General features: G+C 37.1%; 1 protein-coding gene across 4 annotated transcripts; it reads right to left on the bottom strand.

Moving 5' to 3' along the window:
* Nucleotides 1-16,761: 16,761 nt before the first annotated feature.
* On the bottom strand, nt 16,762-68,116 carry HACE1 (HECT domain and ankyrin repeat containing E3 ubiquitin protein ligase 1). Of its 4 annotated transcripts, none has more exons than XM_018078115.2 (24): nt 68,013-68,116; nt 63,506-63,560; nt 62,317-62,406; nt 60,418-60,522; nt 59,037-59,112; nt 58,632-58,763; nt 57,399-57,481; nt 55,045-55,141; nt 52,331-52,432; nt 50,487-50,593; nt 46,621-46,867; nt 43,250-43,587; nt 39,472-39,540; nt 38,764-38,851; nt 36,934-37,045; nt 36,744-36,841; nt 36,471-36,558; nt 35,280-35,429; nt 29,797-29,993; nt 24,993-25,124; nt 24,177-24,275; nt 23,794-23,864; nt 18,130-18,243; nt 16,762-17,684 (listed from the first exon to the last, which is right to left on the bottom strand). In XM_018078115.2, the coding sequence occupies exons 2-24, from the start codon at nt 63,532-63,534 to the stop codon at nt 17,582-17,584; spliced, it is 2,727 nt and encodes a 908-aa protein (XP_017933604.2). In that variant the 5' UTR covers nt 63,535-63,560; nt 68,013-68,116; the 3' UTR covers nt 16,762-17,581. The 4 variants fall into 4 exon arrangements, with proteins under 4 accessions (XP_017933604.2, XP_017933605.2, XP_017933607.2 ...); XM_018078116.2 differs by having other exon boundaries at nt 46,717-46,867; XM_018078118.2 differs by lacking the exon at nt 23,794-23,864.
* Nucleotides 68,117-72,089: the final 3,973 nt, after the last annotated feature.

Here is a 72,089-nt window from a genome sequence, read left to right as displayed (position 1 = left end):
CATGAATAGCAAAATCACAGGCTCTTTAATCACAAAGCAAGTCCTAGTTGTTTGTTGTTGTCTGTGTGTGAAAATTGCTATTCTGGCTAGTGTCAGAGATGTCTGAAACGAAAGGTTGTGAAAAAAAAATCCCCCCCAAAATTATTTGTTTCCACCAGTATACAAAAATATATTAACAAAGAATAAATTATGTAATCCTGTTAACTGGTTTTGTCTGTTTCATCTGTTCAAGAGTAAGCTGGATTTAGATGAAACAGGGCATAGAAATAGATAACTCCCAACTTGGAAAGCGGGAGATCCACATTTGAGATGTTACTCTCAGGTATGCAAACCAGAGACTAAAGTTTTTCTCAGTCTCAGGTATGCATGAAAAGGACCTCAAAAGGTCAGTAGTTTGACCTTTCCAAAGTAGATCCACTAGATCAGGTTGGTCATAGCCATGCCCAGTCTAGCTCTGAAGGTCTGCAAGAACAGAGACACCAAAATCTCTCTGGGTAGCCTGTTACAGTGTTTGACCACGAACGTCTTGGTAAAAAAATTCTAATATCTATTTGGAATTTCCCTTATTGTAGCTAATCTCTGTTCTCTCACATTCTTTCCCTCTGCACCTCAGAGAACATTATTAAGGTGTAAACATCACCCATTGTAATCCCTTCATCTACTCACCACTGAAGGTGGCCACAATTTGCCCATGCTGGCTATTCTGAGTCACCTTTCCATTCTTCATGTTATTGGACATGGCTTCCAGAAAGACAAGCTCCATAATCTTCCTGGGAACTGAGGTTAGGCTGATAGGTCAACGGTTCCCCAGATTCTCTTCCTTACCATTTGTTAAAATGGCATTAAAAAGGCATTGGCCTTTGTCCTCTTCCCTGAATGCCATCACATTTCCAAGATGATAGAGAGGGGTTTTGCAATTTTATTAGCCAATGCTTGGCACCCTTGGATGTAGTCCATGTGGTTCCACAGTCTTGTGTTTGCCCTGTCGACTTAGGTTGTCCCTAACTCAGTCCAGCTTTCCCATATATCAAGCATCACCCTCCCAGCCTCTACCACTGGACGCAGAGCCCAAGGAGGCCTCGGGACAAACCTTACTAATAAAAACTGAACGTATTGAATATCTCTGCCTCTTTAATATCCTTTATGCCTAGGTCTTATGCCCTGTTGAGCCACAACCTTACAGTTTCCCTGGTCTTCCTTTTGTTGCCAGTGTATTTGTAGAAGCACTTCTTGTTGCCCTTAACTAGATCTAGGTCCATTCCCATTATGCAAACTACCTCAGCACATTTCTGTAATTACAATGATATAGGTCTGAGGCTGCAGGTGAACTTCAAATTCTTTCTAATTGTTTTCCGTGCTGCATATGTACCTGCACAAACACTTGATTGATCAAGAGTCTGCCTCTACAGAAAATAAGCAAACAAATTCTTCTTTAATACTTCTCATTGGAATTTCTGTTTATCTATATACATACCAATGCTATCACAGTTCTTGGATATTTAAAAACTGGAACAGTAAGTTAAAAGCTTCCTATATATAGATTGCATAAATTCAATAGTCAGACATTAGCTGTAATTCCCATGTCCATAATCTGAAACTAAAACCCCAAAGCCTCCAAACCCAGATAAACTGCAAAGAGTGAAATAAAGTCTGAAGGGACTGTTATAGGACAGATAGGAAGAGAGAAGGGATGTACAGTTGGGTGTTCTTGGGAACTGATATTCCTCTCCAATAGTGAAGAGTGTTCTCCAATACTGAGCACAGAGTTCAAAGTATTTAAAAGTCACAAGAATTAATTAGAGGCAAGGAGGATTTTGGCCATGGTGTCCAAGTGCCATGGACATGGAAATCACACCTTACAAAAGGAATATTTAATTGAATGGAATAGAAATGGTCAAGCTCTAACAGCTGTTGAAGGCAAGTAAATTTAAGTCACTTGTAAATTGTAAGATTTTAATATAGTGTGTCAGCTGACTACTAAAACACATTTTAAAGAAAAAGGCAGAATCTCCAGATCTTCAATTATCTTTGCTGGTAGTCTTTCTGGAAAATGTGTTTTAATAGGTCAGAAATAGTTAACTCCTGAAAAAAGACCCATATCTTGTTGCCTCTCATACAAAAGGTCAGATCAGAACATATGCATAGACCTGTATGTTCAGATTGAAATCAGCATAAGTCACATAGTTTAGTCATTCCACCCACACAGCAAACAAATTACTCAGTGAGCACCATACAAGTCAGAGGTGTCCCCAACAGCATCAGAGCCAGTGTTGCTGCTAAGATGCTTTCTGCTAGAAAATATTCATTCTAATTTTACTCACATTAATAAATTCCAACAAAGTTTAGGCATACTGGTATGAATACACTAGTAATGCAGTAGGGCAACAGCCTGTTTATATTCCTGTAGAATGACATTTATTGCAACGATGAACTTTAGAAACACTTTGGAGCAGATGGCAACCTGTCTCCTTGATGGCACACAGGGGAAGGGAAGCCCCTCAAAACTCAGCACAGAGGAAACCTCGGGAGTTCACAAGGTAGCACCTCCACTGACTGTAACTTTCCCAAAGTAATAGAGCTTTTTTTGTTTGCCCTTTACATGGAGGTAAAGCCTGGTTGGGTGTGAGGTCATCAAGAGAAACAGATGTGGCAACCTTGTGAAGATAGATATAGCTGTCCCCTGCTCCTTGCAATCTTCAGAGACTGTGGCCTGCATCAACTGAGCTTATGAAGGTAGTTTAAGCCTATGTTTAAATGTATCAGAAATTTTGGAGAAATCCAAAAGCAAGAACAAACACGGATAATATTTCGGCAGGCAACTGTCCTTTATTGTTCAGGTCTCTGATCATTTGCTCACGTTCAGCAATCTTTTTTTTAGCTTTCTTCTTTTGCTACCTGCGTCAGCCCCTTCTAAACAGCTTACTGTCCTGACCACCAAGCAGCAAGTTATGGTATTGGTTTGGTACTTCACTGTGATGAGCAGAACTTATGATGGTGTGTGATGCAGGCATGGGGCAAAGCCCAGCCGCCCCAGCCAGGGAGGCCTGGAAGCAGAAAGGCCTGTCCCTTTCCCTCTTACCTAAGAAGACTCCCATGTCCTGTTAATTCTCACAAACAGGCTCTAAACTGCTTGCACATAAACGCTAGTCTCCTGCACACAGGTGCACACTTTCGTCTGCACACAGTCTTTTGGCTTTATGAAATGCAGATAATTCACACCAGCAAAAGCTACACACCTTACCAGACTTCTTAATTTTTGTCTGTACTAAAGAAATGGGATGGTGCTTGAGATACCCAGGAGGGCACCCTTTAAGCATTTGTCATTGCATACACAGTGCATACAAAATGCTGCCATTTGCACTTACCTCTGCAGTGCAGCATTTGAGAATGTACCGTTACATTACCTTACTGTGGGGGCAACAAACACAAGTTTGGTGTTAAAATCATATCATTTTTACAGTCATCCAATCTATATGTTAAAAGGTCAATTCAGCAGACTCATTTTCATAGTCAGCATAGCAAAAATATTTCTAAGAAACAGATTTAGAAATAAAACCTTGGATGCTACAAATCCAGGATAAATAAAAACTAAAAGTTACAAAATCGTGCAGACTTCATTTTGGACTAGCTGAACTTACAAGTACAGCTGCTTCAGGCGTTTTCCCAAGAGAATTGATAGCTATTGGAGGAAAAAGCATTTGTGTGCATGCATGCGTATCTTGTGCATACACACAGGCACATACATTATATTTATTCATGCACATGGTGTGATTTCTCTTTTACTCCAAATAAAGCATACCAGATCCTAAGGACTAACAGTTAATTTGATGTCTGTGTTTTCAGATATAGAGCACAGTTGCCAAATCACAGAAATGGATTGATTGCCATAGACTTTTTTTCTTATTTGATGATGATATAATTGATACCAGAAGCAGAGCTGGAATGCTAACCTGGACCAGCAGTCATCTGTGGCCCCAGCACATTAGCTCCCAGTTTCCTTTGTTAGTTGTGTATATCTGTATATCTATCAACCTGTCAGGCCCAGCTTCTGAACAGCTTTAATGTACATCAAAGATAAACACTTCTGTATTTAGGACAGAAAATGAGGCTCCTTTTGAAAATAAAAATATGATTTACAAAAAGTGTTGGGACAGAACCTTTCCAGTTAAAAACACCACCTAAGCCTTTTTTTTCATCCTCAATATCAATGAAATCAGAACATCAATGTAATTCTGTTTGTTAATTTTAGCATAATTTATTAGGAATAATCCCCCTGAGCCAATAGCTGACGTCCAAAGCATTCTAGCTTCTTGTGGGATAACAAGGAATATGAAATACACTACTGTAAAATAAGCACAGTTAGTATGAAGTTTGTTCCTGTGTTGTCAGATAGACAAGCCTATACCAAGTATTCAGCAGCAATCAAATAAATATCAAGAGACCTTTTTCTAACAGACAACTCAGCAACTTCAAACAGATTTCTTGAGCTAATTCACTCGTGGTATGGGCCCAATAAAGCAGCGTTAATCTCCTGCTTTAAATCAAGTCTCTGTCATAACGTTCTATTAATCTCTCCCAAGTTATCAAGTGTCTTAGTGGTAGGAAATTATATTTCTAAATTGAATCTTGTTCTCTTTCAGTGTAGCAAGAAATATTTTCCAAACTTCTAATAGGAAGTGCAAAACCTACGATGCTGACAATACATTTGAATAAATAAAAGCTATAATTTTAAGCCACTTTCTTCTAAGCCCTAACATTAGAGCAAAATAACAAATTGGCTACCTACAAAGAAGAAATTAAACACAGGATTTGAAATGAAAGTGAAGCAACAGATGGTTAACTTTTTTTATCTTTTTATAGCAATTGGATTAAAAAAAAAAATCCTTTAAAGTCAAACAATCTCCAGGCACTAATAAAATGCTTATTGATTCTTAGTATATACACTTACTCTACAAGATGTCCTAACCTGCAGGCTCCATTATTTTTAACAGAAACATATACTCTTTATGTAAGTCTGCAAAGTTAGTGCCCCTTTATTTCGTGGGAGACAAATTCACAGTAAGTAAATGTCTCTGCATTAAATGTACTATGGTAAAGTTAAAATTAATAACAACAGGTGACAAAATAACAATTTTACGGCCAGCAATAGTGCTGCAGGGTGGGTAGTGGTAGGAGGCAGCACAACATAACTATAGCACTGATAAATTTTATGGCCTTTGCTTTCCAAGAAGAATCTCACAATCTCAGTAATGTTTAGATAGACTTGTCCCACAGTCTTATTTGAATCTTACCTACTGCTGACCATTACCATCACACTGAGTGCAACAGCACTGGTCAGGGCTTAGATCAGAAATACTACCTGCATGGTCACACAGGACTAAATGCAGAAAACTGTTACACATCAGTGTCTCAGGATTCACATTAGGCAGTGTTCAAACCACATGGCCTGGGTACCACCACTCAATCCATATCAGCTTTGTAGCCAAACCCAAATCCAGGTAGTACAACAGGAAGGAATCACCTTGATTTATCAGGTTTCAGGTGAGTAAGACGGGTTCAATTTCACTCAGATGCAATTTATGTTTAAAAAAAACCCACCACTCCTGTGTTTGCTATGGATTCACTCTCTCTCTGTAGTAATTAGATTTTTCTTACAAAATGCAAGTCAGAACCCTTACCACAAAGAGGTAAGGGTTTCTTTGGGAGAGGCTGTGGGGTGGGAAGGGTGGTGTTACCTTTAAGTACAGCTGGGAAACATGGTGTAATGACTGAATACAACCAAGACCACAGCAAGATTGGACCAAGAAGCATTGTAAGTGACTGCTGCCTCAAGTTTAATTTTAGCTGACTTTCATTAATTGTTCTGGCATATGTGTGATGTATATGCAGGGAGAGCAGTCTCATTCATACACAAAACAAGCCATAGGAGCCAGCTGAGAAGGCTGTTGTGAAATACATCTCTGAGACTACTGGCTACTTCTGGTGGAAGGAACTAAATAAGATTTGATGCAGAGCAAAAAATATAACTAAAGTGTTTCCACAAAACAGAGCTCTTCCTTTTTGACCTGCTTTCTTTGTGACAAACAGAAGGATCATTCTCTCATTCAATAGAAGAATGGAAAGATGAGAGCAGGGGGAGGAGAGAGAGTAAAGAAAAAGAAACAGAGAGAAGGGAGGCTGCAGCCACTGAGAGAGAAAGGGAGAGCACATCCCAGAGCTGGCAAGCCTCAGGTTAGCATCACAGCTGCTCTCCTGCAGTTTCTGCAAATGATTAGAAATAAAAGGAGCTTGTTCCTGTCAATGCATCTGAAGGGGCCTCAACAGTTTTTATAGTCCCTTTGTTTGCCCCTCAAGTTACTCCCTCAAGACATTAATTTTATCCCCTTTTAAGTAAAACTGTTTTGCTGACACATTGGAGAGATGTCTGCAGCCGCAGCTCTGAAGCAAATAGCTGGTGCATTCAGCAGCCTGCACCCACCACATTTCTGTGGAAACTTCTTCCACAGTTTGCCCTAGGTACTCTCTGATAAGTAGGACAAATGTCTTTTTAAAACACTGATGTTTTCCCTGGAGACTGTTGATCAGAGTCTCTTCCTACCATAAGTGAGATACAGTGATAAAGAGGAAATATGGTCTTAGGACAACATAAGGAGAAACACATGCTCCTCTAAAATTCAGAATTTTAAGAACTCCTCAAGACTACTTGTGAAAATATGTAATGTAGGGCAGATGTTAACTCTCATATTTCAAAGTGCTCTTATACATGGAGAAAGAGAATCTAAAGAGAGTAAAAGGCTTCTTGAAGATAAGTGTCCTCATTTGTATTACCTGAATTCAGTAAAGATTTAGATAAGTCACTGCTCAAAACATAAATATAGTAGTTTGTCAATAAAAAGTAAAGCCAGTAATCAAAAATGGGAGAAAATGACAAAGCACATTATTCAGTATTCAAACCCACACCTCCCATAGACAGTTGTCTATGAAAAAAAGACTGACATACAAACATGAAATTCATTAGAGGAAAGAAGAGTCAGATTAATTATCTCTGTATTAAATACTGTTTATTAGAGGCATATTGCCATAATATGCCATAAATCCCCCAATTCCAACAACTTATATCAATTTACAAGCAAGAGATGATTTTCTTAAACAAATCATTGATAAAAATTATGCTTTTTCCCAAAACTTAAAAGTCAAGCACCTCTGGAAGATCAGCAAAGGTTTCTAGAGATCTCCCCTCACCCACCAAGTTACACGAGCTGATGAACAGGATGGCCCACATTTAGTTTGGCCTTTGACAGCTTTAAGGCCTAGTATCCTACAAAGACAGGAACCAGATAAAAATGTCATAATAATTAAGTTCCCTTACTTAAGCAGGTTCAGACATACTGAACAAGCACAGCTTTATGGTTCAGGATCAGAGTAAATAGCTATCCTAAGACAGCAAAATCAATGAAAACATTTTAGATACTTGGCACTCCTTTTTTAGGGATGGTAGAGGCTGATGTTTGGCATAAATCACCACACAACTTCAACCTTCGAAATTAGAGACCTTCAGACCCTGCAGATTCTTTGCCAGTTTGCTGCTTTTTATCCTGCCTTCTATCCTGCTCAGAAGCCTTCCTGATGCTGTGAAGTTTGATTTGTCTGAAGGGGAGGATGGCATGAAATTTAAAGATCTGATATTTCAGAGTCACAGAAAAAACAGGTATGTTTAAAAAAGCAGCATCTCTGTAGAGCTGCAGGATAGCACTCTGCATGAAGAGATCAGCACATTTCTGGAAAATCAAGGAACTCTCACCCTTGTTCCCCAAAATATTTTGGTTTTTTTTCTTGAACTGCTCCCTACTCCAAGGACAGACTTAAAGTCTTTTCATGTATGTAACTGTTCATCTTACAAAGATACAAAACAGCAAAAACAACACTTGCTTATTTTTACACTGTCCAGAAATTGCTTTCCAAGTTGTAGAAAGCACCAAAACCCGACTCACTTTTCTCCTCCATGAAAATTTTTACAGAAGCAGGAGGCATGTAGCTACACCAATCACACTAACAGTGAGCTTTAAAGCATGACACCAATGCATTACTGGAGAAAAACAGCTGAGGAGTTTGACAAAACCTGCTAAAATACAGGTATTGGGCTTTACTTTATTAAACTAAAAATCATATTCATAGCAAATATATATTGAAGGAACACATTAGATTTAGAGTCAGAGTCTACATAACAGAAAAAAATACAGGCTTTAAGTATAAATTGTACTAGTGAGAGCTTGTACAAAAGAGGCAGAATCAACACAAGATGGACTTGAGATGTGTTGAACTTTAGGTGGTTAGTCTTGGTACAGAAGTAGCCAGGTGATGTTGAATGGATACACAAAAAGACCCTCAAGCAAGAGGAGCATGATGCTCACCATCAAGGCTTCTGAAAATGAAATTCACTTCTGTTTCAAGAAGAAAGTACAATTTGCTGTAAGATAACCCTACTGCTTAAAAGCAACTTTCCAACTTTGTCCAAAGTTTGAAAGCAACAACTACTTCCTTATTTATCTGATAGTTAAAGAATCAGCTTTAAACTTTATCAAAAGCACCTCTCCATTCAAACCATCAATTTCCAGATGTAAAAGCCTCCAGCAACAGGGCATCAAAGGCTCTTGAGAAGATGATGATCCTAGTGCAAGTTAAAGCAAGTAAAGTCACACTCGTACGGAGCATCCCCACAGATCGCTGGTTATCCAACATGACTGCTTTCCAGACAGACGACAGGAATGCATCTATTAGCCCACACTTTACCAAGCATATAGTCAAGGTGACAGGGTAGGACAAGACACTGAAGCAGGAACAAGCCTTGTAGAGTGTTTGGTTGATCCCAAGCCTTTCTGTTACCATTTTCAAAATTTGCGATCAGTAAGCACTCGAGCATTTCCAAGATACAGAGATTCCGTAACCACATGTTTATGACAGCCACCTGCTCCAGTTTGCTCCAGCTGCCAGAAGGGCTCAACAGGATGGGCAAGACAGAAGAGCAAGTAGACCCCTGAGGTCCTACTCCAGGACTGTCTCCAAGGATTGGAATTAAATCCTGAGTAAAAATACAGACACTACATCTGGACTGTTCGACATATCCCTACCAAATTCATCTGCTCTGTGAGGCATTACAGAGATACACAAAGGCTGTCTCCCTCTTTCAGAAGTTTACAGTGTAACTATAATAGCATGGGCCTATGTACAGACACATGAAGAGATTTACTAAGGTTACAAAGGGGGTCAGTGGCAGACTTAGACATCAAACGTGAGCCTCGGCAGTCTCTGTGTCATCTGCCTGTCCATTGAACTTTGCTGTCTGTTAAGCACAAAGATACATGACAGAGCAAAAGCCCCTGGTGAACTCACATCAACCAGTCAAGACTGAGTAACAGAGAACCTTGGTACTTGGAGATAAGGCAGATGCAGAAATGGAAACAAAACATACAGTCCAACAGTGCAAGACATGGACAAAGGTGGGGGTGTTTTTTCTCTAGAAGACAGTAAGGAAAAGCATTTCTTCAGGCGTTTACACACACACACACACACACACACACACAAAGTGCACATAGCTATGAGCTCTACTTACACACAGCTAGACTCTTGGACAGCTTTAATGAAAGTATTATTGCATCTTATAGAAAGCATAGCTTTACATTGAAGTTTATCACAGTTATTCACTCACACATTTCCTTTATTTCAGTCCATTTCTCTGGTAACATTACCAGTGAAGACACAGGAAATTGTCACCAAATACACAGAAAGAAACTGTAATGAATAGCAAAGACTGTAAGTATGTTTGCCTGGTCTTTCTAACACAGTTCTCAAACTGCCACAATCCAGTCAAGACTGGAGGTGAAGATTCTAAATATGCTAAAATAAAAACACTTCCACAACGACCCCCAACCTAAATAAAGAAAGGAACAGCTACCTAAGTTTCACCCAGCTGGATTTTCAATTTTGTGTATGAAGTACTTCCAAGTCAGGAGAATGATTATAGCAAGGAAAACAATACTAACACTCTGAACCTTTTTTTTTTTTAATGCACACAGAGACACACATAGACTATTTTCAAAACATAAATAAGTTGCATTTCAAAATGATGTCAAGGAGTTAAGGACCAAAAGCACTGATACGGCTATTTAACTTCCATGTGTCCTGACCATGGAATTCATATTCATGGAGTTTTCCTAAATTAGAGACACATTTCAGCAGTAATGCATGTCCCTGTGCTTAATAGGAAGAATCTTTTCTGCACAGAAGGGAGCCCCTTCTCACATAAAATCTGAAGCGGTAGCCTTTCAGCAGAAGCTTAGCTTCCTTTAGCATGCCAAGAAAATCTACCTTAAGGTATGGGGGGTCGGGAGGGGGAGAGATATATCAAGATGACAAGTCACCAGAAGGCTCGTTCTGAGATAGCGTTAAACATGAAAAACAAAATTCACCATCTTCCAGCAACCCGCCCAGCTGAGTGCAACCAGTCTTCCCAGTCTCAGTGGCAGCAAACTGCAGCCTTCAGACCAGGTGAGGAAGCAAAAAGGATCACATCTCTAGGAGGCCCAGGCACTTCTCCCACTCTCCAGCTGAATGACATATCTGTTGTTAAAACACCCCTCTTATTTCACATTTATACCCGGGACACGACTCAGCTCTTCCCTGAAGATACTCTTCACTTTCAGAGGTGTGTGTCTACCATTTATTTTCTCTTTTCTCTTGCTTATGGTCTTACACCTAAGAGCATCGCTAATATGTGCCACAAATCAAGGCTAAAGCACAGTAGTTGTCTCCAGGCCACCTCACCACATCTAATCTATTAAGGAATTTAGATTCCCTACAGTACAATCCCATCCTTTAGCTGACATACACCTAAAAGCCACACTGCCGTTAACATCCACAGGCATCCAAATACCAATCAATAGCTGCATTACTTTATTTCCACAAAGTTAGAAGAAGTAATTTAAAATAGTGCTTATAGATTCACCTAAATACATCAGAATAAACTTACTAGCACAGACAAGCTGTGTATTAGAAACCTGTAAAATCTTTGCCTCTGTGCATGTAAACTAGTACCACTCTTCAAGTATTCAGGTTTCTTTCCAATCCATGTAATTTGTAGACCAAGGTGTTTTTATACACTGGACAGCACTAGAGTTCAGTTTCCTTTTACCAGAGGTTATAAATTTGACTAGACAGCAACAATTGCTTTTTAATCTAAGCAAACTGATCTGTCAGAGGCGATCAGTACAGTGAACCTATCCCATGAGAATCCTAATAATCCCGATGAATCACTTGGCGCTGTATGAAACTAAATAGTTGAACTCTTGGCACAGAATGTCACAAGCACTTAATGCACCAAGTATATACAGCTGCAAACAGTGAGCTCAGGGACATGTGCCTTCATAGTGTTTGCACTTCTGCTCAATTTCTACAGCTTTCAGCATTAAGCAGTTTCTAATCATATTAGCTTTTCTTGTTTTTAAACAATTTCCCATGGAAAAAACCTGACACATATTTAGGGATATTATTTGCTGTTCCTACCAATGGTTATACATCACATTCAGAGAAAAAGATCAGGTAAAATCTGGATGAGAAACTGGGAGAGTTCTGTTTTAAGAGAAAATTTATCAATATACTGTAGTCAATACAGTAGTCAAAATGTTTCTGATGACTTTTTAACACTGACTGACATACAAATGACACTAAAGAAATATTTCCATAGACCACTGCAGCCCTTTTCATTGGTGTTTTGAGCCCATCTGTAGCATGTCAAACATATTAAGTGAGCATTTTAAAAATAATATGCTCCGACTAAATTATATGCCATGTATGTAAAGACATACAATAATGCCACATTTAAACCAAAACTAAAGGTGTGTTCTATCTTAATTCAGTTCTTATTAATATCTTAGTTCAAATTACATACAGATTTTTAAAACTGAAACTAGAAATACTGCTTAATACGCATAACTAGAAACGTTTCAATCTACCTAACTGTACAGAGGCAGTAACCTTAGGTTAATCTTAGAGCTAAGAGTAATCCAGTAACCTTACACTAGGTTTCCTTATGCAGTTTGATTCCTGCTGCCTCTAAACAACATCTAGTCCCACAGAAGTACATTAATTCGGTTATTGTCCTTAGAGTGTAAAAAAGTTGTTGAATTGACAAGTGTGTCTATAAAACATATATTACAGTCTCTAGTCTATTGGCTGTACGATTATCTATAGTAAGTCTGGATAAAAACAGATGTTCTGACTTGGAAAGCACTTATCTTTACAACTCAAGAATCCCCAAGGAGGTTTAATCTAGTTGATTTAAAGCTTTGGTCCTTAGCATCAGTTCAGTAGTTGACTGATTTTACTTCTTAACTGGACAAATGATCTTCTATGGACATGCTAAAAATTCTCAGTAACAACAGCTGCATATACAAACTACTGATTTGTCCATAATTTCAACAGCCTAAGTGAAAACTTACCCACTCTTTCAGAATGAAGGTAAGAAAGATGCAAACACACGTGCAAATTCCCCAACTACAGGGCTAAAATTGAAAGTCTTTTATTTCATGTATAAAAACCCAATCATCCAGTTAGTAGCATTAATAAAGGGAAACAAAATCTCCACAGCCTAAAACACTCTAGTATGTAGCACTTTACTGTAGTAGTACCGATAAAAATCATATATATATAAAAAATATATATAAGTAAAGTGTTTTGGATTTATGTAATGTATGTATTTAATAAATATTGTTGTTCTATATTTATTTAAATATTGTTATATATTTTATAAAATACAGCATGGAAGCAATAGAGAAAAAGAAACTACCCTTCAAAATCTGAAAAACTGAAAATGCCTTCTTGTTCTTCCCTCTTCAACAGCTGAGTCACATTCCAAAAGCTCGTGGTGCTGAGTGTAGAAGCCTGGGCAGTAAGAAGTTAATGCATTGCTATGCCTCAAACACCAATGCCCGTTCAAGAGGGCAAGTTAGAACAGGATGTGGGCCAACTTCCCTGTTCTGGTCCATGGAGACTGTACAACAGAGAGGAGCACAAGGGGGTCAAGGAGTGGGCAAGACCAGTAGAGAGGGATCAATATCACCAAAAGACCCTCAAAGCCCCCCAACCCATTTCCAGAAAGGTCCAGAAGAAAGGACTGCGCATGCTGCTCACTTATTCAAATGAAGAGCGAGAAACCTAATCCCAGGGTGGGGAAGAATTACCCTCAGAGAAGACTGCTTTCTTAAACTACCAGCAGTACCATATTTGATCTAACCTTCCTCCTCCGCTTCCCTCATCACCAGGCCAGGAAGCACTCCTCCTCTTTTGTCTTTCCTTCCCCCAGATGAAAACCACCCCCCAGAAGGTAAGACGTAGAAGCAAAATAGCAACTTCAGACAACACCCTTATTTTTACCGACTATAAACCATTTAAATATTGTCTCTGCTACGGAGACTGCGGTGATGTTACAACAGGAACAAGCTATTAAGACAAGGCATTCCTTGATTCACTCTCACAGCTGTCTTCCTTCTTCATAAAGGTGCCTAAAAACAAAAAATTTCCAGTGCAAATTCACTGGATTTTTTGAAATTATCAAGACAAAAGTTGTATTAAAAAGTGAGATATGCTAGAATATTTTTTCAGTATCTTTTAGCATTTTAATAACTGCTTAAAACGTGTATTTAATAGAATGCTTTATAATAAAGTTATTTACTAGCTCTTTGGAACGGTTACTGGATGCTCTTGTGCCCAGGGAGCAGAACTGCAAAGACTACTTTCTTTCAGAGCCAAAGGTCAACTCACAATTACAGAAAGAATAACAAGTCACTTGGTTCAATTTCTATGCCTGGTTCCTGTGCAGCACCACAGAGGTGTTACTAGAAAACCACCTACACATTAAGACTTGGAAGAACATTTACAGAGTATTGCATGTCTGCATTTTGTGAGTGACAAATAAGGGGGTTTTATTTATTTTTCAAAAGGTTTAGAAAAGCACTCTGAGCAATATTCTCCCCCTTCCCTGGTCTACACTCCATACATCCAGGTTGGACGTCATGAAGAGAGCTTCTGCTCCTGCTCAGGTCTGGAAGAGGAACGCTTCTGAGACACTACTTGAGCTGTACTTGCAGAGGGGAATCAGCTCATTCAAACTGAATAAACTAAATTGGTTTCTTTAGTCCAAAAAAACTAAAATTAGAAATTTGAGTTTATATTCCTAAATAAAGAGTTAATATGTTTCCAAAGCAGAGGCGACCCTAATATTTTTCTCTACTATAGGTGTGGAAGTCTCCAAGCCAACCATCTTTTCCCTCTCATTCCATTTTCAATTTTATGTGACTATGGAACATACAGTAAAAGTCATTAAGCTACATTTTACAGTTTATGGTTTTAATGGTTTTGCAACATTAGATGCACAACACATTTTCAAGCATCAAAAACTAGGCTTTGCTATCTAACATTTCATAAAGATAATAAAAGTTAATGAGCACTGATGATCTATGATCTGACAAGACATCTGTTCTGTTCTTTCCGAGATAAAACATTCACCCTGACTGGTTCTGGCACAGTGGGAGAGAACAAATATAAACTAATTAATCATTCTAAACTATAAGCTATATTAAGTTATAGTTTCTCAACAGGCTTTTCACACCCTGTTGCTAATAGGGCACAGGTGTCCTAAAAACAGTCTTTCAATGCAGTAATTAAATCCTGCCAATTTAACATGGTCAGCTGCAGCCACCAGCACTGTTCAGAGTTTCAGCAGAAAAAAACAAACTATTCAAACAAGTAATAACAAGGCTGATGTTATACCAAGAGTCCAGTATCAAGATCTCTATTCCCATTTTCTACATAATTTCACCATGTTTTCTTATTACGGGAGGATTTTAAAATTACTTCATTCTGACCCAATATGGGGGTAAGTAGTACAAACATTACAAGAAATACTACAAGATACTTCATAGAGGACATGACTAACATTTACATGGAGGGGGGAGGAGTAATCTGTGTCACCATTTGTGAGACTGTAAGAGGGAGGTCTGTCACAGGAAACTTGAGAACAATGAAACATGTACACTCCATGACATTTCAAAACCAGCTTCCGAGCATTTAAATGTACTGTTTGAGACCAAATTCAGCCTGTTAATATTTATGTCACCTACAGCATAATAAAGAAGAGAAAAAAAAACCCTCAAATGATTCTTTTTTCCCTTCACTCAGCCTTACAGTATGACATGTTTTGAACACTATGCAGGAGTATGCAAGGTTTTGGCTTCCCGCAAACTGCTGTATATTACTGTAAATAGAACATGTGAAATAGAAAAAAAAATTAAAAATCAGAGATTGCATAGCAGTTAATAAACAACAGTGTTTACAGTAAAACCCTAAGATAAAGACAAAAATCCCAGTTTTACACAGAGAAAACAAATACCTAATTCCTGACAAATACCTTGTACTGCTCAAAACACTGTCCTGCTATCAATCTACCTTGCAGAGGCACATAATAAAATAAGCTATAGAACCAGGGAACCAAGCATGGCCCAGCTGCGCAGAAAAGCAAAGTACTTTTGCTAACTGAGGGATCCAAGACAACTGGTATTTAACACTAAAACCCCACACAGCCTCAAACATCTAACCTATCTAAATAGACAAAGCTTCCTAGAGCATGCCAGAGGAACAGCATTTCTCCACTGACTGAACAGTTAACCAGCTTTCACTGGACTGCCCCGCTGGAAGAGTCTGCTCTTTCCACTAACTAAAACCAGTATTCTCCTTAATTGCAGTCACAGACTCCACCTAAGAATTTAAACCAACATTTATAAAACATGTGCACAAACAGAATCAGAAAGGCTTAGCTCAAAGGAATATTACTGTGGCAAGACTGAGTCAGATGGTCCATGGATTTCTCTTTCACACTTCTGGAGAGATTATGCATGCTTTAGAGTAAAATAAATAAAATGTGAAATAAACCAGCATTAAGTAAGCAGCCTAGACAGATCAGCTGGTGAACTCAGGCTACACATGTATTAGCACTTAGTGCAGGAAAACATGAATGGATCAGTAGGAGACAGTTTCTTCTGTGGAGCTGAAACTTAAAATATATGCATTTGGGGGGGTTGCTATGTCTGAATTAATTTATGAACTCTTCAGATCACCTCCTCAGATTATTTAAGTCTTGCAGACACAAATTTGATGCTCATCCATTAGCATTTAGTACATTTTTGGATCGTGTTTTCCTGTTTAGTTTTATCTAAACAGATTTCAGTTTGTATTCTCTGAAGCAAAAGCATGACAAGTAGGGATGACAAGATTAATTTACAAAGAAAAAATACACCCCCAAACGAAAAAACACACCGACAACTAAAAAAAACACTCCTAGCCTGAATCAAAACAATAATGTAGACCTATCCCAGGCTCCCTGGAAAAGCAATTATGCAATAGCATCATCAACCCCAACATGGGCAGCTACTTATCAAAAACACATGCTGATAAGCCCTTGCTCTGTATTTTTGTATATTATTTGAGTAATATATTTTAATTCTACACAAATTTTGACATGAGATTCTACTAATTATATTCTTGTCAGTTAACCTCATAAGCTCAATTTTCTTCCTTGTTCATCTCTTTATGCTCATCCATACACTTTGACAATGACTTCTCAAATGCTGCTTCCAAGACAATTTAAATTACATAAAGATTAATAACATCCAGAGGTAAAAAAAAGAATAATCCACCCAGAGACACACAGACTTGTCACATTCAGATTCTGGTTAAAATACTAAAATTTAATAATACCTTTCAAAGATACAGTTATGTCAAGGAAAGAGTAAAGGCATTCAAACAATGGATATAGATCTTAAATAATGTTTACAAATTCTAAACTGCAAGTTGACTATAAAGTCACAAATACTTTAAATATTTGCTAGAATATAGTGTAAATTCTAATATAAATTAGATAAACTCAATCTGTTATTTTTTACAGTCATAACAACCTAATCTTTACATACTATATACATTAAAATACCAAAAAGTTATAAAATTTTCTCTGTTACTATGCAAAGAAATGGAAAATACATCAGCTCTGTCTTACTGTACAATATCCGAACTGAATTTCTGTAGTGGTCTCTGCAAAAATAAATGGCACTTTCACATGCAACAAGGCATAAAGTACAACTCTCTCCATTAGCAGTATTCCATCTGAGTGCAAAGTAAACTACAATGCAAATGTCATTCAACCACATAGTCAGAAATCAAAAGTAAACTGGGGAAAGAGATTCTGACAAACTTTCTCATACTGAAGTAATAATGAAAAGCATGTAAACTGATTTCCATACAGGTCTGTAATTTTAAAAAATGAAAATACAGCATACTGAGAAGATTGTTGTGATGGTATGAAAGCTACCTTGACAACACAATAATGGAAGGAAAGCTGATGATCCCGTGCAAATTCTGAAGCCCAGCCCTGTCAATGGGCTGCAGCATCTAAGCTGTTTCTCTATTGACAGTTTCCAAAATTACTTCTGCCACTCAAAATTGCACATTAGCAGTCAGATAAGTTTCCTAGACTTCATTATGCCATTGTGTAGCCGTAGCTTCCACAGTGCAATGCCACAAGAAGCCTGTCTTTCAGGATTTCTTTACTTGGGTATTCAGGTAACTTGAGCATGTTGATACTGAAAAGAAAGAAAAAAAAAAGCCACATCACAGTTCAGTAAGAAACTCAACAGTAAAGATTTCTGATCGAACCCCCTGAAGAGACCACATTTATGGTAGAAAACAAACCTGTGCTGCCTTATAGTACCACTGAGCATTCAAATATATTGCAGGAAATTAAGTGTTTTTTCACTTCAGTAAGTTGTAAAAGAACAATTTAACTTTAAAATTCCTTTATTAATTTCACTGCTTTCAATTAGGCAAAATCAAGTAATAAACAATGAGCAAACATAATGTAACATCATCTGGATTAAAACCTACGGCTTTCTTGTTGGATAGTGAATACTCCAAAAACTGTCAAATTTTCTTTGGGACCTCTTAATATTGAAAAGAACTGTACTTTTGACTGTGACTGCCATGAAAAAGCTCTGTTTTAAGATATTTCAATAAGCCTAGTTAACATACCATGTGCTTGATGTCGGTAAAAGATTTTCAGTATATGGTACAGCAGCAATTGTAAAATTTTGCAATCCGCTGCCACCCATTATATGGGCAAAGCCACCATGAGGCACCCTGGAACTGAGAAAATTCACAGAGATTAGACCATTGCAATAATGCTATAAAGCAAAACCTATAATCTTTACACTGAAAATATCTCTTATTTAGAGCAATTTGACAGTTACTAATACTTTTATCAAGGTTCCCCTTCTCTTAGTAATATCAAAATTCTCTTCGTCTAAATGCATTTAATTACAAGATTGAATAATAGATTAGTCCACTTAAATTAGGCACCAAATTGTTTGAATGATATTTAAGATAATTCTGCTTGCAAGGAGAACTCATTTCTACAACCAGTTTTTGTAACAAAATGTTCACAGAATCATAGAATATCCTGAGTTGGAGGGGACCCACAAGGATCATCGAAGTCCAACTCCTGGCCCTGCAGGGATCACATCATGTTCCTCAGAGTATTATCCAAACACTTCTTGAACTCTGTCAGGCTTGGTGAGCTTCCCCACATCCCTGGGGAACCTGTTCCAGTGCCCAACCACCCTCCAGGTGAAGAACCTGTCCATAATATGCAACCTGACCCTCCCTGACACAGCTTCATGTCATTTCCTTGGGTCCTGTCACTGGTCACCAGAGAGAAGAATCCCTCCCTTTCTGCTTATAAGGAACCTGTAAACTGCAATGAGGTCTCTCCTCAGTCTCCTCTTCTCCAGACTGAACAAATCAAGTGATCTCATACCGCTTCCCCTCAAGGCCCTTCACCATCTTTGTAGCCCTCCTTTGGGTAGTTTCTAATAGCTTTATATCTTCCTTATATTGTGGCATTATCTCAGTTAAGATAAACATGGCTATTTATGTTTACACTTTAAGAAATCCTACATCATAAAAGAGTTTATTCTCTGATTACTATCTATGGAACAAATGACCAAAGTGTCCTTGATATATCTATTCATTTACTACTTCAGACCAAATATTACAAGTAACTAATAAAACCATTACATCACTCACACTATCACCCAGTGACAAACTATGGCAAAACCAGAACACACTAAAAAAGAATCACTAGCATCTTCAGGAACGCATTCTCACTTAATCATATTATTAAATTCTTTTCCATTTACCAGTGTATTATTTAAAGATTACTCAAGGCGTAAATGGGCAATAGCCTGGAGTGTTCAAAGTCCCTCCCTATAATTTTAAACTAACAAATAGAACATAATTCAGATATTCATATTTATTCATAACACCAATTTAAGCTGGAATGCACTATAAGATAACATGTTGTTAGTATAGCCCACACAATCAGAAAAAAAAACCAAAACAAAAAAAACCTCAATCCCCCCAAAACCCACTATAATGAAAGGATAAGGACTACAGAAGTTGAATGCATTAGGAACAATGTCACCAGGAGGGCAAGGGGGGGTGATCCTTTCCCTGTACTCGGGGAAAAATATTTGGAGTCCAGCTCCAAGCTCTCCACTACAGTAGAGACAGGGACATAATGCAGGAAGTTGAGCAAAGGACCATGAAGATTGTAAAGGATTGGAGTACCCAACACAGGAGGAGAGCGAGTTCGGGCTTTTCAGCCCTGGAGAAGGCTCAGGGGAATCTGATCAATATGTATAAATACCTGAAGGAAGGAATAAACAAGATGAAGCAGTCAGTGGTCCCCAGTTACAGGACAAGAGGAAATGGGTACAAATGGAAGTCCTGGAAATTTCCATTTAAACACAAGAAAAACTTTTTTACTGTGAGGTGGTCAAACACTGGTACAAGTTGCCCAGAGAATTGGGAGGTTAGCACTCCTGGAGACAGTCAAAACCTGTCTGGACAAGATCTTGAGTATCCAGCTCACCTCACTCTGCTCTGAATAGGGTGCTGGACTAGACAATCTGAGATTAGCTCAGTTGGTTAAAGAATGGTGCTAATAACACCAAGGTCATGGGTTTGGTCCTCATATGGGCCATTCACTTAAGAGCTGGACTTGGTGATCCTTGTGAGTCCCTCCCAACTCAGAATATTCTGTGAAAATCTTAATCTCCAGAGGTCCCTGCCAATCTCAGCTCATCTGTGATTTTGTTGCTAGCAAAGAAAGAAACAAAATAAACTTTCCATAAAATATATATCAGCTGTTACAATTCTGGATTACAGGTATCTATATTAAAAACAATGCTCCCATATTTACCAAATCAAGTGACTACAAAAACAGGAGCAAGAAAAGAAGTAATGGTTTTACTCACGGTAAAACTACTTGGCAAAAATGCAAAAGAGTAAAGGTTGCTACTGCTAAATGTGAAGGACCTAGGACACAACTCACAGTAATACTTTCTAAACGTACCTTTAAGAACTACCTATAGTATCTAATATATAAATCCGTATCACTTAGCTTGATAACAGCAATGCTGGGCATATAGTTCTAACACTGCTATACAAGGCAACCACTATGGAGGGAAGTGCTGATTATTGGTAGCATATTATTTCTGACACAAATGGAATTGTGCTCACAGCAACAGTTCAGAAGAGTTGTAAAGATTTTACAGCTTTACTGTTATACTGTAATTTCGGTTCATATTCCACTACAGTTCTGCCTCCCCTGCAGTGACTTTTTTCTCCCCTCTAGCATTCCACATTCAAATCAGCGATAAAACACAGATCTAACTGCTGAAAATTTTTCATTCAATCCACTATTAGCTAAAAGTTTTTGCAATGTAACTTATTATAATTTTTTCCATACAACAGGTCAAAATTGTATAGTATGATCACAGTTTTGAATATTTAAAAGAAACAGATTGCTGCCAACTTATGCTTTCAAGAAATGAGTTTTCTCTCCAAGGAACACACTGCCAATATAGTAAAGAAAACCTTCCAAATATATGCAAAAAAATATCACAATATCTTACCTCTTCTACTGCATGTGCAAATAGCTTTGAGCAAGAGCAACAATGCAATTTCATAGCTTTGGAAATTTCAGCATTTAAAATGTTTAAGTTTATATCTGAATCCTAACATTTCTACCTATTTTTCTACTGACAGGTTTTGCATAAATTTACTTGAAATGAAAACACTGTACAAGAGATAATTTAAGCTGGTTTCCTTATGTTTTGTTATACTTCTATAACAGTAGGCAAATACGTATTTCACATTTAACAACTATGCTGAATTTCCCTTAAAATAGCAGAAGCATATTGCTTATTGCTCAACGAAAACTACAGTCCCCAAAGAATTAAACAGCAATCTTTATACTTGTAAAATACCAATAAAGTAGAATATATCATACAGAATTTATCAAGCTGACAACCCTTCCCTCCAACTGCTTACTAAAAACTTAATCAAAAGTTGTCAATAGATAATTACCAATAATTTACCCAAATACTATTATAAATACTAAATAGATCAAGAAAGGGAAAAAATAAGTAAAAGCATGTAGAATTGGCAATACCATCTCAAGCAGCTGTCAGCTGAGAAAGAGTAAGTGGTGCGTAAGTAAACTTTCAGATCCCCACCATGAGGTACAAAAATATTTAGGCTTTTTCTTGAGTTTGCTAAGACCACCAAGTACATTCAAACTTTGCTCACGACAATTCCTTTACTGTTAAAAGATGTTTTAAAATTGGTATTCATGACAAATGCAATGGCATCTCCACTGAAACTCCCAAGGCAAGACTTCATTACATTGAAGAGAATAAGATGTAAGAATGGGAAAAGAAGACATAAGAAAAAGTTTAAGAAATATTTAGAGATGTCAGAGAAACACTGAAGACATAATCATAAATATATTTTTTTTATTTAATTCACTAGACTAATTTCATAGTCTTCGGAAATAAAGAACAGTTGCTCTTCACACAGACACAGAAAATCAAGTAAGTGAATGTGCAGAAGAGATTAAAGGGAAATGGAAACAAACAATGAAGATTTTGAATATAGCCTGGCAACCACTACACAGAAACAAATTCTTCACTAAGAAAATGCCAAGCCAGAAGATGTTCATAGTTGGAAATCAGATATACTTTTAGTGGATAATTTTACTTGTGATACCAGCCTGTACTAGACTAACTTGTGTTTTAGCTCACAGATAAGTCAGCATCTAAATCTTCCCTGCCCAGAAACCAGGACTGTCTGGGGATTTATGTGCAAAAATGTGAGCTGCATTAGAGGTAACTTTAAAAAGTTAAATTTTTATGGAAAAATATACCTACTGCATTGCAGTCACTGAAGAAAAAACATAAATGGTTCCTTCTAGCCGTTACAGAAAAAAAAAAAAAGAAAAAAAAAGTAAATTGTTTTTCAATTCCAGCCCACAGTTCCTAAAAGCCACAGCAAAAATTTCTTTCCTACTAACAAAATGGGTAAGAACAAGACAGAAGGTGATTTGTGATCAAAACGAATGGTACTGAAGCACGTATTAATCAGACAAAGTAATTGTTTACTTGATAGAAGTGTCCCTTAGAATCCAGTAGACTATTGCAAATGCCATGAAAACAGTGAATGCCACTTCAGTACCATTTGGAATGTTTTAAGAAGCATTTGAAACATGACCTTCCATCTTAAAGATCCTTATTTGCTCTCTAGATTTAGAAATGGACTCGTTCACTAAAAATGAAAGACCAGCAGTTGGCATGCAACACATATGCAGTTAGAACTGCAGAAATCATTTCCTCAGAGGACAAAAGGATCAGTGTGCACAGATTGTCCATGATTCCTAAAAACAAGGAAATTCATAATAAATCAAGTGAAACTAATAGAATTTGAAGACTCTGCCATTTGATGATACATCCATGACTATGAAATTCCTTAATATAAAAGGCAAATTTTGAAGACCTTAATTTGTATTTTATCATTGCTTAGCCACAAAACTTATACCAAAAAGGTCATCTACTCTACTAATTCTAGAATATGAAGGGAACATCAAAGTAAAAAGACAGTGGGATCTCTGCCTGCCATCAGAAAAAGACTGGATTGAACAGCTCAGGTGCCACATATATGTCTACAGACCCATTTTGTGAGATGTCTGTACACACAAGCTCAGCAACTCAAGGGGCATTTATTGCTCAAAACCTTCCCTCACTGCCCCCAAACCATAAGGGAAATAAAAGTGGCTTTCCCTAGAGAACAAATAGAATTTAGGACAGAAAACCTATATAAAGCAAACAGTCCTGCATAAGGTTACATCTTCACTTACCTCGACATATTGCACTAATGTTAAATTCAACTCAGCTTTAGGAGAAGGATGTTCTGTTTACACTAACTGAAGTGATACCTAGTTATCTCATATATTACAGCCTCTATTGATTACTGGAGAAACCAACAGTCACATAAATATGCAACAGGAAGAATATAAAGCACAGTTAAATTCGCTATAGCCTTGTTAAAAATTGCCTGGACAGCAACAAAGGCCTCTTGCAAAGTAGTCAAGTATAATAAATACGTAATCAATCATTTTGCTGGCAACACAGGTAGCAAAGGTATTAACACACACTTTGTCTACTTTGATAAACATATAGAATGCCCAAGTCTGCAAAACAGTTTCTAGCTAGATGATCTTTCATGGCAATCTCAAGTCTCTTGACTTATTTCAGAGTATCTAGACAATGTATTTGTTCTTACAGAAAAGTCTCTCACCTGCCAGTAACAAACTGTAATAGTAATACTCTCTCTTCCTGAGTTAGTTCCTCCACCACATCCCAGAACCACTAGATGAAAAATAAGTTAGTTTGTATTTTCCATTAAATACTTGTAATACTTGAAAATATAATGATAAAACAATAAGCGAAATATTTGCCAGTCTGCTACTTAAATTATGGAAATTTGCATATGAAATTCATACATAATTAAGTAACTTAATGTAGGAATACAATATTAAAAAAATCCACAAATTTCAGCCAAAATAAGCTTCCATGAACACACAAAGATAATGAGAACAACAACAAAACCACCTTTCTTGGATTAAAATGAAATAGTCTACATTATTCAAAAAAAAAAAAAAAAAGCCAAACCAAATTTACCTGAATAACTTGGTCTCCTCTCTCATAGCCACTCGTATATTCTGTATTTTTTAACCAGTCATTCACATCAATTTCTGGCATACCAGACAACAAGAGCTCCTTCAGAAGAAGCACACAGGTTGTGATTACTCTTCCTGATTAACCATTAATTTCAAGAGTTTATGCTATCTTAAAAAACATTGCTTTAAGAAGTAGAAAAATTATAGTGCTTTTTCTGTTTAGTTGCAACTTTATAGAACTTACCATTAAATTTTAGTTCAAGATTTTTGAATTCAGGTAACTTCACACAATCTATTTAATTTCAGTATGCAGTATCAGGAGAGAAAAATTATTGCCAAAGAATCTGAAAGAAGAAAGCTCTGAGTTTTGGCATGACTTGGACAAAACTTGATATGTGTTGGTTACAGAAGATCAAACCACCAACAAAAACTTAGTGAAATTTGATACTGCGACTCAGAAAAATTAAAGACAATTGACAGCATCTCCTTACTTTTAGAGGATTTCTGTCCTCCTCAAGGAAAATATAAAAAGACTTAAAGGCCACAACATCCCGATTCATATTGAAATTACAATTCAAGGCATTTATCATGGCCATATGAAGCTATCACCTTCCAGAAAGTTGGTAATTCTGAGTAATTAGAAAAAGTAGGAATACACATAATGAGATCCTAACTGATAGATGGCTGGGAAGCAAAACCAAAGTGAAAGCTATAAAATGTTTATTTTGTGATTACTGAGCTTTACTTCTACATCATTACACTGCCAATGAAGTATGCTGAACAAAGTATTTAAAAATATATAGGCATTTCTGCTTACCAGTTCATATTCATCAAAAAGTTGGATCAAAGATGGAGGAATGAACATATGGAAGCCTTGTAAAAAGGCATTTATCTGAGGCTGAATGGCTCTTGTCATTCTGAGCTCTGTCACAAGCTGGACATACTCAGCCTGCAATGCAGAAAATGACATTAAGATATACCACAGCAAAACCCCAGAGCTTGTACAAACGCATTCACACAAATGCTGTCCTCCATATATTACAGATCTCATCCACTGCAAGATAAGAATCCCTATGCACTTTCCACATTGAAGAAACCCAAAACAATTAAGAAGATTCCTCCAAGTTCTGAGCCCCTTCTGGTCTTCCCTCTTCCTTCCTTCCAAAGACAATTCCAAAACAGAACAGTTTAAATTGTTACATAACCCAGTCAAAAAACAGGGACTTCAAACAAGATAAAGGAAGTGAATAAAACTTAATTTGTCATGCCTGCCATCTAATACAACCACCATTGTGCTCAACTAAGGACATAAACACGTCAAGGTTTGTAAACAAAAATATTCTATTAAGAAAACTGACATAACTCAGGAAAAAGGTAAACTTCTGAAGGAATATTTGTGAGTGAAAAAGCTTCCTAGATTTCCCCCTATCTCTAGAAGTCTAACAGAATATACTACTTACCTCTGCAAGCTTTGTTATCTTAATAAGAATTTCAATTTTTTAAAGCAAGCCTTGAAAATCTCCTTAGTTTATTAAAAAAAAAAAAAAAAACAAACCAGAAAATAATTTCTACCATAGTCATGGGAATAGACTATATCATGCTTTAGGGATTTGAGGGCTCTGTTCCCTTTAAAAGATGCCAGCTAGAAAAGGAATCCACCAGAACTTCCCTTTTGTTGAGAACACAAAAGCCTAGGAGGCATTAATGGAGGAAGGTTTCTAGGAGATAGGTAAAAGTAAACCTCTATGAATATGTCTCATTTACTCTGACAAATGTACACAAATCTAATAAAGTTTCTCTACTTAAGAAAAAAGTTTCCTACCTGAAAACAAAATTTCTTCCTACATTATTTATGGTACTCAGTTTCAAAGAAATGCTTTGACTTCCTAATAATGACTTTTAGTAAGAAAATCATGAAATGTATCTCCCAATTAAACTGACTATCAGCTTCCTTCAAGACAATAATCTTACAAAAATACTTTGATTTTTAATTTTAAAAAAACTTCAGCCTAAACTTTTAGGTTCTGAACCTGCACAAAAGCAACCAAGCATTTTTTCTTTCCTCCCTTTCAGTAAAACAGAATGAAGTATGAAATATTTCAAAACAGAAGAATATTTTTCAAAGTCAGCTCCTTACATTCACAGAGGTACAAAGGGATTGTCACTTGCTTTGCAGTTGGAAGGTATTTTTACATACATTAGCACCATTTTGCTAGAGTGAAAAGACAATTAATTTGTGAAGTGCTCTGAAAAACATGACCTAATCATATTTTTAACTGCAGAACTGTTCCAAAAAATATAGTTTCAATCTAGAAACCTCCTCAGGTTGCTTCTACTATCAGTGGAGATGAAGACACCTCTCTTCTCTAAGGACTGAGGGGTAGCCAAAGCAGATTAACTGCATTAGACAGAAGTCAGCCTCTGCACATACAGAAGAAATCAGAAGCTTTCGCATTACCAGGATTTGAAATAATGTTAACATCGGTCTTCTTCAATGATCAGAAATGCTTGTTTTACATCTCTTAAACTGCTGTTACATATACTAGGCTGTTCAGAAGACAGAGTAGAAAGTAAAATTCACAACCTTAGTTTTAAAAAATCCATTTAAGAAAAAGAATATGACTTATTTTCTGTATTACAAAAATACTACATTGAACACTTTAATTATGAGAGAAAGCAGTTGCTGTGCTTTAGGTGTAACAAGAAATGTTTTAAATAGCCTTGAACAGCTGAGCATCCTGACTATCAGCACTGGTACATGATGAAAGACCCGTAGCACAGAATTTACACAGTATATGTCAGTAAAAACTGGTCAATTTGTTTTTTTCTCTGTTCACTTCATTTATATTTTATTCTCTCTCAGAAGCCTTAGGAGCACATTAGAAAACAGAAGTACCCATATAATTTCAGATCTACACATGCATCCCCACACAGTGCACAAAAGGTACAATCCAGACTTCTTTTAAGAAGGGAGATTTGATTGAACACACATTAGATGGGCATCACAAATATGATGATAAAGTCTAGTTTGGGTGAGGGTTGTTCTGTATTTTCCTTTGAGGTAAATAAAGCAGAGATCATGCTTCCTCGATTTCACAATCGCATATAGTGTGAAACAAGGATCAATGTTTATGATGCTCAGATTCAGAAAGCAGCTCCATTCCAAAGCTGCCTGGAAAAAAACCCACAATTTTTTACTGCCAAACAGCACAGCCAGCTCAAACAGACAAGCCCTGGAAGGACGGAGAAAGCCATATGATTGTGGAGATTTGCACCATTCTTTAATAAAACATAGTTATACTTTGACTAGCTCTAATTTTATTTTTTTTCTAGAAAGTAGAAAGCTGCAAAAAAACACACAGCAAAGAACAAAGATAAATGCACATTATGACACTGGACACAGCCTGAATTTTCCCTCTGAAGTCTCTCCTTTACCATGACAAAAGGCAGCTGAACCACAGTTATAACTGATACTTCAGCTGCCTGTTACATGGACATTGCAAGACATGAATATCTGAATCAAATCGTCCCACAACCATTCACCTACTACACAGCTGATATTAAAAAAAATCTTTGTTCAAAGAAAATAACTTTTTACAAATAGCTCTTAATCCTGGTGCATTTACTCTGTTTCAGTTTTCAATGTAGGAAATGGACTGTTTGAGTGATTTCTGCAGGGGTGGGGGCTGGGGTTTTTTTGTGGGTTTATTGTTTGGGTTTTTTTTAAGGAATAAAGATTCAGTCAATTTCATTTTAAAAAAAAAGCTCTCCTTCAAGCAAGTAATCTGCTAGTGTGCATACATAGCACATTCTTCTAGAAGCTGAATTTTCTTCTCCCAGAGGCATAGCAAATACAATGAGTTTTAAACAGTGATCTTTTATTCCTTGGGTAAAGGCAGGAAAAAAAAAAGATACGTCTTGCAGGAAAAAGATTGGGGTTTTTTTTATAAAGGAAAGTAGACACATTCTTATTTAAAAGGATAGAACAGCTAAGCTAAAACATACTGCAAAACTACGTCACATGAAAGAAACTGGAAAAAATTCCCCAACACCATTAAAACACAGATCTACAATTTTCAACCAGGTGGCCACTATCAACGACTTTGCCACTGAACAAAAGACAGTGCCATTTACAGATGGTTTTTGACTTCACATTTTGCAGCTGCAAATTCAAAAAAATCAATTAATATTAATAGTTTCAAACCTACTGCCAGAGTCATCCATTTCTTACCAACTTTGAAATAAATGCTACACAAACTCCTGCCACAGCTGGGGTATATGGCTCTGCTGAATATGGAGGCATCTGCTCTACACGTTTTCAACCACCCTTTGTAGTCCGTGACCCAACTCCAGAGTTAACAGAGCAATTTAAGCTACTGGTGGGTAGTACCCTCATGTGGGCAAACTTCTAATTTCATGCGAATTGAGAATGGGTTTTAAATAGTTGTTATGAAGCTAAAATTTATGACAAATACATCATTTTTATATACTGAGAAGCTAAGACTGACCAGAAACAAGAATCAATATCCTTGCTTTCTCCAACAGATAATAAAAAAATTAAACATGTCCTGCCTTCACAATTAGACTTATTTTACCATCTGTTTTCTTTCATGAATGACTGTATTACAGGAAACATTACAGAATCAGGCTAATAATATGTATTCCTGTTATTGGAATGACACTCTGCTTTAATGAAAGTGAGGATTAAGCATACAAGAATCCAATGCCAGTTGCTCCAACACAAATCGAAATGTCCTTGCAACAAACACTGACACCAAGTGGCCGTTTCCCAGCGCAGCAGCTGCTGACACCGCTGGTGCAGCCGAGCGCTCACTTTGTACACAGAAAGGGCCGGGCCAGCCCAACACAAATGAAATTCAAAACAGAAAGCAGACATCAGCATCAAGAGTCAATGTTACAGAAAATTGCAGGTCTACCCATGACACTCCTGCAGTTACTCGAAGCTGTTCAGTTGGTAACTGCAGAATTCAATCAGACTGATGTTGATTTTAATTTTAGATTATTTTCAAAATCCAGCTGTGTTTTTCAATATTTCTTTTTTTGAACTAATGCTGCAGAGAACTGGGGGCTTTCTAACCTGTTACTCTTACAGTAAATTATAAAGGTACATTATTTCCATACACATGAAGTGACTTGCAAATTGCTGAAAAAGTTTCCTGCAGCCTTTTACTCCATTCATTATTGCATGTTAATGTAGAGCAATCCAGTGCCACAGACTGCCCCAGAAGGCAGCACACTTTGCAACGTTAACTACAATTTTAATTTTATCAATTGCTACTGTTCTACTTCTCCACTATATATACCCATGACTTAACTTTAGGAATATTTACAACCTTTAAAATAAACCCTTCATTTGAAGTTTCCCTTCCACAGTTCTCTCAGAAAGAAAAACCTCAAGCCTAAACTCTTTTAAAAATTTCAAAAAGCACTATTTCTATATAACATGCTAAGCTAGAAAAAGGGGCAAGAGTGTTGATAATTTTTTAACTTTTTTGTATTTCCTTCAAAATGGGTATATCATTTATCCTCCCAGGTATTCAGAAGGTCGGTCCAGTCACTTTTCTTATACTATCAACTTCTGAATAAACCTGTATACTCACCTTGTTTTCCTGTGTAACAAGTATACTTGCACCCCCGGGCTTCAGTGGCACTTCTTCCATTGCTCCAAAAACATCAGTCTCAACAGAGAAGGTCAGCTCTAAACCCAGATCACTGATATCATTATCTAAAATCCACTGCAAGTTCTTTGCATACTCTGGATCAATAGATGCTACATCCTGATAATTTACAGGTATACCTGGGGGGAAAAAAAAACAAAAACAAAAAACAAAGAGACAAAACTACTCAAATAAGTAGGATAAAGGTAAAAGATTTATAACAATATATGGCAGAAGACTGCCCTCTAGAGAGAAACCAGAATAATGCAGAAACAGAAAAACTGAATAAGGAATCCACAGTTAAAAACTACATCAGAACTGTACTTACTACATTTTTAAAATATTACAGAATCAAGTTTCCTCTGTGTGTTTTTCCCCCTAGTGAGGCAAATGACATACCACTTGGGCAAACACAATTTGCACAATTTTAACTCACTAACAGGTTTAAGTAAAAGCATCTAACCATCCTGAACACACAATGTTAAATGTTTCCTACAAAGTCTTAAAGTTTTCTACATAACTTTTAGAAACCCAAATACCATATTTTTGTACAATAATATCTTTGCCCCCAGAACATTACTTGGAGAGGAAAGAACCTTCCTGTAGTCAGAAAACCCTTTTGCTCTTCAGTTTTCTTCTTATTAACCATGGTTGAAATAGGATCTACTATACAGTTGAAAAAAATTATTTATAGGAATTTTACATTTTCAACCTGAACTTGCAAGTCATTTAGAAGCATTAAAAGGAGAGTTGCTAGAAGTTTGACTTTTATCCAAGTACAGGAACTACTGTTTACAGCCCCTTCACAGACATGGCACTCAGACACACTTAAACTAAGGGTCACCTTGTTCTGGGCACATTTACTTATGAAAGAGAACTACCCTCTTCACTACACAAGAAAGCAAACCCCCAACTACTTTAACTCTGCCATGATAGATCCTCTAACTCTACCAAGACAAATACATTTCTGGGAAAAAAGGGGAAGGGGATTCGGGTGGCAGTAGGTTTACAGAAAAGCAAGTTATTGGGAAGTACTGTCTTTGCTTCACCATCTTCTGTGCATTATGCAGTGTCATAAGGGTGCCCATTACTATGAGCCTTGGCAACACGGACTGCGGATGCAGTACCCCAGACTAACACAAAATTCAAAGGTTAGCAGCCACTCAGACATCTAAGTGCAAAAACTGTTACAGTATTTCCATGGAAGAGCTGACTAGAGCTGAAATGTGCACAGAAGCTGTAAGGCATTGTTTTTCTAATAAAATCAAGCAACACTCGAGTTTAAGACAGGGATAGGTAACTTACTAATTAAATATCATCTCTCTCTGAAAAAAAAAGAAAAAATCTAACAGCTGTCTAGTACTTACTAGAGGACATTCATTTTTGCCAACTAGCAAGCATATGCGCATTTCACACATGAAATGTAGAAATAATAATGTCTCTGAGGGATATAAGCAAAATGTGGGAAACAAAGACTGAAAAGCAGGAATCAGAGACTCCAACTTTAGACAAGAAACTTAACTGGAGCATTATGATGAGAGTAACAGTCATAGTCAGCACACTGTGAGACCAAAGCACTAAGCTCACTCGTTTGCTTGACAGATATTTTACCAATCAACAGACTCAAGTGGGCAGTTATAAAGAAACTCCATCAGATTTATCAGGACAAAACTTGAATCCCATGAAATATTATGTATCTTTCTCTTGTATACCCTCAAGGTACCTGTAGTTTGACAAGGAAGAGAAATCTATCTTAGCATAATTGTGATTAGCAGGTATTTCCATGCAACATAGAACTTCAAAAAGATAATACAGGTAAGCTCTGGGACAACTTCATTTAATATTCAAGAATTTAAGGCCTCCAGTTCAAAACAGACTGACCTAGAAATTAATTTTCACTTTTGTTTATGCCATTTCAAGGACTACTGTCAACTATACTGTTAAACAATAGACTGAAGTCTGACAGCAAACAGTATAGTAAAGAATTTATCTGCTATCTGTCTTTGTGGGCTGGAGGTGGAAGTTTTCCTTTATAAACAGAAAAGTAATTGGTTTCTTAAAAAAACACAAAGTGGAAAAGAGCACTAGAGAAACTATCTTCTCCTCCCCTGCTTAAGCAGAAGGCAGACAAAGTGTGAGAAAAACAAACCTAAGAGGCCTTATTAATTTCTGACTGTATTTTTGCCCATGCTACATCTGTAATAGAGAACAGCCTTAATAAACAGGCAGACCTATGGAATAATGTTTGATTTCACAGCACCCACATACAAAAAATTATGCATGCTACATATCTAACACCTTATAAAGCACATTAGTTGTGTGCTAGCTGGGTCATCACCTAAGCTGGTGATCTTTCCTTGCCTACCAGATATTGTTGCAGAAAGATCTAAATTCACCACAGTGGAAAAAGGTGATGCACCCACCCGAATCTCAAAAAAGCAGCCACATTTGTTCATACAGGTTTCATCTTCTAATTAAGGCATTTCCACATCATGTGTGTTGACTAAAAAAGAGGAGTTCCTTTGAAAAAGGTTCACACTGTTCCTCAGAGACAGAAGGTCTTACCTCACAACCGGTGGTTTTAGTGCCATCAACAGATGGATATACTTTAACTAAGGGAAAACAAGGATCTCAGTGCAAGGTGAAAAACCAAAGGAATGGAAACGGTCTCAGACTGCAAAAGATTTCACACTCCTTCACTTAAGGCCTGACAAGTAGTTGAAGGAAATTCATATTTCTGTAACCTGATAACTTGTATTTGGCATGAATAACAGTTAGTATAACCCATAGCTGAACCTGAAACAAAAATTAAATGAAAACCCCTCAGGAGCATCTGCTGCTGCACAACTCCGATTCCTTAAGCAAAAAAACAGGAGATGAACAAAGCTGATGGAAAAGGCCTTGGAAAGGTGAGGCAGAAAAAGCAACCACTTGGGGAAGTGGATGTGTAGTTTTTCCAGTTCTCTGTGTCTGATAAGTAAGAAGCAATAAACAATTGTGAAAATTTAAACAAGCTGAATGTGTCTAAACATCTAGAAATTTCCAGAATGCCTGTTCAACAGAATGACAAGATCTTACTAAGACTGGTGAGATCTTATTAACAGAGACTACTGACTGCTGCTTCTTGGTTTGCAACAGTTACTCTAGCAAAATGAAAAAAGAAAAAAGTAAGGTCATCTTGTCAACTTAGAAACCAAAAATTCAGGTATATCATCACAAATCAAACTAGTAAGGAACCCAAATTCCTTAGTACTCAATTCCAAAAGAGTTGACAAGAGCAACACTTCACTGTTCTCAAGGTGTCAGTGAACAGCAGAAAAATAAGTTTTTCTTTTTTGTGAATACATCACATGGAGATTAGCCTGTGAGCATTATTCATAACTATATCCTGGCCTGCAACAAATGAAGTGTGACCAGCAGGTCAAGGGAGGCCATTCTGCCCCTCCACCCTGCTCTCATAAGACCCCAATTGGAGTGCTGCATCCAGCTCTGGGGCCCTCAGCATAGGAAGGACATAGATGTGTTGGAACAACTCCAGACCAGGGACACAAAGATGATCAGAGGGCTGAAGCCACTCTCCTATAAAACCAGGCTGTGAAAGGGTTGGGGTTGTTTAGCCTGGAGAACAGAAAGCTCCAGGGAGACCTTAGAGCACCTTCCAGTACCAGAAGGGGGCTACATGAGAGTTGGAGAGGGACTTTTTACAAGGGTAAGTAGTGATAGGACAAGAGGGACTGGCTTTAAACTGAAAGAGAATAGGTTTAGATATTAGGAAGAAATTCTTACTGTTAGGGTGGTGAGGCACTGGAACAGGCTGCCCAGAGAAGCTGTGGATGCACCATCTCTAGAAGTGTTCAAGGCCAGCTTGGATGGGGCTTTGAGCAACCTGGTCTGGTAGAAGGTGTCCCTGCTCAAGGTATCTTTAAGATCCCTTCCAACCCAAACCATTTATGATTCTTCTGCTCACTCAGAGGAATCTCTTGATGTCAGAGGCCAGGCCTTAAGTCCAAATTGTGTCACACAGTGATACTTTAGAACCACTTTCCTACATGAAGATCAACAAGTAGGGAAGCATTGCCTATATGGTGCTGCTTCAGACTGGTTGTCCTACACTGCCTCTTGCCCAGAACAGAGTCACTCCCCTGCAGCAGAAAGGTACTAAGTGGTACTAAGGCAAAGAAGTAAAATACATTCCTCTGTGAAGAAGATCTTGACAAAGATGACTGAGCCTGCACCATCAAACTGCAACAGCGTGTCCTGAACACTTTCAGGGAAGAGAAACAGTAAACTTGAAGTTAAGAGTTGATCTGTCCTCAACAAACATCACAGGAAGACTGCAGGTAGACAAAATGATTACAGAAAATCATCAAGCTATCTTATACTTCCAAAGAAGATGAAAGAATAGTGCTTGAACACAAAGGAAATCTGCATGCAGCAGCAAATAAATTTATGTACTTAGTGGAGTAATAAGAATGAACAGGGAATTTACCCTTCCATGATATTTTCACGCAAGAAGAAAACTTTTTTCATGACAATGCAGAGGAGGGGCATCATGTTCAACAATCAAAAGGCACAAAGGTTCTCAAAGAAGAGCCCTAGACAATAGATACTACAGTTAACAAAGGTTGTCCTCCACTAAAAGAAAAAAAAAGTTACATTTTTATAAAGACTTCTGACCAATCCCCTTGAATGCTACAGTATAAGCACATGAATTAACTTGCCTCGTTAAGGAGACAGGATGAACCTGCATTAGTTCCAAAACACTATTTCAGGAAATAAGTTTGCAACGGTATGGATTCAGCTCCTGAAAACCTTACATGACTGATGAACTTCAGGCACAATAAAGAATGCCTGATAGACTTTTGCCAGAGTTCACAAACATTCTCAACTTTGTAAGTCTGTCAGAAGTTAACTAAGGAACAATTATTTTCATTTCTCAAGAATGACACTACACAGCAGGACAGATGAATTTCACAACTGTGATGCAAAGAATTGCATATACCACAAAAGCAATTGGTTGCACTAATCTGCCTTTCAGGCATTCCTAGTCAGCAATAGTAAAGACAGCCAAATTACATGATAAGGCTTTAGACAGAGTAATGATGACTTTCTTGCTTTTAAGATTCATATTCAAATATAAAGATTAGCTATTTTTTAGAAAGTTGTTAACTGTATAAAATTCCCACACAGTTTTGCTCATGTATTTCTATATTTTGCAACTACAACAGCTCCTATGTGAGGCACAGACTAGAACAGCAATTACTGCCATATTATGTTGTGACTCTGATGTACATAAAAGACTTGCAAGACATTAATTTCCAAGACTTTTTCACTTTTAACACACACACACACAAAAGTAAAAAAGAAAAAGGTTTAGTGCTCAGACAATTATTACAATTAATAAACAGGATTTTAATAAAACATACCAAGAATATGTTTGTAGAATGACCTCGTGAAGTAGATATTCACCAACTGCCTGTGATTCAGAGCCAGCCCCAGGATCTGGCCTGCGAAACGGAAGTAGTTCAGATGATCTGGATTTACAGAAGAGTTACTGTTGGGCTGGAAAGTTGTTCCTATAAAATAAAAATATTATCATATTTCGGTACCCTTTTTTCCAAGTGTTTATTTGTCAAATACACTAAACACCTGAAAACGCTGCAAGAGTTTTATTTTGGGGTTCTGGAAGTTTGGGGCTTTTTGCTTACACAAAAAAGACTTCAGATAGAAATGTATTAGAACGTAGTGACACCCTACTACTACAATGATACTGCTTAGCCACTTCCCAAGGCATCGCTCTGAAATAATTATCATCAACAAAAAGGGAATTATAAACTTGTAAATTTCACCCTCCATCTTAGTATATTGCTATGGGCATTTTTTGCTCACTCTAATGGGTTTTGCTTCTATCAACTTGTGAACATGCTCAAAGGAAGGATCAGCATGTAACTACTTCCTTTCACCTGTTTCCAGCCGGATGCAGGCAGGACACAGTCCAGTTCTGGTCTCCTTGGAAAAGACTACCTCAAACAGACATCCCTGAACCTTTCCTTTTAGCTTTCATGAAATAATCTACTGTTGACTGAATCCCTTGCCACTTTCCAAGACTTTGTAAGGTAGAAAACAAAACACTTAGCACTGATGATGATGTGAAATCTTTTATTGATAAAGACTTGCTTTATATGAAAAACTCAAAAGACAAAAAGGCAAATGCAAGGGAGACCTGTGGAGATCAACATCTGCTTTTATAACAAAAACTAGCTTATTGAATTTATCGATTTCTAAAAGGAAATAGAGGAATACCTCCACAGTTCTCCTGCAGATGCAGAAGACAGGAAAACTCTCAAAGTGCTATGTCCTTCTACAACCAGGTAGAGATAGCATGGACCCATTAAAACCAACAACTCACTCTCCTCTTACAGAAGAGAATGAAACTTCAAATGAAGGAAAATATTTTATACGTTCTTGTAAAAACAAACAATGAATAGATCATTTCTCTATATACAAGATAATTCTGTCGGTGTTGCTTTTAAAAAGTAATAATCTTATATTCTGAAATGATGCTTTTATGAAAGACAATACTCTAAAATTAGAGGGAAAAAACCACAGAAACATACCATCAGCTGACTGGGTAAATAAGGCGTAATCCGGGTTAACTATTTCACTGGACAAGATATCAAACCATTCACGCACCACACCCTGTCCCTGCATGTCAAAAGAATAAAATGTATTAGTACAAAGAAGTTTCACTGCTCCAACAGTTATACTGAATAACTAGATATTTCTTTTAAAGTAATTTTAAAATAGGGTTTAGTTCAAAACAATACTTGTGAAAGAGAATTAATGTTTCCATATGAAAGTACCATAAAAAACAATGTAGTTTTACCCACCATGCCTTCTTCTCCATGAAATCTCACAGCAATCCCCTGCTTTAGTTTCGCACTATTTGCTTTAGATACAACTTCACAGCTACTCCTAAAAATAGAATCTAAATACAAAGCATCAATTAATTTTTTCATCTTAATTTGTTATATTTCAATGTATTTCAAAGATATACTAATTCCATTTATAACACAATACCTCTGTGAACCAAAAGAATGTCATTTTCATTGACAGGCCTGTGCACCATGTCCGAATCTGGCTGCCCAGCATGCAGATGTTCATAGAACCACTCACAGCGATCTTTAAATGGCTACAAAACAAAGTGTAAACCATATTATATAGATGCATTTCACCAAATGATTAATCTCTCATAAGCATGACTGGAAAATAGTTATGCAGACTTCTCCATTAATTTTTGAGATGTGCCGAGTTACCTCAATAAGCTATACAGTATTTTGGGAAAACAATAGACATGACCTTAAGTGCTTGATGAAGTTTGGTATGCTGAAGCTGGGTATGCAGAAGACTGGACCACCAGTTATGCAGAAATTGCTATCAAAGTTCTCCACACAAGAGAAAAACAGCACAAAACTTCTTACAGGGAAGGAGTGGGTGTGAAGGACTCTAGAGAAGAAATAAGTCACTGGCTTCTGTAATACTACTGATAATCAACCACAGCTGAGCACAGAAGCACAAGGGATATAAACAAGCCCTACTTGTAGTAAAGTCCACTGGCAGTATAAAACAACTCAAAGGAACCAGAAACCTTCCAAAGGAACTCCTAGGTGAGAAGGTTCTAGCTTGTTTGACTCAGGATTGAGATGACATTTTGCAGCTCTTCCAAGACAGGACATCGTCTCATATCTTTCTCATCCATCGCAATTCACAGTACGTACATTTAGCTGACCTGACAAACAGGGTGTCAGTTCTCATCATCTCTTCATTATTCACAGGTAACGAATTCCAAAAACACAGATTTCAACCAAAGAATGAATAAACAATACATCTAACACCATTGTCCCACAAATGGGACTGGATTACTAAAAACAGTGTACCTTTAAAAATAAAACACTGTATTGTTCACGACTAAGAAAATAAAGCTTTTGGAACAGACTTTCCACAATTATTGGGGAAGGGGGTGTTATGGTTGGGTAGAGGAACTTTACCTTTGTTTTCAGAAAATTTGGTATTTAACCAAAATAGCTGACCAAAACTCTTTTAGTGTAAGGAATCTTTCTAATGGAGAACAAATCAAAAGTAAACTAGTGTGTGCTAAATGAAGGAGTTCCAACCAGCTCATTATCACCCAAATACCATCTTCATTTGTAATAGAGCACATGCACAGCACAGTAACAAAAACATGGCAAATGCCTAAGACTACAGGGTTATGTATACGAGCCAACTTCCACATAAGAGTTTGTGTGCTAATTTTTCAATGAAACTGCACTGGTCTCCCCTAGAGTAACTCTCTAATCTTGAATTCATGTCCAATGTCAAACTGAGAAATGAGTTTATAATTTTACTTGAATAAGAAAAGAGAAAAAACAAAGAAACAAAAAGCTGTAACAAGACAACATGATGTTTCACTAAAGGAGCTGTCACTAATTAACTATGGCCAAATCAACTAATAGTGGTATATTTATCCTCTGGTTTGTCTCAAAATGTAAGATTACTTCAGGGGAATTAGGGGAAAAGTGCAGCATTTTAAAGCCCAATCTATTAGATGTGCAGTAATAGATTTAAAAATAGAAATTTAGCTTTGTTTAACTGAAAGTTGGACTTGTAAGGCATATCTAACATCAGTTATCTCAAATGGATTCACATATGTATTTTAAAGAACTACAAGTACAGAAATCTGGCTGCCATGTCTGTTTAATCTGATCTTCCAACATCCCACATTCAGAAGCACTAGAGGCCACACTTAGTTCTTCCATCCTCCCCAAATGGAATTTCTTTAAATACTATTTTGAAACAAAACACCCTTTGTATATTCACAGAAGTTGTAACTAAGCATGTCCTGACACTTACCTGAGCTTTTATGATGTGCATAAATCTGGACATCAGTTCAGGACACTCGAGAAGAAAATGAAAGTGATCAAAAATTATTTTGGGGTTTCTGAAAGAAAAATAGGTTAGAAGCCTGTTAAGAGATTTAATAATGCTTCATGATACAAAAATTTCACATAAAGAAACAATGCAATTAGTCATATAAAAAGGTTTTAACAGACACTTTGTCATTTTTTCTCGTTTTCAAATACCTCATCTGCAAAACATAGGAGGATTAGAAGCAGCTCCCCACACAGAAGCAGTCCCAGAGAAACTCTGGGAACAGTCAACTGTAAAAAGATGGTTTAGACTCCTTTAGGAAGTCACATATTGGAGGAAGAATGAAAGTTTTCATCTGCCTCAAAAGTGAAGCCCTTATTTGGAATAAATATGAGGAAAGGATCTATTAAAGAAATTATTCTGTTGCTCTGAGAAATAGATTTTTTTCACAAGATCCCACAGAATCTTACAAATAGATCATTTAAATATGTAAAAGAGTTCATTTAATTCTGAGCTCTGAATCTTTAATCTATACTCCCTTGAATTTGGCAGGACCATTAAAGTGCATAGGTTACAACACAAACCTAAAAATACAACTCAGTAAGAAGAAAAAGATCAGTTTGATTTATTGAGGGGGAAGGTGGTCGGGCAGAGAGGTGGATTACAAAACCCATATTTGTTGAAGCTTACCGGTTAACAAAACACTTAAGGACATCATCGTGTTTACAAACAAACTCTATAAAACGAGGTGACGTCATCCTGTTCAAAAATCATATGATGTTTTCGGTTAGTGAAATTGAAAATAATTTGAATTACATAAATTGTTTCCTTTTTTTTTAAAATAAAAGACTGCATAACTATAAACTGATATTGTTTAACTAGCCATCATGAAACTAAATACTCAACAGCATTAAGATCTCATAATAAACTAATAGAAAAGCCAAAAATGCCAATAATCAAGAGGGTCACACAACATTACCGTTAACTGTTACTAACTATATGCACAAGAAAAGCTCAGGCTAAGGGAGATACATATTTTCCTATTGAATCCTTCCAGCTTTCAATGGAAGCACATATATGGAAGGACTGATATTACATGCACAATGTATACAATATGCAGGCTGTTCTATATTCTTGTTCATTGTATAAAACTCCCACCACGCATCTTGTAAATTGTGCTATGCGAGAAAGAGAACCAGGAAGAAATAAAATTCAAGCTTAGCAGACTTAATAATGGGGACAATGGGTTATTTAATGGCAAAATATACATAACAAAAAAAAAAACACAACAAAATTACTTGTCAGGCAAGAGTCTCCCACTAGCATGAATTTATTTTTTTCTCCTATACATACATCTGGAGAGCGAGGGAAAGATAAAAATGGGTGCAAATTTTATTACATTTATTTACACCTATCCTACAAAAAAACCCAAAACAAAAACAACCAAACAATTGTATCCTTCAACTTCAGTAGAAGCTAATGAATAGTTGCAAACACAGTTAAAACCGTCTCATCAAGTAAACAGTACTTTACTTAGTCCAGCATAACAATCCTAGAACTGTTCCTGTTCCCCACACCAATTTAGACGAAAGCTGCTAATTTTATCCAAAACTGAGGTATTTTCCTTATTCTGTTCTGAATATCCTTTCACTCATCTGCACCAAAAACAAACAAGCACGTAAAATCTTCCAGAGACCAAATAAGAACATTTTAAACAGATTCCTGGTCTGTGAGATGATTTGAAAACATTAAACAACTAAAAAAAAAACTAAAAATTAATTTCCCTAAAAGGAAATTAACTCCATTTGTAAATTGCCACACAAGCTGTAAGATACAATATATGGAGAAGAGGAAAAAAGCATACACTTTACATTTTATTTCAGTATATTAATTAACAATGCCTAGATTCAATGTCAGCATCTGCACAAGAAAAGCAATTGTGGCAAGTAAAATAAAATAACCTAAATATTTCAAATGTTAACCAACATGAAATGCCATCCTTGTTGTATGATTATCAGGAACAATGGAAAGCTATGAGCTTTGTTTACTCTATTCCACTAAATATAACGACACTCAAATCTATATTTAGAGCCATTTTAAAACATTTTGTCTGAAAATATAGTTTGTTATAATTTCAAACGTTATTTGAAGATGGCAGTGGTATTGAGTTACACCATTTACTCCTATTTATGCCTATGGATTTTTTTGATTTTTAGCTTTTTCTAGATTTTAGAAGTAGCTGTAGTTAGCTCACTTTAGCACAGTAGTTTACACATTTACACAACCCTAATACCCCATTTCATATCTAACTTTCTAAATTCCCTTATCTTGTTTACACTTCTCTCAAGGTAGGCCTTCTTTCTGTTTAAGAACATTTGCACCCTGGCTTGAATAACAAGATACATCATAGTCAAAGCATCCTTCGAAATTCCAGAACTTTGGAGGAGCTCCAAGGACTGGACGTGATGTGATGAAGAGGAAGATGAGGAGAGGGGGTGTTAGAGACCCCTAACTCAATTTCCAGAGGGGTGTGCCAAGGGGCAGAACTGGGATGATCTGGGGGGCAGATCGATCTGGGATTGCATGGACTAACACCTTAAATTGTGGAACCCCTCGGACATGGAGGGGGACGTCTCTGTACCCCCATGATGGTTGAAGGCCTGCTATTGAAACTGCTCTCTACCTTTTCTCTACTATTAATTGCCTGGTAAGTTTTTGGCTCCTGATCTTAGGTAACACTATTAATATAAAAACTTTAGTAAAACAGAGCAAGTCTCAGATCTTTGTATTCTCTACACAGTTCTGAAAAGCTCTAAAGCAACACAAAATTCAGCCTTCTTTCCCACATCCCAGGGAGTTCTCTCAGTGGTTATTGAAACAGTCCTTACACTCCTGACTTCCATGACAGTAACTCTCAAACTTATGTAGTATCTGTGGAAGTTCTCCTTAACATGAAGCATAAATTATGCTTTGGGACAGACCTACAGGGCAAGGCATATCAGCAAGTCCCCTGAACACAGGGAAACAGTCACCTTGATGACTGAATTTTGGTACAAAGAGATGGATGGTGGCAGGGGCAATGTACTTAATCACTTCTGTAAACATTTCTGCTCTTCATTTGGCTGCTGTAAACAATACTCAACTGCATTTTAACTTATATCAATGGAAATGGCTAAACAGCAGTTCCTTTTTCAAGATGGAGGAAAATTAAAAGTGAAAGTACTGAGGTGTTTGTGGAACATGCTGATCCCTAAATCCTCTTCCAGAACGTCCACAGAGGAGCATGCCCCAGACAAACATTACTGGCCAACTTGAATGCTTTTATTCCACTCAGTTTGTCAGAGAAAGAAAAACCCTCGAAGTGGCCAGGTGTCGCGACGGAAAGCTCTAGACACCTCAATGTGAGAATCCAGGAACTTCGTTTATTGTAGATTGACAGTAGCTTAATATACACTCTATAATAGGTTCATGAATATTACAGAAATTAGGCTCATTATTGGTACTCAGTTAGGTGGTGATATCATCTTAACTGCTTTCCATTGTTTACACAGGTGGTTCATTAAGTGTCTTTTGTTTTGGTAATGCCTAGCTCCTGTTTTTCAGCTCAGTTTAGAATACCCAAGGACACTGCCGCCTTAGCCACGTTCATATGTCCTCGCATTTCTAACCAATCCTCTACAGCCAGGAATAAACAAGAGTTGTCATGTAGTATGAACCTTGCTTCTTGATTCCTCAAAGAGCTTGTAATACCACCATACTTATCTAATCCTGCAGTCACGAGGACCAAAGGATCCTTTCCTCGCAAGTTCACAAATATAATCCATAAAAATCTTGGCCTGACTAAGACCTCACTTACAGTGGACACACTCGTTTTCTGTTTAAACCAGACACTAAATTTACCTAAGTTGCAGTGTCTGTTCCACACAAAACTACATATTTGTCAAGCTGGGAGTGGATTCCAAATGACTGTTATTTTTGAGATCGAACTCTCCTTGTTATAAACTTCTGCAATATAGTCAAGTTTTGCCCCAGTCATCATTTTCACACACAAAGATAGTTCACTTTTTTTTTCTGAGCTTACAGTTGTTCTTGTTGGATAATCATATTAAATTCAGGGATAATTTCACATTAAGAACCAACAGCAAATACAGCTAAGTTTCTAGAGATCAAAATTCTATTACCCCCAAGTATACTGCATGATTACAAAAAGCCATTAGACATTTAATACAAAATTTGTCCCAGTGCAGCTACACTCACAGGCAGCAGCACTATGGAAAATTTGCAGTGCTGTTTGGTGCCATTAGAGCCAGAAAAAAAAAAAAGCATTCAAATAACTGAACTACTGAAAGCATTAAACATACCCTTGACTGTCACTAATGTAATGTGGTCAGCACCAACATTCTTCCAAGAAAGTGTGTGATTCTAAAATGGTAATATTTTGGATAACAAAAATGAATCCTCTCCTTACCCCTGAGGCATCTGACAGGAGCAGCACATATAGAAGGCTTGAATGACAGCACTTAGCCTGTTTGCTGTCATGGAGATAACATCCTGGCAATCAGCACAAGCTTCCTGCTTCCCAGCAACATCATACGCTTTTAACTCGACAGCATCAGTGGATAGGTCTTTTCTTCCCTCAGTTCCTGCAGTGGCAAAGGAAGGCGCAGGAGCAGCATCCTGGTGATCTGATCCTTTTTGCTTCAGTAAAATAGAAGTAATGTTGGCAGAGTTCCTTTTGTTTTTCATAAGCTCCGTAGCTATAAGAACAAGCCATTCATCTAGAGAATGCCAGAGCAGTTCCAGTGGCTGTAATAAACACATGACAAAACAGACAGAAAAGGAACACGTTGACGTTAGATAATAATAATGTGATAATGCTGTTTGGGCAAGTAGGTACAAGGCACATTTTAAAGCTTTAGGTGATCCTTTAGAGTTCATGTTAGAGGTAAGTCAAATACTCATAAAAATTCTGTACTTGTAGTCAAAGAGCACAAAGAAAATTTCATATAGAAGGAAAATAATCAAGCAGCAGATGGAAGAAAGATAAAGTAATTTAGAAAGAACTATAGAAGAACTACAGAATCGAACTACATAACAGAGTTTGGCCTCACGGTTGTTACACAGCACACTACTGCCTGACCGCTGCAGTCAAGCAGAGAAACAATAATACACAGGTTGAGTTGCCAGAGTAAGAGAGTTCTTTTTTAAAGACCTGGACAAAGAAGCTCCCTCTACCAAGAAGATGGAGCAAACTCCAGACAACACCACGGAGATTCAAACCAATGCACGTATCTAACAGGAATGTGCTTTATGTAGAGTGTGAGATCATACAGTTCATTTTGATAGTATCCCAGATCTCTCAGAGTAAGGGTCACTAACATCTAGCTTTATGAAACAAGTATCATCAGAATCACAACTCAATTTTTAAAGCTGCACATTTTATTTTAACAAAGGCACTCTTTATTCACTACACCCTGCCCAAAACTAATAACATTAAAACAATTCCATCACTACACATTTGTTCCTAGGTGTATGGAGGAGAAGAAGGCCTAAGCGTAAAAAAAGGCCACAAGGGGTGTAAGGGCTTGTTTTGCAAGCCTACATCTAGTGAGCACTCAAACAGCATTCAAAGAAGTGGGTGGAGAACTGTATCACTTTCTTATGCTCTGGAGAGTACTCAGCACCTTACATGAGACATGAACCATAGTCTGATGGTTTATGTCAGAAACCTGTATCAAAAGTCAAGTTACCTGCAACATTTATATCCACAACTGAATTCTAAGATCAGCAGCAAACTCCAATTTCAAGCTACTGACTTCTAAAATTTTCAATACAGATCTCAAATTTAAAATCTTGAGGTTCCATGTTGACTTCTTTAACACAGATTTAACACCCATTTTGTAGCAACAATCTCTGCGGTTTCCTTACTAGTCCGTACTAACCAGTTAGACTATCTATATTCAAGAAAATGCAAATAAAACAAAAACTAGAAAAGGAATTCTGTGTCACTAACCTGCACGTCACACATGCAAGAACTGGTACCAATGAAGAGATACAACTGTCAGGTCTTCAAGTAGCTTGCAAACCATTGCAATAATCTAAACATATAGTGGGGTTTTTTCCCTCCTCCCAAAAGGCAAAAGAGACAATCACAACCAGGTTTTCAAGGAAAGAACAAAAAAGGAAAAGGAAAGGCAGGAATAAGAGAGAACTGGAAGTCACCCAACTCACTCAGCACTATGAGTGAGTATGATCTCCCACTTCCCAGTCACTGTAAAATTCAGGAAAGAACAGACTAACAGCCACAACTGTTGATTACCTTAGCATTGCCAGACATGTGTGCCCAAACAAGTTCTCATCAGCAGTTTTATATTTTTGAGTTTGAAATTGAAATCAATCTTTTAAATATCATGGAGGCAACAGTGGCCCTAATGAAGGTTTTAACACTTCTAAATAAATAAATTATAATAATTGCAATAATAACTTCTAAATCATCCTGAAACGTTAGCTAATGCAACAGTAGTATACATTTTGCTTATTTATTAAAAACATAGGTGTGGTTTTCACACACTTAAGAATTATTGATATTTTCTGGGACAACTGTGGCAGTTGTGTAATATAAGTTTACTGCACAAGACTTAACTCCACATTAAATTGAGAAACAATTCTTTCAGCATACAAAGTAGTTTGGGCACACAGATGACTGATTCTGTTGAAATACCATTTCCTTTGCAAATTGCAATTGAATGGTTTTGTTTGTTTCATAGTGAGTTCTGAAATTATATGGAATTGAAAAGCCATGTTTACCATGTGAACCATCAGATCTTGTTGGTAACTATTTTTTCTTTTCTCTCTCTCTCTCTCTCTCTTCTCCTGCTGCCTGCACCATGTGACCATTTTTCTTTCCCCTCTCTACTTCCCTCTTTCTTTACTCTTTCAATCTGTTTTCTTCGTTTACTTTTTTTTCTTCTCTTGTGGGTAACTTAAAATCAATGAATTGTGTTTTACTAAAGCTAGTATACTGACTGTTTTTAGTGGGTGTTTCTTGTGGAATGGGTCTTTGTGCTGAATGTTTTAGTGAAATGCTTTTTCTTGGTTGTATTTTACTCTTGTAAAAACCTTTTGTCAAAATATCTTATTTTCCTCACTAAATTAAAAAGAATTTCTCTTAGAGAAGAGTGTGTGACTCTTTCTCCGGACGCTAATAAGAGGTTATAACGAACCAAAAGGCTTTTAAAAAGTCTTAAATAAAAATGTAACTGCTCTGGGCAGCTTATAGCTTAAATCCAGAGTGCAACATAAAAACAAACATAAAAAAACCAGACACTTTTAGAAATTAAACAACTAAACAGCAAGCACCTAAAGCATGTGTTTGACAACAGCTACAAATCAATAACCTTGCAAGGGTAGTAGTAAGTTGATATGTTTCAAAGCACGTAATAATAAAGACTTCATGGTCACAGTGAAAACAACACACAGATCAAGATTTCAATTGTTTCCATTTGTCTTGTGAAGCTGGATAAAACTGAATGATCAGAACTCGCAGTGAATCTCCAACTATCGTTCTGAAATTACATGAATATAGTCTACTATATTAATATTACCACATTTAGAGATTACTACACTCTTAAATAGAAATAAAAACAAAGTTTATGAAAATCAGCTGGGTAACTAAACTTTCAACATCTAATAAACAACCTATTAAATAAGAAATAAACAGAGATCATAAGATGAGATGTGCATCAGGGGTTAAATAAATGTAGTGGGCAAAAAATAATAAAAGAGAAGAAAAGAGGTAGGTTTAACTTAAGAAGGGATAGGGACATCAACCAAACTTACTTCCTGTTCATGAGATGTCTGATTAATGAATGCATGCTTTGTGAAATTCATCTCTTTAACGTCTATCTTCCTAACAACATCATATACTTTTCTGACCTTGAACACCTGACTTCTTGGAGTTTTATTTCCATTGTAGCCCATGTCATTTCCATTACTGGGAGAGGATGGGCCAATGCGAAAGACATGGCAAAATATCCTCACGATCCTTAAGAGACTCTTCATTTGAGCTTCATAATTACTTGATAAGCTGGGGGAAAAAAATGGAATGTTAAGTTTCTTCTCCTAGATGGAACAATTTAGTATATTAAGGAGTAAGCAATCTAATGGTAGGGTCTGATACACATGTGGAAAAAAACCCCTAAGCTTTAAACCCTAGTGAATTTTAACTTCTATTTCCTGCACCAGCCCCAAAAGTCAAATATAAGCACTATAATTTTACTAACATGTACACACAATTTTAACTAGTAGTTAAAACAGCAAATTCCAGATCTTGCAAAACACTTCGTTTGTTTTTACACACATGTACACTTCTCATGAACCGCCAGCAGGAAATTCAACTTACTACAGTAAGGATCTCAGCGTATGAAACAAGTTGGGATATCCAGATGACAATGGTTTTCAATTTAGAAAAGAGAGCATCCAAAGGTAAAAGCATAGTGACTAATCAGATATGCTGCCACAGCCCATCCTCACCAGCTGTTATTCTAAATACCCCTTAACTACCTCAATCCACTAAAGGATCACGATGGTAAAGATGCCACTATTTCTACTCAAGAAAAACATTCACCTAAAAGACACTAAACAAAAGCACCAGTATGTTATTTATCTATCCAATAAACACACAAAAAGTTTTATGCCTGCAAGAAATTAATTATTTTTCTATCAAAATCTACTAATTTATAAATATTACAGAAGTGACCATATACCCAAATCTATCCTTAAAGTACTTGCAACTTAAAAGCATGCTTTCTAACCATAAAATCAGTAAACACCAGAAAACTGACATCTTAGAGGATGCTGTAAGCCTCTGATGCAATTAACCTGTTAATTCACAAACCCGAAACGTAACTAGTTGTAACATTTATCATGATCTATTTACCCTGTGTCATCGGTAAAAGCAAGAGACTTGTTTTCAGCACTACATTTTAATGACTGACAGTGAAGTTGTTAATTTTAAAAAGCAATATACTAAGAATTTTACTAAACTAACAAAATATGACTTTGCTGTCACAATCTACACTTTAACCAGCAAAGTTTTCAGTAAATCAGTATAAGAAAGGAACACAAAGAGTAAGGAGTGCAACAGTGGGAATGTTAAGTCTCTAACCAGGTAAAGAAAATCCTCTGACTAGCGACCTGTAATTGAATTACCAGCAGTTCTGGTCACAGCCACAAATTAGCATTTACGAAACCTTTGCTTATATACCAAAAGAATCTGTGAATACAAGAATCTAACTCAAGAAGATAACTTAAAAAGGAAAAAAACCCAAACAACTAATGTTTCAGTTGCAGTCTATCATCTCTCAGCAGCAGTGTTTTCCTAGTGAAATTTCCACTGAAGTCTGGTCTCCAGGAAAAGGACCCACATATATATATAAAAACCTTAAAGTGTTTTAATAGCTTACTGAAGCTTTTACTGGAATGTTTGTAAACATTCAGCTAGGCCTAACCTGCACCAGCAAGACCCAATCATGTCACACTTCAATTATTTCTTGGAAAGAGGAAATATACAATGAAAGTAATTCTAACTGAACAGGGTCCTTGCTGGAACTCAGGGCAGAAGTCCTCAAGCAGAAGCTTAGTGGCATCCCTGGCTACTTGTTAGAAGTACAAAAAACAAACTTTAGACCCTTTTGAACTAAATAAAGACAAATCCAAAAGCAATGGACTGCAGGTTAGAATCCAGGAAACAAACAGTGATGAGACTAGTTCAGCCATGCAAAAATATCATTATTGGAGGTTTTCAGGTACAGAGTACATTTTCCATACTTTTGTCAGAAGAAGGAGACAGAGGAAAGAGGCCCAAGCTCAGAGTACCTATATTCACCAAGTACCACCTTAATCCTCATTCTGTATAACAAAGTAACTGAGAAATACTTTCTTAAAGTAGAAATTCACTGCTTCTGACAGGAAACAGAACTGGAGAGAACAGAGACACAGCTTTTTTGAAACTGTGTCTTGGAATTATTTTCTTTTTGTATTACAATTCTGTTGCGACATATTACAAAGTACCAAAGAGAAGTGGGCCAGTAAAAGTCCACAGGACACTCTACAGGCATCTCTAGAAATGACTTCTCATCCAATGCAACGCAACACTTCCATCTTGTCTTCAGCCATCGCTAGGCCACCCCCATGCAGCAATACAGGAACACACAGCAGCTCAAACTGAGAGACAGTATAGGCACATAGATACTGTTTCTACAGCCATACTAAGGGAGCTCAATAGAGAGGAGCAGTAACAGTAATAAATCAAATCTAGACAACAATTAGTTTACCTCTGAAGACACCAACAGAAACAAATACTGCCTCATATGATCTAATCCATCTACCACAACTTCTGACAACATACCTATAGAGAACAAGTTTGAAGCCCTTTCCTGCATAATGGTTTTACACTTTATCCAAAATTATTTGTGGGAGATCTATTGGCTCTAAGGAAGTCTGCAGACAAAAAGGAATATGTTACAAGTTAAGCTGATACACACTGAAGCTCAACAACGGCTGAAGTCCTTCAAAACGTCATCTCTGCAGAAACAAAATGTCATTAATATGTCTATGCACTTTAATCCCAAACATTTAAAGGGTTTAAGACTTTTGCACTAATTCATCAAAGTGAACACCTATCAAAATAAGACTCAGCTAATGGTCTAATGAACTTCCTAGCATCATTTAGGAGTTCTGACCTACTGTCTACAAGCTCCATCCAAATGTAACATGACTCATGGGGAAGAAAAGGCACTTAGAAGTAAGAATATATTATTTATTCTCCATCTAACTGATGGGCTTCTCGCCCCCTGTTCCCAATGAAAAAGAAACTTTCAGTCATATTTCCCTACAACCTACGCTGACAGGCTTCTCTGGTTACAGAACACTCTTAAATCTCTTTATAAGAAGTCATCCAGAACACGTTAGTAAGGAACTTACACTCATGCTTTCAGACTCAAACTCTTTCAGTAAAGATTCTCTTAGTTTCTAGTAAAGCATTTAGGTTAGATCAAAATCTGTTAGCTTTTGAAAACAGTAAAATGTTACTGGTGTTTCAACAAATTACAGATCAGGTGTTTCCCTCAAACAGATGCCAAAAAAAACTAGGATAGCATTCTAGATAAATATGCTTACCTATTTTATGTGTCTCCCCAAGTAACCGCTGCTTGTGCTGCTGAGACAGGACACTGGTAGATTAAATTTTTGGCCTCATTTATATTAGTAGCCATGGAAGGCAATCAAAACTAGCAAACATGAGAAAGTGTCTGAAGTAACAAAACTCTCTTCAAGCATACCAAGAAAGCATGCAGAAAATTAAAAATGTGGAAGGGAAAAAAAAGGGAGGGGGGGGGGAATTATTTGATACTTAGTCTAAAAACCTTCCCTGCCTAGAGTTGACACAGCCAAACCAATCAAACAAAAAAATACATTTCTCTGCAACTCAAGCTTCTAGGTGCCAGCAGCTATACAAGGATATCAACTTACTTTCTTGGAGCCTTTGTGAAGACAGTGACCTAAACAGGCACTTCCCTATAAATCAGATTTGAGGTCCATCTACTCCAGCATGTGCTGAGCACCAGATAGGTTAGATTATTAAAACCACTAAGTGGTACTAAATACCAGGTAGTTTATCAACCTAGTTTTGATCTTCTCGCACTTACCTAAGCAGTTTGTGACCATTTGTTGTAGCAACTTCAGCAAGACTTGTTAGGATTTTAAGATACTGGCTTTCGCTCTGCTGAGATAAGTGTTCCAGAACTTGGCGCAACTGAAGGATTAAAACAAAAGGAACTGCATAGCACCAAGGAGCATCAGACCAACAATAATTTATCAATTATTTAGAACATTATCACCCATGCACTAATATCTAGCAATAATAATGTATATTGTCCAACCTATCTAATCTAACCTCAGTTAACATTTCATTATGATTTACAAAGATAACTGAAAAGGTATACATTCTAGTGTCAATGTATGTACTGCAGGATATTTAACATTAGAGAATCTACGAACGCTGAATGCTTAGCCATGTATTATTAATTCATAAGAACAACTTATGACATTTAAACTGTGAGTCCTGACTTCAACATATACCCAGTCTCCTCATGTCATCACTTTCAGAGAATATGAACTGGTCATCATTCAAGACTTAGAGCAGAACAGCTCAGACTTGGCCACAGAAAACCATTTTCAAAATACAATTACGTTTTGGCAGTGACACAAAACTATACCACATATTATCTAATTAGAGCATGGTGATAGCAACATTGAGGTCCGTGTGTTCAATGCCCATATGGGCCATTCACTTAAGAGCTGGACTCTGTGATCCTTGTGGGTCCCTTCCAACCCAGAATATTCTGTGAAATTTGTGAAATCTGTGAACGTTTTGCATATCCTCTCATTAAGATATTGGTTTTGCACACACCTCCACCATTACTCAGATAGATGAAAAATCCGTTTTTCCTCGCTGTCTTGATTTCTACAATACACAGGTTTTTTGTTCCATTGTTTTAGTTCTTTTAATTTAAATAATCTTTATCATTTCCCCATGCATCTAACATACACTTTGAGAATTCTCACCTCTGTCACTTCACTCTGTAAAACTCAACCGTGTCTCAGAAAATTAAACATTGTTTCTATGTATAAATCTTCAGTCTCGTAGCAGAAGTAATAGGAGTTAGAAAGAAAATGAAAACATCAAAAATCTAGCAAGCTAAGTTCAGCGAAGTGGCAGCCAATACCTTACTAAATCCATTCTATTTTTTTTTTAATTTGCAGTCTGTAAAATTGTTTGCGGTCATTTTTGAACAAATAATGTATTAAAAACCCACAGCTACCTAGATTTGGAAGTGGAAAAAGCACCCCATGCTTCCTTCTCACTACACAAAAAAAAGAAACAAAATTTTTTCCTTGCTTTAGATTGTACTACCCCACAATAACAAAAAAAACCCCAAGGTATAGAACCATTAAAAAAGAAAGAGTAGTTTCATCTACAGAAATAATAATCAAATGAAATTTCAGCTCCAATCTTTTACACTCTAATTGTACAAGGCAGCTTCATACAGATCACGTATGAATACTCATACTATGAATGTTTAAGTTCATTCTAGATGATTCAAGCCTCAAGACACATCCTAGAATGGATGTCTGCAGATAATGACTAAACAGGTCCCATTACACAAAATAATTGGATCTATAGAATGCACTACCAGCACCTTTGTATTGAAGCTAGCAACAAGTCTGCTCTTTCAATTGTCTACAACACTTTGCCAAATATGCAAAGTTAGAACACTAACTGAAAACAGAACCTACTTTTAATCCCAAATTCTTGTGTTTAAAATAATGTAAAGACACTTTCCATGGGGAAAGAAAAATACGTAGTGATCAACTACTGTGGCACTGACAGTCAATTGCTAGTAGCGTCTTCTAACCACGACACTCAAGCAATCAGACCTCCACAATACAGACAGATCCCTTAGCTATAGAACATGTAATACTGTATTACCATGTTTTCCCGTAGATCTTCATTCTGCGTCATTTGAATTATTGTCTGGAAAAGTCGAGGATGGTACTGTATTAAGACTTCACAAGTCTCTCCATAACCACCCTAAAAAGCAATCGTTCAAAAAATATTTTAATTAAAAGAAACATTTTTTTTTTAAATGTTGAATGGAGAAATTCTATTCTAAAATAAATTGAACTTCAATAACCAAAGTTAGGTATCACAAACCTTTTGGGAGAAGGCAGAATCAAACTTTTTTCAATATATTGGTTCATATATCCACTCCCTTTTCTCTGTTTTTTGAAACATTTTCCTACTTACCAAGCCAAAGTTACAGTTGAACAACACTTCACCTAACAATGACCAAAGATCAAAAACAGTGCAATATTTCACTTCTCTTCCCCTTACTGAAGTGTCTACTTAATTACACCCAGAATCTAGCCCTCCAGAACAAACATTTTCTAAAGATTCATAAGGCACATATCTGACTTGTTATAGGAAGAAATAGGATAAACCCATGAAAGGATTATTTAACTTTAAAATCAATACACAAGTATGATTCCACTTGTGCCTTAGACTAACTTCACACCCTTCTGAGAAAAAATGTTTTCTGAAAAGAACAGAACTTGAATTTGTGGTTTATCTGCATCAACTCTTACTTAACACAACTGCATTTTTAAGCAAACACCTAACACCTGAATACATATCAAATTCTACACTGGAAGGATGACCAAATAATGTGTTAAATGCTGCAACTTCAGGGACTCCTTCTCTTTGAATGACAGTTGACAACTTACCTCAGTTATAACAGATTCATTAAACAGATTAATTTGTTTCTGGTACCAAGAAATCAAGTATTAAAAAAAACAACCACCCAGAATCCAAAGAACTAATGGAAGTAAAATCTTCAAGATCAAGGTAACACCACGTTGGCAAGTATATGAACTTCAGTCTTCTAAAAACATGTATCTACTATGAAAAACAAACCTGTAAGCATAGAATAAAATCCTTGATGTAAAAGGAAAGAAAAAATTTTGTTTTCTCCTTTCTTACTTGGCATCACAAACTTGTAAACTACATGATCTTGAAAAGAGCAAGATCATCACTACAAAACAGTGAACACCAGGTGTCACTACTCACACCTAAAAAAAGTTAACAGAACTTTTATGTATGAAGTGGTGCCATAAGGATTGTAAAACTGCAGATTGAAGCAGAAATTGAAAACACTAGTCACAAAAAATAAGAATAGTACCAATAACTACACATTGGTATAGAATCATAGAATTGTTTAGGTTGCAAAATACCCATAAGATCAAGTCCAGCCATCAACCTAGCACCACCAACATGTGCCAGTAAGCCATGTCTTCAAGGGCCATATCTACACATTTTTTCAACACTTTCAGGGATGGTGACTCCACCACTTCCCTGGGCAGTTTTCTCCAGTATTTTACAAACCTTTCCTTGAAGAAATTTTTCCTAGTATCTAATCTAAACCTGCCCTGCCATATACTGTCTTACAGGTCTGTGGCTGCAGAAAGCCTCAAAACTGACTAGACTTCATGTGCTTTTATGGTAATGGTAAGTCATTTTGCCATAATAATGAGAAAAAAAAATCTGAGCTTCACAATCAAGTCAGTTGTGAAACAGAATAGTGATCAGGCACTTCCAAATGACCAGAGCTAAGGACTTACTAGGATTTCTTATATCCAAAGAGAAATGCTATAAGTAACCTAACTTGATCAAGGCCTTCCACAGATAGTCTATGATATAAATCTTCCAGCGTTAAACATTCCAAAAATGTCCCACTGGTACTGGAGACAGCATTCTAGCACATACACACAACTACTTCAATTGCAAGTCTTAGGCATATAAGCAATCTTCAGAAATTAAATAACTTGAGCTTGAAATAATCTGAAAATACAGAAAAAAAAAACAGAAAACTTCAGCTTTATCCTAACAAACTAATAACATACATCCAGTTAGTACGATGTCCACTAAGTCCAGTGATTTTTTCAGCCTTCAGTTCAGTATTCTAGTCTGCTGATTACTAGCAAAGGTTCAAAAGATTCCGTTTATTTGTGTTATTGACAGATTGATCTTCAACTGATTCTACAGAAAAACGTGCAAGTGTCCACAAATCAAGAAAAAACACTTTAGCAGGCAGTACAAACACTATTTGGTATCACACAAGAAAGACTGAGTTCTGCAGTTGAAAATGCTGGGTTAGCTGAAAATGCATAAGATTTTTGTTCCTTGCCCAGATATAGTCATACCTTTGAAAAGCAGCAGTCTGCATCATGTAAGTTGTGTTTGTTTTTATTAGTAATATCCCTTCAAGATAAATTAAAATCTATTAGTTGAAATTAAAAAAAGAAATTCAGTCCTGTCTGCTTGCTTTTACCTCTTGCTTGTAAACATTTAAGCACCTAAGTAGTCTGTTAGCATTATACCAAGGATTCCCAAACTTTCCTAGCCAAGCGGAGTTCTGTAAACTCTTTCTCATTAGGTCAATTCTTGCATTAGACTTATGCAAAGGGTACAAATTAGGAACCTGCCTGCAAGATCAATTTACTGACAGAAAAAATGGTTTTTGCATTTGTTTTGCCAAAGGACAACTGCCTTTCAGAGGCCTTAAAAACTGAAATGGTAACACTGATCAGGTGACACCTTAGTAAGTCACAGAAGTTCACAGAAAAAGAGTGTTGTTAACTTCATACCTGTACACAGAGATCCAGTGGAGTCACACCATTCTTGTCTGGTAAATATTTGGCTCCTCTCATCAAAAGAATTTGTGCAGTGTCTCTCTGACCATGGCTATTCAAAAGAAGAGAACACAGTTAATACAGCATTTATGCCCCATTATTAGTCATAAATCTGCACCCAACAAACAAAACCAACGTAAGCTAGAAGAAAACAAATAGTTATGAAACTGAGCAGAACACAGGATGGAAAATAATGCCTCAGATTCATCTACTGCCTGTCAAGGCCACTGCAAAAGAACAGTGCAAAATTAGGTAAGGGCCATTTATCAAGCCAGAGTCACCCTCTTCATTCAGAAATTATTCATCTTAGTCTAGTCTCATAAATATCTATGAGCTGCATTTCCTGCAAAAAGAGAGCTCTTCCTCAATTCATACTCTAATTTACTTGACAGAGAAAGTTCTCTTCACTGAGTTCTTTGCTCACTTCTACCAGATTTGGGGAAAAATAATCTAATTGTGCTCTAACCATCAAAAACATTAGTAACACTTTTTTATTGATAAAAAAATCTTTTTTTTTTTTTTTTGCATAAGAACGCAATATATCACTCTAGTGGCTCTGATTTCTTTTAACCAATACCTGTAAATATTTTGCCTGGCTTTTAAATGTGTTGAGTTTTACTTTTGCATTCAAAGTCTATTTCACAGTCTCACTCATCTATTTATAGGTTGTATAGGACACTTAGTTTCCTTGAGTCGAGAATTTCACAAACAACTATTCCAACATGCCACCACTGACTAGAAAATAAGACCAAAGATTATTTATATCTCTCAACACTTTCCCAAATCCTTTCTTGCGATGAAAATGAGAAATTGGGTAGCAATGATCAGATGTTTACTTCATTAAAAACACATTGAAAGACTAGCTGACTATTGCCTTCACCAGTATTCGGTGCACATATTGCCAAATGTAACACAGAAGCATCTAAGGGGTGAAATGAAAGACTGATACAAAACACACAGTAATTAAGGTTACAGATGCAAGTTTTTTCAGTGAAGTTTTATATCTCAAGCTAGTTTGCAGTACACTCCTTACACATCCTGGAACACACTGAGGTTGCCTACACTATCAGTTCAGAAAGGGCACAAGAAAAGTGACAATCAACAGCTGAGGAACAAGAGGTAGCTTCACTGATCTCTCAAAAGCTCCCAGATGAGTTATTATTCCTGTCCTTCCAGCCCAGGATACCAACAGGTTAACCTAAAGTACCAGACTTTGTTCCAGTGCAAATAAACATTCAGAGTCAGAAAGGAGCTAAGACTAACGACCTACTGGCACCATCTTTGCTCAAAAACTTTGAGTACTGATACCCTTTCTCCAGCTATCACCAGCCACTGCTACCACATCTTCACGTCCTGCTCTATCATCAGGGGTCTATAACCTTTCTTCCAAGGTTCACTGTAGTACACATCCTGTTCACTGTACCCTGCCAGCTGCTCCAACTGTTAACTTCTAAAAGAACATCACTGCTGTACTTCCAACACATTCCCTTCTTACCAAAAACCTTTAAGCTGAGGCAAGCTGGCTACTTCTTTTAAAGCAGGTGCCAATACCAGGCCCTAAACCAAGCACCAAAGATAACAGCTATTTATTTTCTCCTTCTCAACTGCCAAGCATCAACATACACTATCTCCAGAGACCACAGCTCCTAGAAGATAACTCTTGGCAGGCCAGCAGGTCAGTCCATTTCTCCTTTTGTTTTTATTAACATTTAATCTTAAGTGGACTATTTAACCTGTATCCAAAGCACAGGGATTATAAAAATTGTAAATGTTCTAGGAAACAGCGGAAATGTTCTCATAAGAACAGAAGGTCATTTATCATATGTGATTAGTTTTGAAATTAAACTAAACTGTGAATAAAACGGAACCGATCAAAGTAACAATACAATTTTAATTCAATATTGCAACTTTAAGGCATATATGCCCATTTTGTGTACACTGTAATACCATAATGTATATTAAAGCATAGACAAACTTGCCTTATAAAAACTGCGGTTTTAGTGTACTCAAAATAACCTAAGTTGGTACAACTCATTTTTCAGAAAATAGTTCAGCAGTCATTGATTTATAACTCATGCCAGAACATGCACAGCTGTGTGTTTAACATGTCTGTTAGAAAGAGGTATATAAGCCTGTAGTACTAAGATAAGTAGATAAGACACCAAATTACATTCAAACATGAGGCAAGATTAAATAAAAGTTAGCTTTCATGTTTTTTAAATTTTGTGCCTTCTAACCATTGTTATTGCAAAACAGGAAAAAAATTATTTCACCTTTAGCACAGTATTCAAAAGTTACGAATATACAACCTGCAAGCAAAATAAAGCGGAGTTGCCCCAGAAACATTCGGCCTGTTTATATCTGCACCGCTGTCTAGCAAACACTGCACCGTCTAGAAGAGAAGAAAATACCAGCATTAGGAAAAGAGCAGTGGAAAAGTCTATTGGCTTCCAACTATTTAATACCATGCATGTTATTTACGTTGAAGGATTTAATTTTCCATAATGAACCTCAAGACCAAAATTCCTAAACATGAAATGGAAAATCATGGCTAGCAGAGATCATAAAGCTTCCTTTGAACTTCCTACTTTAATAACAATATCTTTTATTGAATTTCAGCTAATACCAAAGATTCCTGGATCTACAAGTTATTTAAAAATAAAAATGACACTTTTTAGAGAAGTAAACCATATACAGCCTTATCATTAGCTGAAGTTTCAAACTCAAACTAGGCTAGAAGAAATATGTAAGCAAATTCTAAAACGGGAAAACAATGAGCAGACTCTCAAACATACTTTTGTTATAGTCCAGTCACATAAATTAGGTAAGTCTATAGATAATGATTTCTCAGAATTTGGTCTTCTGAAATCAAGTGCTAACAATGACAACAGAAAGGATCTGGGTAGAATGATTTTTTTATTTTTTTTTTTAAGTAAATAGTTCTGGAGACAACCTGTATAACTCTATATGGCTCTAATGCAGTTCAAGTAAAGCATCCAGAACTGTACTCTGTATATAAATAGTCAGCCCTAATGCAAGGTCAGTTGTAAAAATTATTCACACATATCAATAATAGAAGAGTTTATTTGAACTTGTGTACTTCAAATGTTAAATATTTAACTGACACAACTCCATTCATTTTTCACTCGCAGCACATTACGATCATTTTAGACTTCAAAAGCATATAATAGGTGGCACAATTATGAATTAAACACATTCCAAACAGTAAGGAAGAACATTTTCAAACGTTTAACATTACATAAAAACTCACTATCAACAAGCCAATAATAGTAGTACAGAACAGCTGAACAGTAAGTCACCTAAACTCCCATAAACCCTGAGATCCATCATCTCCACAAGAATAAGTAAGTTGTTCCCATGGAAGTGTATGTAGCTGACACTAAGACAAACAACAGCATTCTTCACCCTTCTAACCATTATCATGTGCATTACTAGTCTGAAGTTTATAAAAAACCCCACAACTTTGAGGCATTACCAAGTTCTTAAAAAATCCATTGTGCTAATACAATTTAGAAACTTACTGTCTTGTGTCCGTTTTGACAAGCTACATGAAGGGCTGTTTGTCCCATTGCATCTTCAACATCTACATTACTGACATGCTGAACAAGATCATGAAGCAATTCTGTTCGTCCATTGACAGCCAACCAATGAATCTAAGTACAAAATTATGATATACATGTTTAATTTAGCAATGATACAAGTATTTCATAAATGTGATTTTAAACCTGACTGTATTATTGTCAACACTTTCACAAAGAGAAGTTTTGAAGAATACTATCACATGCTTAGGCATTTTGATAACATCATTTGATCCTTGAAGGTACTGGACACACAGCAGTTTTGTTTTACAAGTAAGATGGCAAACACTTAAAAAATGAGCATCTTCAAACTCTTGTAAGAACATCGTGATAATCAATAGCACTTACTGCAGTCAGGCCTTCGTTATTACAAATGTTGACATCGGCACTGTATTCCAGCAGCTTGCTCATACATTTCTTCTGGCTATAAGCAAAAGAATACATTAAAACCCAGCCAGGGAAAATCACTTACAAAGACTAAATACCTTCTTAGAGCTCTGCTCACTCTAATTCATCAATGTACAAAGCATAGCAGTTAAGTTTCAGTTTATAAGGAGTACAGTACTATGCATGTCAAGAAGAGAAGTGGACCATCACGGTAGAGACTCCTACAGTGCAAGAGTAGCATAGAGCAGCACAGGGCTAAAACTACAGTTGTTTTTGTGGAAAGTCCAGAAGTACTTAACCACTGCTTTAACAGCTTCAGCTCCGCATGAGCTACACTTTCAAGACAAGAAGTCAGAGTTTACCTAAGAGAAGTCCATGAAGTTCACCACCATCTGTACACTTCAGTGAACACTAAATCATTACTTAATGAGACAGTCATTGTAACACTATGCAAATCTTTGGCAAGTGCAATTACTGTCTTAATGAAAGTAGAGGTATGTTTTCCTAATTCATGTTTTGTTTGGTCTTTTAACATTCTTTAATGATTTAAGTGCTTTACCCTTAGGAGTTCTTACTTTTCCTTTTTATTTGGTACCTCTCACACCTTTCTTATACCTCATTTCCACATAACTGTCTCCTGTGTGTATTTCTGCATTTCATCAGGTACCACTTGGCTGCTTCTTTCTTCTACAAATTGTCTTCCCACATACCTAGAAGCCACTAAACACTCTCTCCTCCTCATTTGAAGTACCAGTTGTGATACAATTCAGTTATTGTAACACATATATGCTTTAAAAAGAAAGTCAACATTACAGCTGCATGTTCTCACATACTACAATTCAAGAAACAGGATCTTAAAAAGGCATGTGCTCACTGGTTTGGATGGGTTTTTTTCACCCTCTCCTAATATCGTGCAAGCCAACTTTATATTTCTTTCCTTGCAGTAAAACTTTCCTTGGAGACACTATCTGAGAAAAATCTGAAGTCTCTGAATCCTTCCAAGACCTCCAAAATCTTTTCTTCTCAGTTAACTGGAAGGAGAACACGTCCCTCGTTCAATCACTGTTGTAAGAATGATTATGCCCCTGCTTAACAGAAAACACTAAAATGTCTAGCATTGAAATTGGTATTTCAGACATGACTTGCCATTTATAAAAAAATATTTTCTGAATACTCAAAGTATGAATTTAAACCTCCATCTTCTCTATAAATGTATCATCCCTATTTTCCAAAGTGAAAACCAAAGTATTTGGTTTGAACCACTCAAAAATATTACAGAACCTGCCAGCTTAAGTGCATTATGCATAAAATCTTTAAAGAGTTTTAAAAGCTTTTTTCTTACCCATTCCTTGCTGCTAAATGGAGAGGAGTACATCCTGAAATGTCCTGATAGTTTGGATTTGCTCCTTTTTTTAATAATAGAACAAGGCATTCAACTGATCCACAGCTAAGAACAAAATAAGAAAGGGAAAAACTGTAACAAGGATATTTACAAACCAAATCTGCATTGACATAAAGACAACAGTAATACCATGTACAGATTACACTCAGTAGAAAATCTTAACATAAAATTGTTTTACACCCTCATAGTTCAAGTTACACAAAGCTAAAGGAAAGTCACTTAAATGGAGTGAGAACTGTTAATTGCAATCAATTGTAATTAATAGACGCTAGCCTTCTACGTGATTTTAATGGCTTTAAAAACCAACAGTGAATCTTTAAGACTAGTAACTGTAACTATAAACTGTTTTAAAAGTTTTGCTTACTGTTTTCTCTCACATCCCTCATCTTTAATCAATTAATATTTTCTCTTAAATAACAATTCCAGTATTTTGGGTTTTGTTACACTTCAGGGTCTGGAAGTTACATCTAAAAGTTTAAATATCTAAAACTCATACAATTATTTCTTTGCTATTAACGTTGAACCTGTTACTCCCTTTTACTTTTCGTAATATGACAGCTCTTCAGGATAACCAAGGCCACCAAGAAGACAGAAACTCTGCATTATATGTTTATTTGGCTCCTGAATTCTACAAGAGGAAGAGCTGACTGAAAAAATAAGCATATTTTTCTATCCATCACGACCAGTTTATCCATTGTTACAAATCTTCCCAATGTCAGAACTGCAACACAACAACAGAAAGAAACCAAAGACTAGTTGTAAAATATGTTGCAAAACCAGCAGCTTGATGATGGCTTTGTGACCCAACAACTAGTCAACATAAAAGACAATCCAGAAATTAAGTGTAACAACATTTCTTGTGTTTTAGAATTAATAAACACAGTATATTTTCAAATACACTTCTAAGGTGTATGCTAAAAATTTGCTTGCATTTTTAAGTACTTCCTTAAGTAAATTTTATATAAGCAACATGTAATTCTGAAATTAAATGTTTGGGAAACAGATATTTCTAAAACAGTCTGCTTAGGAAGCTGGAATTTCTACCTTTATTGTGACCAAATACCACCTATTTATACACAATACTACTATTATTTCTTTTATTTTTGCCTTTTTTTTTTCAACAATTTAAATGCAAGAATTTTCAGGATATTTAAAAGGGGATCCAAATATAGAGCATTTGTTCATTAGTTTAAAGTTTAGTTTCATGAAAGGCCAAGTCAAAAACGATCTGGTTCATTTCTTCTTAGGTCGTTAACCTGTTTCTTGGTAATACAGAGTTATCCCCATTGAAGTGCTACATTAATAACAAATAACCTCGGTCAAGGTTATAAAATTTGCACTCAAGCCCACTATCCAGGATACAAAAACTTATTAGAAGTGAGTACCCAAGTTATATTCCCTGCAGTTATGGTCACATGAAGTACTTTGGAACAGATGCTTCCCAATGAACATCCAAGTGCTTCCTACTGTTTTAAAATACTTCAAAAACAATCAGCATCTGCAGAGATTTCTCTAACTCTACAAAGGTAAGATTAACCCAGCTACACAGGATACGTATCATGGCTGTATTTATTCACAGACTTGAGACTTCACAGAAAGGCAAAAAAGTATCTAGCAAGACTTCCTTCACTAAAATTTGGAAAGCCATTTGGTATCATATGTAAAATCTGTCCTCTCAATGAGTCGGGTACATTACTAGAAGAACAACAAAATACAAAAAGGAAGTATGAAAAGAAAATGTTAACTGATACTAAAGTGTTTTCCAGCTTACATTGGTGCCTTAGATTTGTGGTAATATTTTCATTGTTAACTTCTGGACTGGACTCAAGTAAGTCTTACTTTGCTGCAATATGAAGCAAACTTCTCTTCACACGTCCAAAGGCATAATTCACATCAAATTTTGAATTTGATAGCAGCTCTGAGACAGACCTTAAAACAGAAACATACTTTTAATTTAAAATATAGCTCACAGTAGCCAAAAAGTTTATACTGTAAGTTGTGCACAAGTACTCTGTTTCTTACTTATCACTATTTCTTTTCCCTTCAACTAATTTCTGATCAAGAGATAAAACAGTTTTCAAGCACTTGCTGATTAACAACACCTTTTCACTTCCTCCTTGTACATAAAAAAAAAAAAAAAAAAAAAAGAACTGTGATAGTGGGCAACTGTTTCAAATGTAAACTAGTAAGAATTAGAGCAGACAACCACATCACTTCTTTACCAATACAGAAAACACGCATTTTAATAGCTTTAATTCTCATTTTCCTCCTTATCTCACCACAGACCCCAACCAGATATCCAGCAGCTTTCCCAAACATAGCTAAAGTTCAGAGGGAAGACTGGTATGTGAAATCACAATAATGAAGTAGAAGGTTACATGATATGCCAACAGGACAAAAAAATTGAAGGACCCTTCAACTTCCAGTAATGGTCCAATCACATAATTTTAAACCCTTACATAGAATCTCAACAAAATATTATGCAGCAGAACAAATGTTTATCCTGATTAGATAAACAGTTTACTGTTTCAGTAAGAATTACTACCTGCTTCCCTGCAAAATTCATTGGAAGGTAGCACCACTGAGCTGGCATTATGCAGCCTCCAATCCCAAACGCTTTGAGGACAACTGAGCAAGAGAAACAGCTGCTCATCTGAGGAATCCCAGCAGTATCTATCCCATTGTCCAATTCTTACTCCATGTCGTTCCAAGACATCTGATGACACTAAGAGCTTCTATGTTGTCAATAAATACACACTCAGAGCTAAGATACAGTTACAAAACAACACTTTTGTACTAATCCTAGGGCGAATTTCCCTATGTGCATCAACAAAACAAATCCCAGCTCCAGTTTGTGGCATAAAACAAAACAGTCTTCTCAGGCAAAAGTATGCTGGGATGCACACAGTCAGTGACTAACTTCAAATATAGAAGATAACTAAGCAATTCAGAAGCTACAACTTTAGTAAACATGCTGGGTTTGTCAGACCTTAAAAAAAAAAAAAGGTACATTTAAAGAAGCTCTCACCTGTGCTGGTCAGCCATAACCATCGGCATCAGTGTATAGACAGCAGTTTCATTATCTGAGAAGAAATTAAATTACTCCATTACCATAAAGAAATCTTTTACATAAAAAAATTTATCTAGTAACACTTATTTACCTTTTCAAGTGTCCACTGTTCAACAGATCATTCTTTTTATACAGATCACATATGAAGTTTCATTATAAGTTTCATTATAAAGGAAAAGCCATCATACTTATATAAAGGAGACAACAGAGTTTCAATACATGAAATTTCAGTGTGGCTTTTTTTCTTTTACAAAGTAAAAATTACAGAATTTTCAGTGGAGCATCAATTTTTTTGAATTGACAACTCTGTTAACTAAATCAAAGTTTTTAGGAAATGTGCATTAACAAAAAAAAAAAGAAAAAAAAACCAAAACCAAAACTATAACACTTGAATCGTTCATTTTAAAAATAAAGAAATTTCCTGTGTTCCAAGGTGAATTCCACAGTCCTGATATTGAGTTTGTAATAGTGATTTCTTTGAATTGAGTTACTTCATAACAACTCATTTCTGTCTCTATCCCTGATCACCTGAAGGCAGTAGGTTTTACTTCAATTTCTAATCTCTAATCAGTTTCACATTTCCCATTTGAAGGCAATGAAAAAAGGCCAGAGCACAAAGATTCACATCAGTGCTGGGAACAGACTGACATTCACCTATACAGTCTCTGTCATTACTACTGCTGCACATACCAGCTCAGGCATGGATGTGATTAGCCTGTTTGGTCACTTACAGCCTTCCAGAAGTAAAATACGATTTTTAAAGAATTCATTTGACATAATTTAAAAGGTTTTAATGTATAATAATTATAAATAATATTAATGTGTAATAGTTATTAATTTTATTATGTATAATTATTATATTTTTTCCCTTCAAGCAAACTACCCACTGCTGGGAGTACAATCTCCACAGATTGTTCACACAGATGCCAACTTATGACAGAAGGGGCTATGCTTTTTGAGAAGCCAGGACATAGATCCAGGATATAGAAACAGAGGACTGTTCTCATAAAACTTTTATTTTGAGGTTTTTCCTCATCACCTTCATTAATCCAAATACCAAAGTTACTAAGCAATCAGAACAGGAAGAATTAAACAAATATAGCATGTTATGCCTTGTACATACCGTGCCTCTGTACATGCACTACTTCCACCAGATAGGTAAGGTGACATTTACTGAATATTAAACACAGATTCTTCAGAGTTATCAAGTGGAATCAAATAAACTTATGATGCTGCAGCTGTGCTATTCACTATTATCATTCTACAATGCTCCAAGATTAGTGCTGCTCTCTGCTATTTGGAAGCAGTCTGTCCATAGCTAACGAAAGAAAGAAGCAATGCTAACCTGTTATTACCTTTGCACGCTGAACACAGGTAAGTCATATTCAAATTTAAATTACATTCCATCTGTTATAAAAATTTAAAAATAAATTAAAAAAAAGTCAGTCTTGCTTACAGCAAGCACATGGTGCAAGAGACACAAACCTCTCAAAACACCAAATCAACACAGTTAAAAGCTGTAGAGAGTCACTCTAACCATTACCAAGTTCAAGACTTCGAACTCTCTACAGATTGTTCCTTATGGCAGAGTTCTGTGAGCATCAGATAACTCCATCCCCACCACACACCACTAGAATTTGACTGCTGGGAGGGAGGGAGGGAGTCCTGAAATACAATTAAACAGATGCTACATAAAGATATCAATTGTGAAAAATATTTGATGACTTTTTAAAAATGTATCCATGATTAGCTCTCAGTATACACAAATTTAAAAAAAAGAAAAATCTTCTTTGAGTGTTTCACAGATCTCTTGGCAGAAAGACAAAACTTCCGAAATGAAATAAAAAACCAGAACTTGAGAACATCATCTAAATTTAAGCATGACATCCTTACATATATTTTGACAATCACGCCCTATTAAAGAGGAAAAAAAAAACCCAAACTTAAAAATATCAGCACGCTTAAATGAAGCGCTTAATACTTCATCCTAATTAAATTGACCTGTAATTCAGGTATAGTGAACTAGAAAAAGATAATAGTTAAATATGAGTGTATGTGGGCCATAAAAGGCATTTACAGTACAGTTACAAAACTAAGCTATTTGCTATTCTATTAACAGAAATTACACTGTGGAGCACATGCAGATTTTCCCAGAGTTTTTCTGTACAGAAATTATTAAAAGGGTATGGGACTAAGGAGCATTTGTGGCTATTTTTGGTGAATATTGTCCCTACTAATAAACAAACTCCTATTGACTTAAGCTACATGACAGCAGGTAGAGAAAAAGCATTATACACCTCACACACTTACAGAACTTATTTGTTATCTAACTTGCTTGCGTTCCCAGTTTTGAATATCTAAAGACAAAAAAAGGTACACAATATGCAGTCAGAGCTTTGGTTTGCAAGACCTGGTTTTCAGGCACTGAGCCTTAACAGTACAATCCAGAAATCTGTGTCGAGCTCTCAAGTGTCCAGAAAGCAGCTGCTGAAGGACACTTCAGAAGAGTGATAAAAGAGTTATACTATTTTCTATTTGCAAGGTCAGCTCAGGATATTCACTGGCACTGGACTCAGGTGGTAAGACTTGCTTTAAACAAAAGAAAAAAAAAATCACTGGAAATTCATCATCTAGAATCCTTCATTCATCTCATCAGAGATATTGTCATGAATTTGGCAGAGATCACAACCTTAAAGAAATGTCAGCACTGTCCACATAATACCCTAATGGCTACGGCACGTGCAAAGGAAGTTCAATACCTAGATTTAGCACCTTCCTCAGCATAAGAAAGTTCAAGCATACATCTCCATTTCCTAAGAAAGTACCATAACTCTTACTTTAAGGATGGAGGAGTAAATTATGTATCTTTTACATTAAAGCTATTCAAATGTAGAGGAGTCTGGGGGGAAGTCATAATACAAGAGTCCAGACACAGCACACAAAAAGCCACGAAACTACAAACCATACAAGACTGGTGTGGAATATTCTAGGATGATCCTGTCAGTACGTGCTTGGAGTAAAATACTGTAACCCAAACCTGCTTCTCAAGAAGAGTTTGGGTAGACCTGAACGAGCCTAAGGAACACCACGGTCAGAAAAGAAGATACAAAATGAACTAAGACCGATCCAAAGTTTGATGGTCATTGAACAGAGACCTTATTGGAATGCAATTTGAAACTTCACTATCTTAAACCCATTTATGCCCTTATATCAGTCCGACTGCGATTCCTAGAGAATGCACAGAACTGACATTCCTTCTGCAGTACAAGACAACAGAAGTACTGCTTTCAAAAGTCTCAGGGCTTGCACTTACACTGCCACTACCATAGACACAATTACCTCCGAAGTGTAAGATAATAATGTCCAAGACAGGAAGATTAAAATCAGAATCGATTCGCCTACACTAGTACTGGAGTAAATTTAAAGCAGCTCCAACTGACATAGGTTGTACAAAGCATTATTTGTATTACCATCTTCAATTAGTTAAACTGGTGCTACTCCATTATTTCTGTAAGTCTGAGCTTAAGAGCATTACACCAATTTTCACTGCTGCCATTCAAAGGCTTACAAGCAACAGCAAAAGCCATCTGAAGCTTGCTTGTCAATTTTGTGACATTTATGAGCTACTGCATTAGCAAACACCTAAACTGTGACAGGTGACAATAAGTGAAGGGTGTAGCAGCTCAGTGCAGGAGGACAACAGGAAGTCCAAACAGGGAATGCACAGAGAGAACAGAACGTTACGCCCTCTCCTCTACCACCAGAGATGAGAGCTAGCAAACAGGTAGAAAAAGACCCATCCATAAAACTAAACTCTGAGGAAAGTACAGTGACAGCACACGACTCACAAGAATGTGTGTCATGGACTTTTGCATATATGTCAGTCAGAAATTTTGCACATCCAAAAGTTTTACAGAGTTAGCCCTCCCCAAAAGCTGGACCTGCCTTGAACACTAAACCACTTCCCATAAGAGTCTTCAGCTGTATTTTCAAATCCATCCCGATACTGGGGACTAGCACCCATGGTAAGTAGTCTAGAGCCAAAAATTAGGCTGTGATAGGTGACACCTATAATACCTTTTCAAACAAAATTCAGCACTGTTAAAAACCAAAGATTTGTCATCGCTAGTCCGCCATCGAGGAAACACCTAACGAAGGATTTAAAACCAGACGAAAAGAGTGGCGAGCACTCCCGAGCACCCGCTCGCCCGGGCCCGGGGGCGGCAGCAGCCGGCAAGGACCCTCTGCACCGGGGGAGGGAAGGAGAGAAGGAAGGAAAGAAGGAAGGAAGGGGACGGGGAAGCCGCTGTTGTTATCACCACCACAAATAAGAACAGCCTCTCGGAGGCGGTGGGAGGAAGCCCGTTCCCATCCTTCCCAGTTGCCTCAGCTCACCCCGGCTGGGCCGGGCGCGGAGGCCGCCGCGGAGCTGAGACGAATCGCCACGTCAGGGCCCCTCTCCTACCGTCCGGCAGCTCCACGGTCCGGGCGCGGCGCAGGGACCTCGTCAGCCGGTTGAGCGCTCCTGGCTCTCTCCATCCTCGAGCGCCCAGCCCGGAGCGCGAACACCCCCCGCTGCGCACTCCCTCACCCATCCGACGGAGGCAGCCCCAGGGCCGCCCAGCCGCCGCCGCCACGGCGTCCACGCGCATGCGCGGGGGCGGACCCGGGGGCGGGCCGTGTACCCCGGAGTGCCCGCTTACGGGGGAGCGAAACAGCCGGGCGAGCTGGCGAAACCCGGGGAAAACGGGGCTTTAAACATCTGCTTGCTACGGGGTTTGGGGAAAAAAAAAAAAAAAAAAAAAGTGCCGCCTTTTGAAGCCGCCCTTGCCGGGTGATCCCGCCCGTGCGCGCTAGTTTCCCAAACAGACAGGACGCGTCGATGGGCATTTGCAGCTTTGTAGCCCTATTCTTTCTGCTGCAGCATGAAGTCTTCAAGGAAAAGATCTCCTGACAGTCAACAACTCCCTTAATTGATGACTATATAAAAATTCGAGGAAAGAAAATCCAGTGGAGGCCAAAAAGCAATTCAGGTAGGGGTGACGTGATCTCGGTGGTCACTGTCGATGGTCACAAAGTTCAGTATCACTTTCAGAGGCTGGCTTAAACTCAGGATCTACCCAGCTGGTTTGAGGGCTGCATAAATGGCTAGGGGTTTTTTTTTCAGTAGACTATAATAGGCTTCATCATCTGAAAAAAATCTCATCTTGACCCTATGAGCTTTTAGTATGTCCTGGGAAATTCCTACTTGAACGATGTGCTTTTCCAGTTGTATTGCTACACTCCACGCCTATATTGACTGACACGGATCATAAGCACCTCTAGATGGTAATTAATTCCATCTAGTTTAGAAATAGGTATTGCACTAGGATGAAACACCTTCTCAGGTGTCTATAAGACACCTGTAGTAAGACTAGGTCTCAAATGAAAAGCTTTTAAGTGAGTAAAATTAGCTGCAAGTAGTATAATTAGCTCCACGATGACTAGTATCATCAATGCTTTCAAATTTTATTAATTTCCTTGGTGTCAAGGAAAAAACAGACATCTCAAGAAAAGATTAAGATTCCCAATTTACCATTTACAGCTTTTAAGGTATTTCTTCACTGAATGCAGTCAGCAGAGTTCCCTTCATAAGATAAGGAAACCCTAATATGTCTGTCTGATGCACTTACATGTCTAAAAATGTCACATTCAACTGACTACAAGCAATTGGTCAAACTTGTCTTTCGCAGTGAATGAAGTGAAGTCAATTATCAGTCCTGTCTTTGGCTCATACAGGAAGTTCGATGGTGTGAGCATTCTCACGGCAGATAGGCTGTGTTTCTCTTCAGAAAAGATAATACCGTCAAAACAGTTAAAACCGTGGAGCTCATGGCATTTGTTATGCTACAAGAAAAGTCTTCTTTAGAGATAAATATTTTGTTTTCGGGATTGGGAGAAATACAGATTGTTGTCAGAAATGGAATGCAGTACTAAGTAGAACTAAAAACATTCAGCTCTTTCACTCTGTTTTTTTTCCTCTGTACATTCTTCACACAGGCATAAAAAATTGTAAGAACTTTATGCTAGTTAGCCTAGAGCATAGAAGAAAGAGAGAAATTGATATTGATTTTTCCACTTTTAAATCCCCAGAGAAATTTGTGGCATAAGGACTTCAGTAAACTTTGGATCTTCTTTTTTCTTGTATTTTGTCTATCATTAGATTGGTAGGTACTCCCAAAAAGTATTCTCTGACCAGTGCTGAGCCCAAGCATCCAGTCCTAAATAGGGCCTTTGGTCATCACTGGACACAAAAATGTAGGAACAAATTCAACGTGTGGGAAAGTGCATTTCATCTAAAGTCTGTTGTCTTCTTTTACCTAAATAAATAAATAAATAAATAAAATAAAAAAAATTGAGGTTCTGCTTAAGTTCAGATTCAGTTTAACACACCCTATTCAGTTACAGGACAACTATGAGGACTCCTTTAAGAAAAGATCAAATCACTGCAGAATGGAAAAATATCATTAAATATTTACAAATAGGTAAAAGACTATCTTTTTTTTTTGTCTGCAAAGAATTCTAAGATCATCAAGTCCAACCATTAACCCAGCACTGCTTAGTCCACCACTAAACTATGTCCCTTGGGAGATGAGACCAACCCCCACATCACTACAATCTCCTTTCAGGTAGTTGTAGAAAGGAGTAAGCTCACCCCAAGCCTCCTTTTCTCCAGGCTAAACAACCCCAGCTCCCACAGCCATTCCTTGTAAGACTTGTGCTCCAGACCCTTCACCAGCTTCAGTGCCCTTCTCTGGACACACTTCAGTGCCTCAATGTCCTTCTTGTAGTGAGGGGCCCAAAACTAAACAAAGGATTTGAGTGCAGCCTCACCAGTGCTGAATACAGAGGGATGTTCATTTCCCTAGTCCTGCTGGCCCCACTGTTTCTGACGCAAGCCAAGATAGTATGGTAGTCCACTTTTTATCAAGAAATGAACTAAAAATATGAAAAAATTATGATATTTTTATGGGATACTCCAGACAGGCAGGCATGATCCAACGTGCTTCCCCCTGCAATTCCATTTGCCTTGATTCCCTTCCCTAGCAGTGAATTCAAAGTGCAATTTGAGTTCTTCCTGGAAGCAGCTCTGCCAAGAGAGATTTTCTTCTCCACTGCATTGCAGTGCTGAGAGTCAGCATATCATCAGAATATGGCTTAGAGCCATTATTTCCAATAGCCATGTGCTCCTTGTGGGCTGAATCAGCTTCTTCTGGACATGCCAGCAGACTAAGGTTGGAAACTGCCTACATATTCTGTGCAGGGACTTGCCTGTGATGAAGACGATGTTACATAAAAGAGCACCTTTGCAGAATTATAGTAGAGATCAACTTAATTCACAGAGACCTACTTCAGCTACCTTCTTCCTCCCCATGTTACCATCAAAGAACATAAGATATTCACAGAAAACAACTGCTTTCCCTCAGTTCTTGAGGGGACTATTCTTCATAGAATCATAGAATGGTTTGGGTTGGAAGGGATCATAAAGATGATCTAGCTCCACCCCCGCACCCCCACCATGGGCAGGGACACCTCCACTAGACCAGGTTACTCAGAGCTCCATCCAGCCTGCTCTTGAACACCTCCAGGGATGGGGCTGGGCAACTTTTGCCAGTGCCTCACCACCACATGACATACACAGACTCTCAACATTTCTAAACTAAAGGACCATCAATTACAGTTTTGTGCAGCATCCATTTCTATTCTCTGTGGAGCAGTTAGTGCTGCTTGACGCCTACCTACATTTCCTTAAAGCTGAGTTGCTGAAATGTCTCAAAAATAATGTGTCCAGGCTTAAAGATGTATTTTTAAACTTTGTCTAATTCATCCATACTCCTGGTCTGAAGCAGCTCTTGCCAGTTCCGTTATATTTCTGCTATATTTGTGCTACATTTCTCTCATATTAATTTTTCAAAAGGAAGCTTTACTGTGTCTCAAAACAAATCCACAGGGCTCAAGGATTAGAGTGAAGATACTTTGAACTATTTTCATGATGTCATAGCCCCTAAGTTTGCATTGTCTTTACTGGAGCTTGAAAAGTTTACAGCTTTAAATATGTCTCATATTTAAAAAACATCATCACTCTTAGTAAAATCTATCTTCTGCATGAAGCATTTTTAAGGGAAAAAATACCAAAGGCTGTGTAAGACCTAAAAACAAGCCTTTTTTTCTGCTAATCATTGTGCTCATCTCAGTATTAGTTTAGGTGGAGTCAGGGAAGAGCCAACTATTTAAACACATGCTTGGCCAGTAAGAAGTCAATAATCATTCTGTCCTTGTCTGTCTAATGTTGGTGATGCCATTCTTGCAAGATTCTTTCTGACTGTCATGTTTTCCCTACCACTTCTCTGTTTAGTTCTGTTTGCAACTTTATTCTGTGCAGCAACTGTTCTCTACAGATGTTAGGGGTCTTTTTTCTCCAGATCATTATGGCAATTTCTTTATATTCTTTCATGTTTCTAGAACATGCAAATTTACAATTCTGCCACAGGAATCATGACTT

This window comes from Manacus vitellinus, unplaced genomic scaffold, assembly GCF_001715985.3.
Source record: "Manacus vitellinus isolate BGI_N305 unplaced genomic scaffold, ASM171598v3 scaffold_4_pilon, whole genome shotgun sequence".
Taxonomy (NCBI): domain Eukaryota; kingdom Metazoa; phylum Chordata; class Aves; order Passeriformes; family Pipridae; genus Manacus; species Manacus vitellinus.
The sequence above is the reverse complement of the archived record's forward strand: the minus strand, read 5'-3'. Positions and strand labels throughout refer to the sequence as shown.

Bases quoted from the DNA above. Each gene is read 5' to 3' on its own strand.
- HACE1 (XM_018078115.2), bottom strand. From the start codon at position 63,534: ATGCCGATGGTTATGGCTGACCAGCACAG. The intron at 23,865-24,176 runs GTAAATTTGGTT...TTTTTCATCTAG, and splicing joins GAGGAGACCAAGTTATTCAG to TGGTTCTGGGATGTGGTGGA. The intron at 18,244-23,793 runs GTGAGAGACTTT...GAATTTTCTCAG, and splicing joins TTACAGTTTGTTACTGGCAG to TTCCAGGGTGCCTCATGGTG.